Raw genomic sequence first — 72089 nt, 5'->3', positions numbered from 1 at the left:
CTTCAATAAAATTGAAGAGGAGGTGAGAAGAGGCCCTTAAGTGGCCATTAATTGGCCATTAAAGGGCCTCAATTGGCCTGGGCAGAAAGATCGCCAGGCAACATCAGGAACAGCGTCCCCTGCTGCTTTATTTGCCCCACCACCTCTGTACCCATCTCCAAGGTCAGAATAAACCCTGCCCTTAGATGTAACATTTTACTCTGCATACCTGTTATCTTTTCCAACACAACAATTAGCTGTAACTTTATTCTCCTGTGTATTGACTTCATGTCCAATTAAACAATTAACTGTAACTTCATCCTCGGTGTATTGATAATCAAACCCAGTTAAAGAATTATTTGAAAATATATACACGGTGTATTAGTGATCAAGGCGAATTTAACAATTTTAACAAATTAATTAATGAAATATTGTGCACTTGTTGTCATGTCAATTTTAATAATTAACTGGAAATGGACTGCCCTCCATATTGGGTATTAAGCCCACTTTAACAATGAACTGTAATAATGCTTGTCATGGCAATGTAATTATTAACTGTAACTTTATTTCCCAGTGCATTGGTAATCAGGCCCAATTAGCCAATTAAATATCAATATTTTATCCTCCATATAGTTTTCAAATTCAATATAACAATTTAATGTAACAATATAAACTGTGTTTTAGTTATCAAGACTAATATAGCAACTAAATTCAACACTGTATTAATTATCAAGGGAAATTAAACAATTAAGTGCAGATTTTTACCCTTATGTATTGATTATTAGGTCAATGGCACAACTAACTGTGACATTGCTATGCCTTTGTAATGGCTATCAAGCCCAATTTAACAATTAACTGTAACTTTATTGCATAAAAATATAAGAAATAGGAGCAGGAATAGCCACTTAAGCCTGCTGGGCCATTCAATAAGATCATGGCTGATCAGATCAAGGCCTTAACTCCAATTTTCTGACTGTTCCCCATAATCCTTGACTCCAGTATAGTTCAAATATTTGTCGATCTCAGCCTTGAATATATTCAATGACTCAGCCTCCACTGTTCTCTGGAGTACAGAATTCCAAAGATTCATCACCCTCTGAGAGGAGAGGTTCCTCTTCATTTTTGTCTTAAAAAGGAGACCTGTTATTCTGAAACTGTGCCCCCCAGTTCTCGATACCCCCATGAGGGGAAACAACCTGTCAGCATCTATCATGTCAAGCCCCCTCAGAATCTTATGTTTCAACAAAATCACCTCTCATTCATTTAAACTCCAATGAGTATAGGCCCAACCTGCTCAACCTTTCCTCATAAGAAAGCCCATTTATCCCAGGAATTAACCTAGTAAACCTTCCCTAAACTGCCTCCAGTGCAAGTATATCCCTCCTTAAATAAGGAGACCAACACTGTATGCCATACTTTAAATGAGGTCTCAGCCATGCCCTGTGCAGTTGTTGCAAGACTTCCCAGCTTTTATACTCCATCCCCCTTGTCATCAAGGCCAACATTCCATTCCTTCCTAATTACTTGCCTTACCTGCAAGCTAACACTTTGGGCTGGAATTTAAAGGCTCTCTGACACGGAGAATGGTGATAGAGGGGGGAATGAAGATTGCAACAGATGAGGACTGCCACCGACCCCGGCAGGGTCTGTACCAATCTCAGCGGTGGCGGTGAGGCCTCGTGGCAACTCCCCTGCTGCTCGGCGATGGACCCGCATTAAAATATGCAAATAGTACTTACCTTTCATTAACATTCCAGTTGCAGTGATTCTGAGGGCAGGTTCCGATCTTCATTCCGGCCTGCAATGCCGTGCCTTCGAATCCCTGTTCGGGGAAACGAGGCGTGACTCCTGTGGGGAGGGGGGAGGAGGAACATTTCTCAATGTGGGAGAGGGTCAAACTCCTCGGATTGGTTGGGGGAGTGATGGGAAGGGGTAAAGGACAAAGGTTCTGAACTTTGGAGTGGGGGTGGGGGGAAGGTCATATTTTCACAGCAGGTATTCTGGGGGGGAAGGGCAGGAATGATGTGTAATGCCATTGGGGGTGTGGCAGACGGCATGAAAAGATGTTTTTATTCATTTCTATGATCTGTAATATAACTGGCCCTTTAAAAATTTAAATTGTGATTTAGGGCCCTTTAAAAATGGTGCCGGTGCCTGAGCATTGGCGCCGGACGCCGTTGCCAGGGACGGCTTGCCCGCACCCTCCACGTCATGGGGGATGGGGGTGGCTGTCCCTGCCATGCAAATCAGCCACCGCGTTTGGAATTGTGGCATTCTGCAAGATGTGTCCCGTGTTTGCAGGCTGCAAATTTTTCCGTCCGCTACCTATCTCGGTGGCGGGCTTTTAAAATGCAGCCCTTTGTGTTTCATGTTCATGGACACCCAGATCCCTTTGTACAGGAGCATTCTGTAATCACTTTACACTTAAATCATGTTTTTCTTTTCTATTCTTCCGACCAAAATGGAGAACTTCACATTTTATTCCATCTGCCACATTTTTGCCCTCTCACTCAACCTCTCTCTATCCCTTTGCAGACTCTTTGTATCCTCCTCACAACTTGCTTTCCCACCTATCTTTGTATTGTCAGCAAATTTAGCTGCAGTACACTTAGTCCCTTCATCCAAGTCATTAATATAGATTGTAAATAGTTGAGGCCCCAGCACTGATCCCTGTGGCACACTACTAGTTACAGTTTGACAACCCAAAAAAGGCCCATTTATCCCGACTCTCTGTTTCCTATTAATTATCCCATCCTCTGAGCGTGCTAATATATTAGCCGAACTCACTGTGGCACCTTATCAAATGCCTTTTGGAAATCCCAATACATTACATCTACTGGTTCCCCTTTCTTCATCCTGTTTGTTACATCCTGAAAGAACTCTAATAAATTTGTCAAACATGATTTTCCTGTCACAGAACCATGTTGACATTGACTAATTGCATAATGATTTTCTAAATGTCCTGCTACCACATCCTTAATAATAGATTCCTGCATTTTCCCAATGACAGATGTTAAGCTACAGACTGATGGTCACAGACCTGAAACATTAATTCTGCTTTTCTCTCCACAGATACTGCCAGACCTGCTGCGTATTTCCAGCACTTTCTGCTTTTATTACAGATGTTTGTCTAACTGGTTTATAGGCCAGAATTTAACATTGAGGCAGTGGCCCTGCCCACCAGCTGAAATATTGGGGGAGAACCTGCCGCCCCAGGCCTGGAGGCCATGCTGCTATTTTACATGGGCCCAGGCCCTGAATTGACTTCAGTCAGGACTTCTGCCCCTCTGAGATACCAAGTCCCGCCTCCAAAAGCTGCCAACCAAATAAAGAGCCAGCAGCTGTTCAGGCCAAGCAGCGCCACAGGGACTGGTGGTCACTGCTGGGACTGCACTCAGCGAGAGGCGACACAATGGATGACGGGCTGGGATTAGGTAATTGGGGTTGGGGCTCGCTTGGGACAATCGCTAGGCCCCAGCAAGTTGGGGGGAAGTGAGTCAGAGAGCAGGGCAAAGGGGTTAGTTTTAGCAGGAGCAGCCCATGCTGCTGGCAGGGCTAATGTGGGGCCTAATCAGGAGGGTCCCCCAGCCTGCAAGGAGTCCGGCAGGTATTACTGGACGGCCTCCTCACATGCTAAAATGCCCATCTGCTACTGGTAAAATACCAGTGATGGCGGGAGGAGGCCCTTAAGTGGCCACTTAAGGGACTCAATTGGCCTTGTGCGGGCGGGCCATTTGCCACCTTTTCTGCCATTGGTAAATAGCAGCAGGTGATGGTAGGTAATGCACCCCCTCCTTCTCGCTCACACCTGTGTGGATGCATCAGATTCCAGCCATAGTTTCCCGCTTTCTGTCTTTCCTTTCTTGAACATGGGTGTGACATTTGTGGTTTTCCGATCCACAGGGATCTTTGCAGAATTCAGGGATTTTTGAGACATGGCTGCATTATGGTCAGGACTGGGAGCTAAATATACACAACATCTGCAGGAAAGATAGGGAAAATGGTCGAGGGGGAAGAATAGCCTTATTGATGAAGGATGATATCACTTCAATGATAAGAGGGGATATAATGAAGGGTAAGCAGGCAGTGCAGAATTTGTGCATGGAATTAAGAAATAGAAAATGATTAAAGATTAGTGGGAGTTGTGTACAGATCCCTGGAAGTATCTGTGGAATGGTAGCTTGTAAATGCAGAGATTAGACAAGCATGTAGCAAAGGCAGAGTGGGTTTAATGGAAGATTTGAACTTTCATTTGATTGGAATAAACAGACTAGCACGTGTCAGAAAGAGACAAATTCGTTCAGTGTGTCTGGGATTGTTTTCTGCAACAACCCATCCGAGAACCAACAAGGGGCAGAGCATATTAGATTTAGTAATGAGAAATGAACCTGAATTAGTTAAGAGCCGATTGATGTGTGAACATTTATCTTATAATGATCATAATATGATTAAGTTCAACGTAGTGTTTGAAAGGAAGAAATGTAAAACTAAGATTTTAGATTTCGGTAAGGCTGACTTTAATGGGATGAGACAGAGACTGTCCACAGGAAACTGGGCAAATCTGTTAATGGGTAAAATGACAGAATATCACTGGGAGGTGTTCAAAAAGAATTTAATATGATATAGAACCAGTTTGTACCCCTAAAAAGTGAGATCTCTCCTTGTCAGAAAACAATGACCAGCCATGGACAACTAAAGATGTAAGGGACAACATTAAAGTTAATGAAAAGACACACAAATATGCAAAAGAAAAGCACAGATGCTGGCGATTGGTAAAGATGCAAAAACAGCAAAGGGTGACAATACAGATAGCAAGAGCTACAAAAAGAGAGTATGAAAAAGAAACTTGCATGGGATATCAAAATCAACAGAATTTTGTTTACAGTTAAATTCGGGAAAAGAGGGTGTTCAGGAGCAATGTGGATTCTTTGAAAACTGAGAATGGTAATATTGTCAATGAAACTAAGGAAATGGCAGACACGTTGAAAAATAACTTTGCGTCAGTATTTACAATAGAGGCAGAGGTCAGCATGCGTGACATAGCAAGGAAATTGGTATTGAATCAGGGACAGTGTTTCACCAAAATTTACTGCAGCAAAATAACAGAAATTAAGAAAATAATGACACTAAAGAGTGACAAATCCCCAGAATCAGATGGTTTGCATCCCAGGATTTTCCAGGAAGTAGGTGAGAATATTTCAGATGACCAAATTATAATCTTTCAAAGTTCTCTCAACTTGGGAACCATTCCTTTAGGAAAGTTGATGGTGTGTGAGCTTTTGTTGCAAAGGGATTGGAGTATAAGAGTGAAGAAGTCTTACTACTTTGCTGAGACTACACCTGGAGTACAGTTTTGGGCTCCTTACCTAAGGAAGGTTACGCTTGGACTAGTGGGAGAACAACAAAGACTGGTTCCTGGGATAAGGGCATTATTCTATGAGGAGAGATTGAGTAGACTATGCCTATATTCTCAAGAGTTTCGAAGAATGAGATGTGATCTAATTGAAACACATCAAACTTTGAAGGAGATTGACAGGTTAGATGCTGAGAAAATGTTTCCTGTAGCTGGGGATTTTAGAACATGGGTCACAGTCTCAGATTAAGGAGTTGTTCATTTGGGACTAAGATGAGGAGAAATTTCGACTCTCACACTTATGAATCTTAGGAATTTTCTACCGCAGAATGCTGTGAATGCCCTGTGCTTGAGTATATTCAAGAGGGAAATCATTAGATTTTTGGGTACTAAGGGAATTAAGGATGTCAGGATCAGACAGGAAGGTGTAATTTAGTTTGAAGATCAGCCATGGTTGTATTGAATGACAGAATAGGCTCGAGGGGCTGAATGGTCTACTCATTGTATTTCTTATGCTGTTATGTTGATTTGAAAATTGTGCATGTCACTCTACTGGTTAAGAAAGGTGAGAGAGGAAAAAGAGGGAATTATAGACTGGTTAATCTAACATTTGTTGTCAGGAAATTACTAGAGTACTTAAGTGTCTAATTGGCAGGTAATGTGGCGGGCCTTCACACAAAGAGGTGACGCAGGGCTCTCGCTGGTGCTTCAGCTGGTGGCCAAGACCCCGTCACCAACATAAAATTCACCCCCCCATCTATTTGTGTTTATGTCATTAACCATTATTTTTATATGTGTCTGCGTTCTGGATAAATGTAATTTTTATGTAATTTAAAAGTAGCATTTTGAGGAATGCAGAACATCCAAAATTCATTTGAAATAAAGACAGCTGCACCCCAATTGATGATTAAATATTAGGGATTCATATAAATAAATCAGTAATCTGCAGGGCCATGAAATGCAGTTACAGTTCAAACAAGTCCGAAGTAAAAGTGCATCCAATATGAATAGACACATCAAATAATCACAAGAGCTGTTACAGCTTTTCCTGGTGATCTCGAGTTTACTATCTGATGCTATCACTGCTGTGGCCCAGGTTTGATTATCAGTCAGTAAAATGATTTTTATAACACAGTTTCAGTAGAGCCATTGGGTTGAATTACTTACATGCATCCAATGTGAAAAAAGCAATTGTTTTAATCACCATTAATCAAGCCATAAGCTTCTTTTGCAGAATGGAGCAAATTCTTACTGAAGGAGAGTCGATCCTTTCATGATTTGATTTGTACTTTGCAGGTGATAAGCTGTTTCCTGTAGCTCATTTTACACTGGTTTAAGAAGTTGTTTGCCGAAGACACCAGGAATCTGGTGGAACTTTTGTTAAATGTAATGGGGTTGTTTATTTCAGAGGAAAAAAAAGATTCTAACTTAATTCTTTTGCCTGAGTTTGATCTGGGGGATTTTAGCATTAGCAGTGATCGTGATAACTGCTACACTACTGAATCCATGCAGTTGGGTTCCTCATGGACAAATTACTTCAGAGAAAATGCTGAATTCCTCTACCTTGTAAACAGGGGAGCGGAGTCAACTCCCCCTTGGCTCCTTTACTCCCCCCGCCCACTTGGTCCTGGCCGTCACGTGGGACTAAGTCCTCTTAATTCAGGCTCAGGCTGGGTGATTGGGATATCGGGGTTACAGGAGAGCCGCCCTCCACCTAATCCACCGGCTACGGTTATTGGCTTAGTACAAAGAGGAGGAAACTCAGTCCTTTCTTGAACTAACAATTTACTTTATTCACATTGTTATACAATGTAAGAATAAAGCTTATACACTTGGTTAGACAAAAGCTTGCAACTCAAACTGGTTTATACAGTTTATGACAAAACTAGAATCGATACACACACCCACTAGGTTCCTCTGACATTTCCTGACCTAGTCACAGAAAATAAAGGCTAATACCCGAAAAGGGGAGAGCTGACGCTGGCCAGGCATTCCGTTCTCTCTCTCTTTCACGTCGTCTCTGCATTGCTGATGCAGGGTCTTCCACTTCCGCGATGGTTGGTCTCCGGAGTTTCTCGCTGGCTCTATGCCCGTGATTCTCCGTACTTATTCTCTTTCTTATCTCTTTGAGCTGTGCTGTCTCTTTCCCGTTGGTTTTGGCCTGCTCACCTTGTTCGTATCTTCTCCTTATTGGACCAGGCCCAAGGACCCCAGTATCACTCCTTGTCCAAATAAGGCTCCATTCTTGTGATATCTCCCTTGTTTTTCACATAACTTAATTAATTCAAACTGGTTTTTACCAGCACAGGTTAGTGTCTGAACTCAGGTTACTTTAGTTCACAAGCTGTTTTTCATACATGTCAGCAGTTCGTAACAGACTCAGTAGTTCTTGCAATCCCTGGCCAACAACCTCAACAACATCTGTCGTGAACAGAAAATTCCAGGGTGCACATTTTCAGTTTCATAGCTGTCAGCTTTTAATGAAATCCAAATAATTTTACAGTGAAATGAGTAGGAAAGTAGGTGTTAATTGAGTTAGAATCATAGAATCATAGATTGGCTACAGCACAGAAGAAGGCCATTTGGTCCATCGTGTTCTTGATAGCTCTCTGCAAGAGCAACTCAGCTAGTCCCACTCCCCCCCGCTTTCTCCATCGACCTGCAATTTTTTCCCTTCAGGTTTTTATCTAATTCCCTTGAAAGCCCTGATTGAATCTACGTGTACCACACTCTCAGGCAGTGCATTCCAGATCAAAACCATTCACTGCAGAGAAAAAGTCTTTTTTCTCATGTCGACGTTAGTTCTTTTGCCAATCACTTTAAATTCCTGTCCTCTTGATCTCGACCCTTCCACTAATCTTGAACAGTTTCTCCCTATCGACTCATGCAAACAGACAAACATACAAATTAGGAGCAGAAGTAGGTCATTCGGCCCTTCTAGCCTGCTCTGCCATTCAATAAAATCATGACTGATCTGTTTGTGTCTTTAATTCCACACTCCCAGCTACTCCCGATAACCTTTGATTCCCTTGCCTAACAAGAATCTATCTATCTTGTAGGACTTTCTACGTGCTGGCTCAAAAAGTTGTCCTGTCTGCATTTTAAGAATTCCGCCCCCTTTAAGCCTTTTGCACTAAGACTATTCCAGTTAATACTGGGGAAGTTGAAATCCCCTACTATTATTCCCCTATTATTTCTGCACCTCTCTGAGATTTGCCGACATATCTGCTCCTCTATCTCTCCCTGACTGGAGGCCTGTTGTACATTTCCAGTCAAGTGATTTGCCCCCTTTTTGTTATTAAGTTCTATCCATATGACATCGTTTTAGGAAGCTTCCAGGATATCATCCCTCCTTACTGCAGTAATTGACTCCTTGATCAACAGTGCAATGCCACGTCCTCTTTTACAACCCCCTCTGTCACGCCTGCAGATTCTATACTCTGGAATATTGAGCTGCCAGTCCTGCCCCTCCCTCAACCATGTCTCTGTGATAGCAATAATATCATATTCCCATGTGTTAATCAATGCCTCAATCCATCTGCCTTACTACTAAGACTCATTGCGTTAAAATAGATGCAATCCAGCCTTGCATTATTCGCTTGTGCCTTAACAGGTCTATATTTGCTCTGCCTTCCAGATTGACTCAGTTTCTCTTCTATATTTGACTGTGTACCACCCCCTACTGTACCTCCACTCTGTATCCCATCCCCCTGCCAAATTAGTTTAAACCGCCCCCCCCAACAGAACGAGCAAACCTGCCAGCAAGCATGTTGGTCCCATTCGGTTCAGGCGCAACCCGTCCAACTTGTACAGGTCCCACCTTTGCCTGAAACAGACCCAGTGATCCAGGAAACTAAAGCCCTCCCTCCTGCACCATCTCTTTAGTCACGCATTCATCTGCTCTATCTTTGGATGCTGTTGGGGGAGATAGCTTCTCTGGGGAATGCAGTGGGCGTCTCAGTGGTGCAGTGGTTAGCAGTGCAGCCTCACAGCTCCAGGAACCCGGGTTTGATGCTGGGTACTGCCTGTGCGGAGTTTGCAAGTTCTCCCTATGATCCCTTGGGTTTTTGCCGGGTGCTCCGGTTTCCTCCCACAGCCAAAGACTTGCAGGTGATAGGTAAATTGGCCATTGTAAATTGCCCCTAGTGTAGGTAGGTGGTAGGGAATATGGGATTACTGTAGGGTTAGTATAAATGGGTGGCTATTGGTTACCACAGACTCGGTGGTTCGAAGGGCCTGTTTCAGTGCTGTATCTCTAAAAACTCTTCAAATTCCTATACTCACTAGCACTGGGAGTAATCCAAAGATTATAACCTTTGAGGTGCTGCTTTTTAATCTGCTACCTAGCTCCCTGAATTCTTGTTGCAGGACCTCATCCCTCTTTCTACCTATGTTGTTAGTACCAATGTGTACCATGATCTCTGACTGTTCAGCCATCCCCTTCAGAATATCCTGCATTGGCCCCATGACATCCTTGACCCTAGCACCAAGGAGGCAACATATCATCCTGGAGTCACCTTTGCGGCCACGGAAATGCCTATCTGTACCCCTTACGATAGAACCCCCATCACTAAAACTCTCCCACTACTTTTCCTCCCCTGCTGTACAGCTGAGCCACCCATGGTGCCACAGACTTGAGTCTTGCTGCATTCCCCTGAGAAGCTATCTCCCCCAACAGTATCCAAAGCGGTATGTCTGTTTGAGAGGGGAATGGCCACAGGGGACTCCTGTACTACCTGCCTGCGCCTACTACTCAGCCTGGTGGTCATCCATTCACTTTCTGCCTGAGCAGTCTTTACCGACGGTGTGACCACCTCCCTGTACGTGCTATCCACGATGATCTCCACCTCGCGGATGCTCCACAGTGTCTCCAGCCACCGCTGCAGATCTGAAACGTGGATTTCAAGTAGCTGCAGCTGAAGACACTTCCAGGTGTTTGCCCTGGAGACTGGCAGTGCCCCTTACTTCCCACATTGCACAAGAGGAGCATTCCACGCTGACGAGCTGCCGTGCCATGAAACAAGGCTACGGGCCAAGTGCTGGAAAATAGGATTAGAATAGATAGGTGTTTGATGGCTGGCACAGAGACGATGGGCTGAAGGTCCTGTTTCTGTGCTGTAGAACTGTATGACTCTATGAGTCTATGACTTACCCTAAATTTACTCCTTTAAATTACCCAAAAATTAGATTATTTATACTAGGAACCTTGAATCCCCCCAAAAAACTACCTACTATATATAAAAAACTGTAGACCTTTCTCTTTTCTTTGGTTACTTACCCAGCTATTTAGAGTTATTCCCTAACAGTAGTTACTCACCAACCAATCACCTTGCAACTTTCATATGATGTCACTGTTGACTTTTTGCCTTCTTTATTTCAAAACTCCGGTGCGTCTGGACTGCTCTCCGCTGCCGGAAGGGAAGTGTCCAGGTCATGGTTCTCGGGTTCTATTTATCCTCTTCTCTCGCTCGGCGTTCTCCCCACAGGTCCACTCCTCTCCACTCTGCTCCCGGACAGTAAGTGTCTAGGCCATGATCCTTAGGTTCTATTTATCCTCTTCTCATGCTCAGAGTTCTCCCCGCAGGTCTGCTCCGCGCCCGTAAGGTTATCAATGTACCAGAAAAAGAGGTGAGGGAGGGGGCCCAAGTCAGACTAAAACAAGGAATGTTCCACATATTCCACCAAAATGCAGGCATAGCTAGGACCTGTGGCTATTTCCACTTTATTTATTTAGAGATACAGCACTGAAACAGGCCCTTCGGCCCACCGAGTCTGTGCCGACCATCAACCACCCATTTATACAATCCTACATCAATCCCATTACCCTCTCATATCCCCACCTTCCCTTAATTCTCCTACCACCTACCTACACTAGGGGCAATTTACAACGGCCAATTTACCTATCACCTGCAAGTCTTTGGCTGTGGGAAGAAACGAGAGAACCCGACGAAAGCCCACGCAGTCACAGCAGGAACTTGCAAACTCCACAGAGGCAGTACCCAGAATCAAACCCGGGTCGCTGGAGCTGTGAGGCTGCAGTGCTGACCACTGCGCCACTGTGTCGCCCACTTCTGTGACATCACCTGATTTCACCCCTGTCTCAGCTCATCTGCCACTGAAACCCTCATTCATTCCTTTGTTACCTCAAGACCTGACCATTCCAATGCATTCTTGGCAGGTCTTCTACATTTTACTCCCCTTAAACTTGAGTTCATCCAAAACCCTGCTGCCTGTATCCTAACTCGCACCAAGTCCTGTTCCCCTGTCAACTCTGTGCTTGCTGATCTACATTGTCTCCCAGTCAAGTCAAGTTCGATTCCTGGTACTGCCTGTGTGGAGTTTGCAAGTTCTCCCTGTGTCTGCGTGGGTTTTCTCCGGGTGCTCCGGTTTCCTCCCACAAGCCAAAAGACTTGCAGGTTGATAGGTAAATTGGCCATTATAAATTGTCACTAGTATAGGTAGGTGGTAGGGAAATATAGGAACAGGTGGGGATGTTTGGTAGGAATATGGGATTAGTGTAGGATTAGTATAAATGGGTGGTTGATGTTCGGCACAGACTCGGTGGGCCGAAGGGCCTGTTTCAGTGCTGTATCTCTAATCTAATCTCATCAAGCAATGCCCTGATTTTAAAATTCTCATTCTTGTTTTCAAATCCTTCCACTGCTTCACCCCTCCCTATCTCTATAATCTCATCCATCCCCAAAAACCTCCAATCTGGCCTCTTGAGAATCCCCAATTTTAATCACTCCACCATTGGTGACCATGCATTCAGTTGCCAGGGCCTAAGCTCTGGAATTGCCTCCCTAAATCAATCTGCCTCACCACCTCACATTCCTCTTTTCAGCCACTTGTTAAAACCTACCTCTTTGTCCAAGATTATTGTCATCTGACTTAATATCTCCTGATGTGACTCGGTGTCAAATGTTGTTTTAAATGCTCCTGTACAGTGTCTTGGGATGTTTGATTGTGATTAAGGTGCTATACAAATGTAAATTGTTTATAGACAGTCATTTTATTATTCCGTACAGAAGGAGTCTGTGCCGTGTTTTTGAAAGAGAGATTCAATTATTACCTCTCTGCTGCTATTCCCCCATAGCCATGCAAATATCTCCTTTTCAATATATATCCACTTCCTTTGGAAAGTTACTATTGGATCTGCTTCCTACTTTCTCAGATACTGTAATCCAGCTCACAACAAATCACTGCATCAAATTTCTCATCATATCCTCCCTGGATTTTTTGCCAATTGTTCTAAATCTGTGTCATCTGGTTATTGACCCTCCTGCCAGTGGAAACAGTTTCTCCCTCTCTATTCTGTCAAAATCCTTCATGATTGTGAGCATCTCTGTTAAATCTACATGAGCCATTCTCTGTTCCATTGAAAACCATCCCAGTTTCTCTAACTGGTTAAAATTCAGGAATTAGGACTTTGTCTGGTGGAGATCTCTGGAAATGTGAATTATTTGCACTCTGCCTCTGGAAATGAGAGAATAAGTATAAGAAACACTTGACAGTGAGATCTTTACAAGCGTTTACAGGAACAGTTAGTAATTGTGGATTGTTTCCCAGGAATTGTGCCAGCATTTTGAGTAAGTCCGATGTAATTGTAAGGATTTATTCCGTTACCAGTGATTGCATCACCATTTATAGAGATTGGGCGCTTGGAATCTAATCACATGGGTCTCTGGATGGGAGTCAATACTTGTGGGGAAACCTCGGGAATGTTTCAATGTTGAGAGCAGCTACATGGCCACATATGACTATGTGTCGGGTCAATGGTTGTGTATTTTTTGGACTGATTCCAGATCACGTGTGCCCGATCTTTAGGGTCTGGGAGTGTGACAGCATCTTAAGGACGATGGAAATAAAATGATGTTTGATCCAGAAATGAGTAAAGAATATTCTCGGGGCTATATCACGTGTTTTGGTCTCACTGGCTGAGTTTAAAGTCCACCCTGTGAATTGGATAGAAATTCTCTAAAATTACAGAACACATTATATCACAGAAATATTGAGCAACCTGTAAATAAATCTGTTCTCACTGCACTCAATGCTGTCAGACTGCAAATTTCACCCAGTCTGTTCTTCCCTGGACTCTGGGGAGATTCACTTTCCATTGTGCAATATCTGGCTAAATATAATTTATGATATTGCAATGTGTTGTGTAAAAGAGATTAATGGAATCTTTTTGTTCAGTCACTGTAACTAATGTCAGACTCCTTGCCTCATAATTATGTCAATGGAGATTTCTCCTGCCTTACATAAGGGTCTTTGCTCAGTTACAGAGTCAGTAAGAGTTTGGTCTCCAGCACAAACTGGGATCAACGTTCTGCAGAAATGGAAAGAATTAATTGGATTAGTTCACTGGAATATTATGTCAGTATGGTGCTTCGTGATATAGAGCGTATTTATTTTCCCACCCTTGCTTTTATTGCTGTTCCTGGTAAGTTTTATGCCCCCTTATTAATATTGTAACCCTCCTTAACTCACTTCTTGACTCTCACTGCCTGAAGAGGGTGTTGGAATAAAAAGTGATGGAGAAGGATTGCATGTCCATTACAGAACCAGCCTGATATTCATTGCATTATGTTTAAGGAAAGGATAATCAGGTGGGTTTTATTCCTGGTGAAGGGTCTGTCCCCACCCTTATTATCATTGTGCACACGGGACAAGAGCCGCTTAATTGATATGTGTAGACATGGTTTTAAGGATAATTGAAGGTCTGCTGGATAAGATTAACGATACAGAGTTACAATTGACAATAAATCATTCCAACTGAATTTAATTCTAATTGATTGGAAATGGAGTAATGTGTGAAGTAGTTTCCATTCTCATTTTATTGATTTATATTCCCTTGATTAAGTGGAAATCTATTCAGTTCTCACTCACAGGTAGAAAGCGCCAGATTAATATTGTCCCACTTCCATCCTGATAGGTTCTCAAACCCGAAGGAGCAGATCTCAGCATCAGTTACAGCATCAGCCCCTTGATCGTGACTGTTCATCAGAATAGCTTTGTAATATAAGTGTAAATTCTCCCATTGCATGAATTATTAGATGGGTAGATAGATAGATGGATGGATGAATGGATGGATGGATGGAGAGTGAGTGCGTTATGGTCAAGTGAGGAGGGGTCGAAGGACCTCCCTCTTGTCCCTCCTCTTGTTTGACGACAACAGGTTTTATTCTTTCTGTAAGTGGATGTACTGGCCAATTCAGTAGGTCTGTGATTACTTACTTGCGATGATCATAGCAAAACCAACCAGACAGGTTTTCCTACGTTTAACTAAGTGTTATGACAGTGCTTCCATTTTTGAATGTTTTTTGAGGATTTATGCTTAAAACTGAAATGATTTGATGTATGTGTTTTTTACAAGGATCACTGAGAGGTCTTGCTTGAAAACAACCTTTACTAGAAATCACATGCCTTAAGCTCAATAAACAACAGAAACCTTGGTGACATGGGGAAGGTGTTTACCGAGCAGTGACATGTCAAGATGTATCATTGTCAGAACGTTCTGACTTGCTGTTTGTGGTTTCACTTCTGAGATATTGTTTAGGTTCAGTTGGTGTGTGGACTGTGTTTGAAGGCAGTTACAGGTCAGCCTGCTGAGACATAAGACACCAGCTCATCTTTCTTTAACTCTTTGACAAACCTGCTAATCCAGAGTGGGATAACTGAAACCCCTGATGTTACATTTCTCCTGGAAAGTCTACCAGACTATTGCTTGACAGCTCCAGAATGAACTGCTCCAGAAAAGATCCCAGTCATCAATCTCCATATACTTGGACACCAGACCAAAAAGGACAACTGATATCCTTCCATATCTTCTCTTTTTTCTTCAAGAATTAGCAAGTATTTCGCAAAAGTATTCTTTTGTTGTTTTTTGTAAAATAGCTCTGCAGAGAAAATTTCTACTTTTTAGTTAACCGATGTATGTGTGTGTGTGTGTGGAGAGAGTGGCTAAGGTAAAAAGGAATGTTTATATTTCAATCAGTGTGTTGATATTTTGCTTCATTTCTGGATAAGTCTTGTTTGTAATAAATTGATAGTTTTGTTGGTTATTAAAGAAATCTGGTTGATGCAATTGATTCGGGGGGAAAGAGTAGATTCTATCATTGACTGTATCAGAACCTGGATAAACATATAAATATATGTTGTGACCTGTGGAGAAGTGGAACTAGAAAATACAATGCATTCCTCACGCCCCGGATGTAACATATAATTGGGGGCTCTGTGCTGGATCAGCCAAAGCTGACGAGATGAAATTCTAAGTGGCGTAATAATAACTGAAAAGAGGAAAAGGGGAAAAAAAAGGTTTCTTGTGCATTCGAGTAAAGTTTACATTACCAGAATGGATTTGTCAGTTTCTATGACCTTTCTGGAGAAGGATGACTTTTATCCCTGAGTGTCATCGAGTCATAGAGTTTTCCAACCAAGGATAAACTAATAGCATTGGCAGCAAAATTGGGATCAGTGTTGAAACCAGGAGCTAAGAAAGCAGACATAATTGAAGTAATAGCATTTGAAATTGAAAGAAGAAAAAGGCAAACCAGATGATAATTCAATTGAATTAGCTAAAATTCAGTTGCAGATGAAGTAGCTTGAACTTGAAAGTGGAAAGAGAGGAAAGGGTGAAAGAGAGAACATTTCCGAAAGAAAGAGAATTGGAAATGAAAAACATTGAGCTTGAAAAGAAAAAGAAATGAAGAAACTTGAATGAGAATTTCAAAAAGAAAGTGAAAGAGAAGGAATGGAAATTGAATGAAAAAAGCTGAAACTAAAACAAAAGCCTGTCTTTGATTCCAGTGAAAGTTCTGAGGAAGAAGCTGATTCCAGCCGAGGACCCAGTGGAGAACGTTTTAAGTTTGTACAAGGCCTCCCAAAGTCTGAGGAAAGGGATGTAGACACATTTTTCATTTCTTTTGAAAGAGAGCGAGACAGATGAAGTGGCCGAAGGAAAGCTGGGCACTGCTCATGCAAAGCAGGTTGATGCGCAGAGCTCATGATGTTTCTGTTATGCTTTCTGAGAAGGCTTCTGCAGATTATAAGATGGCAAAAAAGGCTCATCTCGCTGCACATGAGATAGTCTCTGAAGCTCTGAAACCTCCGGAGACAGACTGGGCAGACTTATATAGAATGAGAGGGTAAAGCAAATCAATTTTGATCGTTTGATGTGGGCACTAAAGGTAGATACCATGTATGAGAAATAGTTCTCCTGGAAGAATTTTTAAAAATCACTTTCTCCATTAATAAGAAGCCATTTAAAGAACCTGAAGGTTTCAAAAGCCAGACAGGCAGCTGAGATTGCTGATGATTACGAGCTTGTTTACAAGCCCAAACCCTTTGTCTGTCACCCCCACAAACCTGAGAAGGACAGAAGATGGGAGGGTGAAAAGAAGGCAAGTAGCCAAGGAAAAGAGGGATAGCTGGGAATGCCCCAAGATCTCCTCATTAGGCCAGAAAGGAAGATATTGAGGATGGAAGTGCGGTCTGAAAGCCTAAGTGTTATCATTGACACAAGGTGGGACATCTTTGTGCAGAATGCTGGAAATTGTGGGGTAAACCCATAGAATCATAGAAAGTTGAAGGCACAGAAAGAGGCCACTTGGCCCATTATGTCTGTGCTGGCCAAAAAACAATGCGCCTATTCCAATCCCACCTTCCAGCATTTGGTCCATAGTCCTGCAGCTGACGGCACTTGAGGTGCATATCCAGACTCCTTCTGAATGAGATGAGGGTCTCTGCCTCAACTACCCTTTCAGACAGTGACTTCCAGACCATCACCACCCTCTGGGTGAAAAAGCTTTTCACATCTCCCCTCTAATTTTTCTACCAATCACTTTAAATCTATGCCCTCTCATCACTGAGTTATTGGGGCACACTAGGCCAACTCAGAGAAAGGGTCCTGACTGAGAGTATGACAGAGCAAGCTGTAGCTGTGACTGCAGCTGTAAGGCCAAGTATAAAAACTGCTGTGAGTGGGGGGGATGTGAGCAAGATACTTGAGAGTTATTGGGAATTCTTGTCAAGAAGAAAAATAACTCCTTATCCCTCAATTAACGCAGGTAAACCTTTAGTTATATGTTGGGATACAGGAGCCACACAAACTCTTTGCTGGGAAAGGCATAACTTTTCACCAGAGAGCACACTGAATGCCAAGGTTTACATTGGCGGAGAGTATCTACCTGTACCTTTGTATCGAGTGCACCTGGAGTGTGACCTCATGTCTTGAACGGTAACTGTAGGAGTTGTCCATAGTTTGATGGTAGATGGAGTTGATCTCCACCTGGGGAGTGATTCTGTCGGAGCGAAGGTAGTAACTTCTCCTGTAGTCATTGAAACACCAAGTGAAGTCAAAGAGACAGAACAGTTGCAGGACAAGGTTCCAGGAGTTTTTCCTCCGTGTGTAGTGACAGGAGCAATGACTAAACAAGTTCAATTGTCGGAGGTAAAATTGGCACCACAGACAGACAGCCAAATATCTGAAACTTTCTTTGGGGATTTGAATAATCTGAAGGAAATGTTTAACAAATCTTCTCTGATCAAGGGTCAGCAAGCCGATCCAGAGTTAAATAAAATGACACAATTGTCTCAAATGGAAACTGAGGCAAAGGGAGTTCTGGAAGAGGATTAAATTAAAATTGGGATCCTGATGAGGAAGTGGAGACCTGCTGACAGACCTGCGGATGAAGCATGGCCCATGAAATTACTATGGTGGGACATGAGGGGATCCGGAAGATCCAATCACATCTATGGTAGCATTTTTACTGGCCAGGTCTTTCCAAGGATGTGGTGCAGTTTTAAAAAATGTGCCAGATGTGCCAGATTGTGGGAAAACCACAACCTGCCATCAAACAGGCACCTCTAATTCTCATATCAGTTTTGGGGGAACCATTATGTAGGGTGTTTGTAGACTGAGTAGGATGTTTACCAAAAACAAAAGTGGGACACCAAAATATACTCACAATCATGGATATGGATACTCGGTTCCCTGAGGCCATTCGCTTGAGAACAATTTCTGCAAAGGTAGTGGTAGAGAAGTTAACCAGTTCTTCATCAGATGTGGATTACTGATTAAGACAAGCATGCCAAGACTCGAACATTTCATCCCGGGGATGAGGTGTTAGTTAGTAACATATAAATGTGGTGTGAGGTTTTCAAGCATTGTAATTAATAGCAAAACTATCTTTCTTGTTAATTTGGGGTATTAGCTGCTTACAATGTGCTGTCTGGTTAATTGGGGATTTCTTTCTGTTTAGTTATTATAACAAGGGTCTCAAAACGTGAAATCTTGTTGTGTAATTCTTGAAATTGCTCTTGGGGTTCATATCTCATACGTTTTATGTTAACGATCTCACTGAGGTCAGAACAACTCGTTTTGGAATGAATTGACGACCAATCTGCCGAGATGATCTGTGGTGGAGCCTCAAGTATTAACAATATTTATTGATGACTTAGATAAGATAATAATGAACTTGAGAGCCATATATCCAAGTTTGCAGAAGACACAAAGGACTGCATTTTAATTCACAAAAACAAGTAGGTTGGAGTCATGCCAAAGATTAAATGCAAAGAATCTGAAACAGGAAACCAATTTATCATATCCCATGGTCATAGAACAGCAGCAGAAGCCGGGGGATTAAAAGCTCAGCATATCCAAGGGTCACTGATCAGGAGCGAGACTTTGGTAATTGTCCCATCATATCCCAGTGTAACTGATTCCGATTGTAACTGAGAATTGATCTCTTCGGTTTTCATGGCACCATTCAGTATGTATACTTTCAGTGTACCAGTGGAGACCATTATTCTACCCATGGATCCACCATATTGATATTCCTGCTCCCATCCTGATGTATAATGTCCCTGTTTTTCCTCTTCCTTACAGTTAACATAGTGACAATTGTGATCTTGTCTCGGGGAAAGTGTGGTCTCTCCAAATGTGTCACTCGTTACTTGGTGGCCATGGCAGCGGCAGATCTGCTGGTCATTATCTTCGATCTGATACTGAGGCAAATTCCCATTAGTTATCATAGAATGTTTCGATTTGTGCTTGATATTCCAGTGTGTAATATCCACGCTGTCCTACTTTATGCATCAACGGACTGTTCTGTCTGGTTCACCGTCGCTTTCACCTTTGATCGATTTGTGGCCATTTGCTGCCAGAAACTGAAAACTAAATATTGTACTGAGAAATTGGCGGCTGTGATTATTGGAACAATGTCTGTGTTGTTCTGTGTAAAGAATATTTTCTGGTATTTTATGCTTTCAAGCAGCTATATGGGTATGCGAGCCCCCTGGTTCTGCGTTCTTCCCTGGAGTGTTATCTTTTCACCAGTATGGGCAGCAATTGAATTTCTACATTATATTTTCACCCCTTGTGTACCGTTTATTCTGATTCTGATACTCAATGTTTTAACTGTCAGACACATTCTAGTGACCATCAGAAATCGCAAGAGACTTCGGGACCGGGTCAGTGGGGAGAGTCACAGTGATCCAGAGACAATGAACAGAAGAAAATCAATCACTTCACTTTTTATGATATCGGGGAATTTTATCCTTTTATGGATTCTGTTCCTGGTGACTACGATTCATTCTAGATTTGCTCTGCTGGGCCTGACTGATTCTGAAGGTCTGTCACTCATTGTAGAAATTCTTGGTTTTATGCTTCAGCTCCTGAGTTGCTGCACAAACACTTTCATTTACGCTGTGACTCAGAGTAAGTTTAGAGAGGAACTGAAGAATGGGGTGAAATATCCCTTCACTGTACTTTCTAAGATTATAAAATAATGAAGAAAATAAAAGATTCTCACATATAAACCACACGTGAACCCAAACTCTCTCCACTCAGTCTCTGTATTCATGTTGTTTTGAAGACAAACAGATTGATTTGATTGAGTTTACATTTAACGTAAGGCACCTTTTGTGTACATAGAGCAGAAAATCCTTTACATTAATCATACTGAATTATACTGAATTAAACAGGCTGATTGCATGTAATAGCAGAGCATTTGTGTCGTATCTCTTTGCTGCCCTTTCTGTTGAAAGGTGTAATTAAAGAATGTTCAAAATGTTTGCTCCCAGTTAAGACCTCATGTTAGTTTTATTCTGTGTCTACAACACAGAAAGATGACGATGAAGGGATGGGACTGATTTTTCTTTACATCTCATTTGAGAGAATACAGTCTGAGAACATTCTGAAACATGTTTTGGAAATCCCAAAGTCGATTCTGAGGAAGTTTGAGCGATTTGAAAGGTTGCTTCATCGGCCTGTAATTCATATTCGGCTATAACTCATTGAGTGCCTAATTTTAAAAATATGGCACTGAAGACGTATTTTGGGACAATGGGGGAATTCAACCCTAACAATGAGGACTGGTGGAATTATGAACCCAAGTTACACATTTGGAACAAAATCGGAGATTAGGATAAAGTGAATGTTTTCCTCACCATGATAGTGCCAGATGTTTTCAAGGTGGTGTTTAACCAATGCTGCTCACGAGACCCCAGTACTTTGGACTAATCTGAAATAAGTGAGATTCTGGACTCATATTACATATTAAGAATGAAATTGCACCCTGAGTTGCATTTTGTGAAAGGAAGTAATTGCTAAATGATTCTGTTGCTGATTATATTATTAAATTAAAGAAATGGTTGCATCACTGTGGTTATGGTGCCAATTTAAAAGTCAACCGTAGAGACACGTTCATTGGAGGTCTGAAGAAAAACAAAATTCACTCTAAAGTTTTGAGTAAAGGCAATAAGCTGGCAGGGAAGGAGGACTGCGATGAGGCCACAGCCATGGAAATGGCAGGCGGAGATAGTTGCAGATTGCAACAAAGTTATTTTCTTGAGTTGGCAGAGGAAGTCCACCGGATTTCAGCAGGAACCAGGCAGCCAAGTTTGCAGACTCAGAATCAGAAATTTATTTGCTATCAAAGAACAAAGAACAGTACAGCACAGGAAGAGTCCATTCAGCCCTCCAAGCCTGCGCTGATCTTGATTCCTGCCTAAACTAACACCTTCTGCACTTCCGGGGCCCATATTCCTCTATTCCCTTCCTATTCATGTATTTGTCAAAATGTCTCTTAAACGTCGCTATCGTATCTGCTTCCACCACCTCCCCTGGCAGCAAGTTCCAGGCACTCACCACCCTCTGTGTAAAAAACTTGCCTCGCACATCCCCTCTAAACTTTGCCCCTCACAACTTAAACCTATGTCCCCTAGTAACTGACTCTTCCACTCTGTCCATGCCGGTCATAACTTTGTAAACCTCTATCATGTCGACCCTCCACCTCCGTCGTTCCAGTGAAAACAATCCGAGTTTTTCCAACCTCTCCTCATAGCAAATGCCCTCCAGACCAGGCAACATCCTGGTAAACCTCCTCTGTACCCTCTCCAAAGCCTCCACATTCTTCTGGTAGTGTGGCGTCCAGAATTGCACGCAATATTATAAGTGTGGCCTAACTAAGGTTCTGTACAGCTGCAGCATGACTTGCCAATTTTTATACGCTATCCCCCAACTGATGAAGACAAGCATGCCGTATGCCTTCTTGACTACCTTATCCACCTGCGTTGCCACTTTCAGTGACCTGTGGACCTGTACGCCCAGATCTCTCTGCTTGTCAATACTCCGAAGGGTTCTGCCATTTACTGTATACCTCCCACCTGCATTGGACCTTCCAAAATGCATTACTTCACATTTGTCCAGGTAGGTAAATTGGCCATTATAAATTGCCACTAGTATAGGTAGGTGGTAGGGAAATAATAGGGACAGGTGGGGATGTGGTAGGAATATGGGATTAGTGTAGGATTAGTATAAATGGGTGGTTGATGGTCGGCACAGACTCGGTGGGCCGAAGGGCCTGTTTCAGTGCTGTATCTCTAAACTAAACTACCATTTCTCGGCCCAAGTCTCCAACCGATCTATATCCTGCTGTATCCTCTGACAATCCTCATCATTATCCGCAACTCCACCAACCTTTGTGTCGTCCGCAAACTTACTGATCAGACCAGCTATATTTTCCTCCAAATCATTTATATATACTACAAACAGCAAAGGTCCCAGCACTGATCCCTGCGAAACACCACTAGTCACATTCCTCCATTCAGAAAAACACCCATCCACTGATACTCTCTGTCTTCTATGACCGAGTCTGTATCCATCTTGCCAGCTCACCTCTGATCCCGTGTGACTTCACCTTTTGCACCAGTTTGCCATGCGGGACCTTATCAAAGCCTTTACTAAAGTCCATATAGATAACATCCACTGCCCTTCCTTCATCAATCATCTTCGTCACTTCCTCAAAAAACTCAATCAAATTAGTGACACACGACCTCCCCTTCACAAAACCATGCTGTCTCTCACTAATAAGTTTGTTTGTTTCCAAATGGGAGTAAATCCTGTCCCGAATAATCCTCTCTAATATTTTCCCCACCACTGACGTAAGGCTCACCGGCCTATAATTTCCTGGATTATCCTTGCCACTCTTCTTAAACAAAGGACCAACATTGGCTATTCTCCAGTCCTCTGGGACCTCACCTGTAGTCAATGAGGATACAAAGATTTCTGTCAAGGCACCAGCAATTTCCTCCCTTGCCTCCCTCAGTATTCGAGGGTAGATCCCATCAGGCCCTGGGGACTTATCTACCTTAATGCTTTGCAAGACACCCAACACCTCCTCATTTTTGATAATGAGATGACTGAGACTATCTGCACTCCCTTCCCTAGGCTCATCATCCACCAAGTCCTTCTCCTTGGTGAATACTGATGCAAAGTACTCATTTCGTACCTCGCCCATTTCCTCTGGCTCCACACATAGATTTCCATCTCTGTCCTTGAGTGGGCCAACCCTTTCCCTGGTTACCCTCTTGCTGTTTATACACGTTTAAAAAGTCTTGGGATTTTCCTTAATCCTGTTTGCCAATGACTTTTCATGACCCCTTTTAGCCCTCCTAACTCCTTGCTTAAGTTCCTTCCTGCTGTCTTTATATTCCTCAAGTGCTTCGTCTGTTCCTAGCCTTCCAGCCCGAACAAATGCTTCCTTTTTCTTTTTGACTAGGCTCACAATATCCTGCGTTATCCAAGCTTCCCGAAACTTGCCAAACTTGTCTTTCATCCTCACAGGAACATGCTGGTCCTGGATTCCAATCAACTGACATTTGAAAGACTCCCACATGTCAGAAGTTGATTTACCCTCAAACAGCCGTCCCCAATCTAAATTCTTCAGTTCCTGCCTAATATTGTTATAATTAGCCTTCATTGCCATGGTAACCGCCAACGATCCAAACGTTCCCATTTCCACTCAAGATGCAATGCCTGTGGAAACGTCAGTCATATCCAGACTGCATGTATGAGTAGAGGTCGCAGCAAAGTATCAGATCGAGGTCATGATAGACTTAAAGTCCAAATTCCTCCAGTCCCAAGTGAAAATCAGGAGGAAAGTGAAAGTCACAGCAAAACTGAAAGTTTTCCGGTATCACAGAGCCCACCACGAGAACAAAGTGAGTCAATGTCTTTGATTAAAACTAATAATCAATTTCACAGTTCAAACCATTAAGTGGAGTTGGTCGTCAAAGTCAAAGTTCAGAGTCGACACAGTCTGAGATGTTGGCAGAGCAGAGTCAAGCTAATGAAAATGGAAGAAGATTCCCAAACAGAAAGAGAAAGAAGCCAGATAGGTTAATTGAAAGTATGGAGGAAGGAAGAAGAAATAAGTTGTTCTTTTCATTACTTCTTGTCAGTGATGATATTTGTGTTAAAGACATACTGGTGTTAATGTAAAACAAATGATTACGTGGGGAGAGAGTGTAAACTGAATTAAACTGGCTGATTGTATGGAACAGGAGAACATTTGTATACTGCCTCTCTACTGCCCCCTCTGTTGAAAGGTGTAAATAAAGTGTGTTCAACATGGCTGCTCTCAGTGAAGACCTCATGTTCGTTTTACTCCCTAAAACACATACATTTAGAATAAAATTAAACTAATCTGGAACATCTCCTGTCTCTGTTTTATTGGATAAGTCTACAGCTTCCCACTTTATCTCTCTCAGCATCCTCCACAGTGGTCATTGAGGCACTCGGCGATCACTCATTACGAGCATCAATCCCAATTGCCCCATCCTAATCTTTCCCCGAATCTCCCACCCAGTGCACCCGCTGAGGGCTAATCTTCCAATATCTTTCTCATCAAACTCACCCCTCCCACTGCTGACACTATGGACTCAGCCAGTGGATCGGCTCTCACCATCCCTCTACACATCTCCCACCAGAATGTCCATTCAAGGCCCTTTCCATCCATGAAGATATTGTGGATCATTGCAGTGACGTCATGGCCTCAATGGAAACCTGGCTGAGGGGTGATAACACGTTCCCCCTAAATGAAGCCTCCCCACCTGGCTATACCTTCCACCACAATACCCATGGAGATTGACGCGGTGGCAGTGTGGCACTTATCACCAGATCACACCTTGGCCCGATCCCCCCACTCCTCTGGCACTTTCTCCCCCTTTCAGCATCTCCCGCTGCTCCACCCCTCTCACCTCTCAATCAAAATCCTCATTCTCTACCGACCTCCCAAAAACAATGAAAATATTCTCACTGAGATATCTTCATTGCTTTGCTCCCTCAGCCTCTGCACTGAATGACATCTCATCCTCGGTGATTTCAATCTCCATCTCAACTCATGATTCTCTCCCTCCTCTGAGTTCATCACCCTCCAATCTTCCCTAACTCTCACCCTCCATGTAAACTTCTCAATTCATCTTCACGGTTACAACCTTGACCATGCCATCTCACATAGTTGCGCTTCAATCACAGAGAAGGCAATCTCTGATCACTTCCTTGTCTCACTCTCCACCCACATCCCCCTCTCACGCCCCAACCCTACCTCCTTCTGTATCCGCCCCGGAACAAATACCATCCCCCAATTCACTGACAACTGCACTTTCAAAATCCCAACTGTCTAGCCTTTGACCCTCCATTTTCCACAACATTTCCGTAGTTAATGATTTGCTCAACTGGACCCTCACATCAATCTTTGATGACCTCACTCCAAATAAATCCATTTCTCTCTCTCACTCTGGTCATTTCCCCTGGTACAGGCCTCATCTCAGCTCCCATAATTCCAAGGGATGCAGAATTGAAAGGATATGAAAGACAACTTGTTCAGCAACATGGCCAGGTCACATAAAGCTCTATTGGGTCCTGTTCTCATCTGCTGAAACTGTTCACTATTCCTGGATCATCCTGCAATGAGAAGATAACCCTGTCTTCTTTTCTTTACCGAACACCGTCTTCTTAAACTTCACTCCACTGTCTCCTCCACCCTCCCCTCTAACAATAAGGGCTGAATTTTACCTGCTCTCCGCCATTCTCGACGGCGACATTGAAAAAAAGTGCACATCACACGTGACATCTCTACGCTGAGCCCCCGCGATATTATACCCGGGGCTGATTTAAATGGAGGAGGTGGAACGGCTGCCCCTGATGATGTAGAAGGGGGTGGCCACTGTATCCCAGCAACGGTGACCGGTGCCACCGCACAATCACCGGCGCCATTTTTAAAGGGCTTCGAGCCCTTCACTAGCAGTTTTAAATGGAACAAAAGTTCAAAATTAAACTTACACATTTAATCACATTTTCACTCCTCTCACCCACATTCCCCTTGGAAGAATCGATTTATTAAATAACCATTCCCCCCGGAAAAACTTTGATGCAGACTCCAGCCTTTCCCACCGACCTTTTGTTAACTTTAAACCTTAACCCCTTCCCACCATCACCCCACCAATCAAAAGACTGTTCCCAACAGCTTCCCCGTCTCCCCCCCTGAGAATTACACTCCTCCCCCCTCTCTGCCAGTGTCTCGCCTCAGTTTCCCAAATGGGGATCCGTAGGCATGGGAAATTCGGCCACTGTCCGGAATGCTGGCGTGCGACGGCCGCCCGGTCTAGGTCGGATTATTTACATTTATTGAATACATTTTGCAATGCAAATGATAGACCCGCCCCTTGGCAGCGGGGGGAGGGGTGGGTGCACCGAGGCCTCGCTGCCACTGGTAAAATGCAGCAGGGCCTTCTCAGCATTGTGGGTTGCAGCGGGCCTCGCCCACAAATATTTTACAGGCCCACCTCCACCCACAACCCATGATGTCGAGGGGCTGGTAAAATTGAGCCCTAAGTGTGAGGAGTTGAGAGAATTTTTTGTCACTAAGATGAGACGCTCTGATCTGCTGCCTCTCCACTGTTGTCCAGCTGGTTGGGACTGCACTCGCCTGGTTCCATTCTTATCTATCTAATCGTTGCCAGAGAATCACTTGTAATGGTTTCTTTTCCCACTCCAACATCGTTACCTATTGTATCCTCTGAGGATCTATCCTTGTCCCCTCATATTTCTCATCTGCATGCTGCCCCTCAATGACATCATCTGAAAGCACGTCATTAATTTTCACAGGTAGCAGGGATAAACCAGGTAATTACAGGCCGGTGAGTCCAACATCATCGTAGGAAAAGTATTGGAAAAAACTCTGAGGGGCAGGATTAAACTCCACTTGGAGAGGCAGGGATTAATCAGGGATAGTCAGCATGGCTTTGTCAGGGGGTGATCGTTTCTAACAAACTTGACTGAATTTCTCGAGGAGGTGACGAGATGTGTAGATGAGGGTAAAGACGTTGAGTAAGTCTGCATGGACTTCAGTCAAGCTTTTGATCATGGGAGATTGGTTAAGAAGGGAAGAGCCCATGGGATCCAGAGCAATTTGGCAAATTGGATCCAAAATTGGCTTTGTGGCAGGTGGCAGAGAGTGATGGTTGAGGGTTGTTTTCGTGAGTGGAAGCCTGTGACCAGTGGTGTACCGCAGGGATCAGTGCTGGGACACTTGCTATTTGGAGCGTACATTAATGAATTCGACGTGAATATAAGAGGTATGACCAGTAAGTTCGCAGAAGACAGGTAAATAGTAAGGAGGAAAGCCTTAGACTACAGGATGATATAGATGGGCTGGTAAGATGGGCGGAGCAGTGGCAAATGGAATTTAATCCTGAGAAGTGTGAGATGATGTACTTTGGGAGGACTAACAAGGCCAGGGAATATAAAATGGATGGTAGGACCCTAGGATGTACAGAAGGTCAGAGGGACCTTTGTGTACTTGTCCATAGTTCACTGAAGGCAGCAGCACAGGTGGATAAGGTGGTTAGGAAGGCATATGGGATACTTGCCTTTAGTAGCTCAGGCATTTATTAGCTGAAGCATAGAATATAAGAGAAAGGAGGTTATGATGGATCTGTATAAAACACTAGTTTGGCCACAGCTGTGTACAGTACAGGGGCGGCACAGTGGCGCAGTGGTTAGCACCGCAGCCTCACAGCTCCAGCGACCAGGGTTTAATTCAGGGTACTGCATGTGTGGAGTTTGCAAGTTCTCCCTGTGGCTGCGTGGGTTTCCTCCGGGTGCTCCGGTTTCCTCCCACATGCCAAAGACTTGCAGGTTGATAGGTTAATTGGCCATTATAAATTGCCCCTAGTATCGGTAGGTGGAAGGTAAATATAGGGACATGTGGGGATGTGGTAGGAATATGGGATTAGTGTAGGATTAGTATAAATGGGTGGTTGATGGTCGGCACAGACTCGGTGGGCCGAAAGGGCTTGTTTCAGTGCTGTATCTCTAAAATAAACTAAACTAAACTAAGTTCTGAGCTCCACACGAAAGGAAGGATGTGATTGCACTAGAGAGGGTGCAGAGGAGATTCACCAGGATGTTGCTTGGGCTGGAGAATTTCAGCTATGAAGAGAGGCTGGATCGGCGAGGGTTGTTTTCCTTTGAGCAGAGAAGGCTGAGGGGGGACATGATTGAAGTAAACAAAATTATGAGGGGCATTGATAGGATAGATAATAAGAAACGTTTTTCCTTAGCGGAGGAGTCAATAACTAGGGGGCATAGATTTAAGGTAAGGGGCAGAAGGTTCAGAGGGGATTTGAGGAAAAAGAATTTCATCCAGATGGTGATTGGAATCTGAAACACATTGCCTGAAGGGGTGGTAGAGGCAGGAACCCTCACAACATTTAAGAAATATTTAGATGAGCAGTGAAATGCTATAGCGTACAAGGCTATGGGCCAAGGGCTGAAAATGGGATTAGAGTAGATAGGCTTGATGGCCGACACAGACACGATGGACCGAAGAGCCTGTTTCTGTGCTGTATAACTCTATGACTCAATGACATGTACACTGATAACACCCAGCTCTACCTTACTACCACCTCTCTCGACTCCTCCTGTCTCTATATGATCAGACTGCTTGATCGACATCCACTCCTGAATGAGCAGAAATTTCCTCCAATTAAGTACTGGGAAGATTGTCTTCACTTCCCTGATACAGAATCCATTCCCTAGTTACTCTCCCTGGAAACCTTCTGAGACTGATCCAGACTGTTCACAACCTCGGCACCATATTTGATCCCAAGTGAGTTTCTGAGCTCATATCTTCAACATCACTAACACCACCTATTTCCACCTCCATCACATCACCCGACTTTGCCCCTGACCCAGCTCAGCTGCTGCTGAAATCCTCATTCATGTCTTTCGTAACTCTAGGCTTGACTATTCCAATGCACTCCCATTGGTCTCCCACATTCTTCCCTCTATAAAATTGAAGTCATCCAAAACGATGCTGCCTATTTCATTGCTCACATAACAATAGCATAAAGTTACATTACTGGTGGCACTGGCTCTGGAAAAGTTTATGGGCATTTTTGAACCAGAGACAGACTGTCAGCTATTTTTCACCAGTAGGTGACAGGTGGAGTTAATAGTCACAGTAACCAAGGTATGAATTATATCCCCCGGTCTGGAAAGGGCAAAGTTCCAGTCCCTGGCATCAGGAACCAAATCACACTTAATGACTATCTTCAATATGGCAGTTATGTAACACAGCAACATAGTCACACAGTAACTGGTTATGGAAGGAGACAACCTTCAATATATCTCGTCCACACATCCACAGTATTCTGTTGCTACATTTCCAATCGCCTCAAATCCCATTTGCTCACAAGCAACTGTTTAACTCCTTATTGAAACATATTGATTTTTCTTATTATTCCAGTCATGTCTGCAATCAGTTTCACATACTTAATAAACTTTTGTGACAACAATTCCTCCTGCATTTCCTATTTTATTGGTAAGAATTGTCCCTTATGCTTAAATTCTGGACATGACAGTGAAAGCTGAAGATTCTGATAGGCTGCTGCTCTCAAAACTATTTATTGCTGATTCATTATGGCATGACAAGTCTTATTGTGAAAAAGACACCCAGAAATGAGGTATTTCCTACTAAACAACAGATGGAAACGTGTTTCTCATCCTCTCCTGTTGTTTCACATCCTGTCTCAAAGACAGCCCTGGTGATCTTGTTTCACAATGTGGCTACATAAAGAAGTTAAGAAACACGAATCACACATTCTGCAATAAAAGCACGACCCTGCACAGTCCTCCTTACTAACATCTGGGGGCTTGTGCCAAAGTTGGGAAAGCTGTCCCACAGACTAGACATGCAACAGCCTGACATAGTCATACTCACTGAATCATACCTTACGGACAATGTCCAAGACACTGCCATCACCATCCCCGGGTATGTCCTGTCCCACCGGCAGGACAGACCCAGCAGAGGTGGTGGCACAGTGGTGTACAGTAGGGAGGGAGTTGCCCTGGGAGTCCTCAGCATTAGCTCTGGGCCCCATGAAGCCTCATGGCATTAGATCAAACATGGACAAGGAAACCTCCTGCCGATTACCACCTACCGCCCTCCCTCAGCTGATGAGTCAGTACTCCTCCATGTTGAACAGTACTTGGAGGAAGCACTGAGGGTGGCAAGGGCACAAAATGTACTCTGGGTGGGGGACTTCAATGTCCATCACCAAGAGTGGCTTGGTAGCACCACTACTGACCAAGCTGGCCGAGTCCTAAAAGACATATTTGCTAGACTGGGTATGCAGCAGGTGGTGAGGGAACCAACAAGACGGGAAAATATGCTTGACCTTGTCCTCACCAATCTGCCTGCCGCAGATGCATCTGTTCATGACAGTATTGGTAGGAGTGACCACCGCACAATCCTTGTGGAGACGAAGTCCCGCCTTCAGATTGAGGATACCGTCCATCGTGTTGTGTGGCGCCACCACCATGCTGAATGGGATAGATTTCGAACAGAACTAGCAATGCAAATCTGGGCATCCATGAGGCACTGTGGGGCAGCAGCTGAATTTTATTGATTTTTTTATTTTAGAGATACGGCACTCAAACAGGCCCTTCGGTCCACCGAGTCTGTACTGACCAACAACCACCCATTTATACTAACCCTACAGTAATCCCATATTCCCTACCACCTACCTACACTAGGGGCAATTTACAACGGCCAATTTACCTATCACCTGCAAGTCTTTGGCTGTGGGAGGAAACCAGAGCACCCGGCGAAAACCCACACGGTCACAGGGAGAACTTGCAAACTCCGCACAGACAGTACCCAGATTCAAACCCGTGTCCCTGGAGCTGTGAGGCTGCGGTGCTAACCACTGCACCACTGTGCCACCCACTTGTACTCAACCATAATCTGTAACATCATGGCCCGGAATGTTCCCCACCCTACCATTACCATCAAGCCAGGAGACCAATCCTGGTTCAATGAAGAGTGCAGGAGGGCATGTTAGGAGCAGCACCAGGCATACCTCAAAATGAGGTGTCAACCTGGTGAAGCTACAACACAGGACTATCTGCGTGCTAAACTGTATAAGCAGCATGCGATAGACAGAGGTAAGCGATCTCATAACCAACGGATCAAATCTAAGCTCTGCAGTCCTGCCACATCCAGCCGTGAATGGTGGTGGACAATTAAACAACTAACTGGAGGAGGTGGCTCCACAAATATTCCCATCCTCAATAATGGGGGAGCCCAGTTCATCAGTGCGAAAGATAAGGCTGAAGCATTTGCAACAATCTTCAGCCAGAAGTGCCGAGTTGATGATCCATCTCGGCCTCCTTCTGAAGTCCCCAGCATCACAGATGCCAGACTTCAGCCAATTCGATTCACTCCGTGTGATATCAAGAAACGACTGACAGCACCGGATCCTGCAAAGGCTCTGGGCCCTGACAATATTCCGGCAATAGTACTGAAGACCTGTGCTTCAGAACTTGTCGCGCCCCTAGCCTAGCTGTTCCAGTACAGCTACAAGACTGGCATCTACCCTGCAATGTGGAAAATTGCCCAGGTATGTGCTGTACACAAAAAGCAGAACAAGTCCAATCCGGCCAATTACCGCCCCATCAGCCTACTCTCAATCATCAGTAAAGTGATGGAAGATGTCATCAAGCGGCACTTGCTTAGCAATAATCTGCTCAGTGACGCTCAGTTTGGGTTCTGCCAGGGCCACTCAGCACCTGACCTCATTACAGCCTTGACTCAAACATGGACGAAAGAGCAGAACTCAAGAGGTGAGGTGGGAGTGACTGCCCTTGACATCAAGGCAGCATTTGACCGAGTATGGCATCAAGGAGCCCGAGCAAAACTGAGGTCAATGGGAATCAGGGGGAAAACCGTCCGCTGGCTGGAGTCATACCTAGCGCAAAGGACGATGGTTGTGTTTTTTTTTATTTAGAGATACAGCACCAAACAGGTCCATTTTGCCCACCGAGTCTGTGCTGACCAACAACCACCCACATACATGAATCCTACATTCATCCCATATCCCCTACCACATCCCCACCATTCTAATACCACCTACCTACACTAGGGGCAGTTTACAATGGCCAATTTATCTAACAACCTGCAAGTCTTTGGCTGTGGGAGGAAAGCAGAACAGCTGGCAGAAACCCACACAGTCACAGGGAGAACTTGCAAACTGAGCACAAGCAATACCCAGAACTGAACCCGAGTCGCTGGAACTATGAAGCTGTAGTGCTAACCACTGTGCTACTCAGTTGTTGGAGGTCACGCATCATGAGCTCCAGGACATTACTGCAGGAGTTCCTCCGGGTAGTGTCATAGGCCCAATCATCTTCAGCTGCTTCATCAATGACCTTCCTTCAAACATAAGGTCAGAAGTGGGGATGTTCGCTGATGATTGCACAATGTTCAGCACCATTCGTGACTCCTCAGATACTGAAGCAGTCCGTGTAGAAATGCAGCAAGACCTGGACAATATCCAGGCTTGGGCTGATAAGTGGCAAGTAACATTCGCGCCACACAAGTGCCAGGCAATGACCATCTCCAACAAGAGAGAATCTAACCATCTCCCCTTGACATTCAATGGCATTATCATTGCTGAATCCCCCACTATCAACATCCTGGGAGCTACCATTGACCAGAAACTGAACTGGAGTAGGCATATAAATACTTTGGCTACAAGAGCAGGTCAGAGGCTAGGAATCCTGCGGCGAGTAACTCACCTCCTGACTCCCCAAAGCCTGTCCACCATCTACAAGGTACAAGTCAGGAGTGTGGTGGAATACTCTCCACTTGCCTGGATGGGTGCAGCTCCAACAACACCTAAGAAGCTCGACACCATCCAGGACAAAGCAGCCCGCTTGATTGGCACCCCATCTACAAACATTCACTCCCTCCACCACCGATGCACAGTGGCAGCAGTGTGTACCATCTACAAGATGCACTCAGCAATGCACCAAGGCTCCTTAGACAGCACCTTCCAAACCTGCGAGTTCTACCAACTAGAAGGACAAGGGCAGCAAATGCATGGGAACACCACCACCAAATGCAAGTTCCCCTCCAAGTCACACACCATCCTGACTTGGAACTCCATTCCTTCACTGTCACTGGGTCAAAATCCTGGAACTCCCTTCCTAACAGCACTGTGGGTCTACCTACCCCAAATGGACTGCAGCGGTTCAAGAAGGCAGCTCACCACCACCTTCTCAAGGGCAGTTAGGGATGGGCAATAAATGCTGGCCTGGCCAGCGATGCCCACATCCCATGAATGAATAAAAAAACACTTACCTTTTACAAATGACCTTCGCCCTAAAACTGCAAAAAGTTTAAGATTTAACCCTTCCCACCATCCCCTACACCTATTCCGTGAATTTGACCCTGCCCCCTGCCCCACAACACTGATAAACTTATCTCCTCCCCCATCCCCACCAGTGTGGTGTCTTGTTTCCGTGGACTGGGATCTGAAGGCGTGGGAGTGCCGGACACCGCATCAAAGATTGCGGAGGGCCCTCAAGATCTCAGGTAAGTGTATTTAAATTAATTAATTTTATTGATTTGAATATTTAAATTGTGGTCCCTTTGCCCAGTGGTGGGGGTGGGGGGGTCGTCACAGAGCCTCCTCGTCACCGGGAGGATCGGGCCGGGCCCTGCCGCTGTCAAGGTCCGTGACGGCCTCATCCAGAGCCATCTTCAGGCCCCTCCACATCACGGATCATGACATCGAGGGCTTCTTAAAATCCAGCCCTTTATATCTTTAAGTCAAGCATTGTATCTCCATTAATGATCAAAACAATTTCTGGCCACACTCCAGTCTTCAACTGGATAATGTGACACCACCCAGTACTTTGATGTTTCTCTTTCCCAGTGTATTATAACAGAAGCAGAATGATACCTGGACTCCAGTGTTTAAATTAGGAGGAGAAATTACACAAACTACAGTTGTATTCCCTCAAATTTAGAACATCTTAACGGTGATTTTATCAAATTTTTCAAGACATTAAGGGGAAGATAGGGTAGATAGAGAGAAACTATTTCTGCTGGTTGGTGAGTCTAGGACAAGGAGGCTTGTCAAATAATTGGAGCCAGACTTTCAGTCGTGAAATTAGGAAACACTTCTTCCCACAAAGGAATTCCAGAATGCTGGAACAGGTTCTCCTGTTTCTACATTCCTCTTTCCACAGCTGGGTTCAAATCCAAGTCCATATCCAAGTTTTTTTTAAAATGCAATGAGGATTTCTGCCTCTACCACTCTTTTCATCAGAGAGGGCGCAACCCGCACGGACCCTTTGGGTGACAACAAATCTCGTAAAGTGCTCTCCAGTCTTTCTGCTAGTTATTTTAAATCTGCACCCCGGTTACTGACCTCTCTGCTCAGTGAAATGGGACATTTTTACCCAGTCTGTCTGAGCACTTCATCATTCTGAACATCTCAATTGAATATCCCCTCAATTTCCTCTGTTCGAAACACAAGAGCTCCAGCCTGTTCAATCTTTCCTCAGACCTAATATTCTCCATTCCTTACAACATTCCATAGATCTCCTCCGTGCCCTCTGTAGTGCATCCTTCCTGTAATGCAGTAACCAGAACAGTATGCAGTGCTATAGCTGCAGTATTACTAGTATTTTATACACTTCAACATAATATCCCTGCTTTATATTGTATGACCCAGTCAACAAAGTGAAGTGTCCCATATGCCTTCGTAATCAACTTATCTACCAGGCCTGCTACCTTCCGGGATCTGCAGGCATACACTCCGAGGTTCCTCTGTTCCTCTATAATTCTCAGTTTGCTACATTTGTTGTGTATTTGTTTGCCTTGTTTGTCCTCCCCAAATAAATCACCTCACACCTCCCTGGATTGAATTCCATTTTCCACTTTTCTGCCCACCTGACCAGTCCACTGATGTCTTCCTGCAGTCTACAGTTTTCTTCCTCATCATCATACAGTCATAGAGTCATTTACAGCACAGACGGAGCCATTCGTCCTCTCGACTCCATGCCAACTCTCCATGGAGCTATCCAGTCAGTTCCTTTCCCTCACTCAATCCCCGTAGCCCTGCATGTCTATTTCTTTCAAGTGGCCATCCAATTTTCTTTTGAAGTCATTGATTGTCTCAGCTTCCACAACCCTTGTGTTCCAGGTCATCACCAACTGCTGTGTGAAAAAGTTCTTCCTCATATTCCCCCTGCATCTCTTGTCCAATCTGTGTCCCTTAGTCCTTGTATCATTTGTTAATGAAAACAGTTTTATTTTCCTTGTCTAACCTATCTTAGCCTGTCATCATTTTGTACACTTCTATTAAATCTCCCCTCAATCTCCTTTGTTCGAAGAAGAACAATCATAGCTTTTCCAACCTAAACTTGTAACTAAAATTCTCCATCCCTGGAACCATTCTGGTAAATCCCCTCTGCACCCTCTCAAAGACACTCACATCCTTCCTGAAGTGTGATGACCAGAACTGGACACAATACTCCAGTTGGGGCCTAACCAGAGCCTTCGAAAGGTTCAGCTTAACTTTTCTGCTTTTGTACTAAATGCCTCTATTTATGAAGGTCAAGATCCCATCTGCTTTACAAACCACTCTCTTAATATATCCTGCCACCTTCAAAGATCAAGGCACATGCACCCCCAGGTCCCTCTGTTCCTGCACACTCTTTGGAACTGTGCTATTAAGTAGATATTGCCTCTCCCTATTCCTTCTGCCAAAATGCATCACCTCACACTTGTCAGTATTAAATTCCATCTGCCTTAATTTTGTTCATCATCCTTTTATGTGGTACCTTATAAAACGCTTTCTTAAAATCCAAATAAACAACATCCACTGCATTCCCTTCATCAACCTTCTCTGTTACTTCATCAAAGAATTCAATTAGATTAATTAAGCATGATCTCCCTTTTACAAATCCATGCTGGCTGTCCTTAATTAACTCGAACCTCTACAAGTCTGTGTTGATTTTTTCCTTGATTATTGTTGCTAAAACCTCACCCACCATTGATGTTAAACTAACTGGCCTGTACTTGCTCGGACTGTCCTTATGCCCTTTCTTAAATAAGAGCGTCACATTTGACACTGTCCAATCCTCGGGCACGTCCCCCCTATCTCGGGAAGATTGGAAGATTATGGCAAGTCCTTCCATTATCTCCATCCCCACTTCCTTGAGCAACCTGGGATGCAAACCATTCGGACCAGATGACTTATCTACCCGAAGCATAGTCAGCCTTTTTACCACCTCCCCACTCTCAATTTCTACCCCATCTACTCTCTCCTCTTCTACTGATATTTTGTCAGATTCCAATTCTTTAGTGAACACTGTTAAAACGTATTTATTAAGTATATCAGCCTTGCCCTGCACCTCTAAGCATATGTTACTCTTGTTATCCCTGATAGGCCTCACTCCACATCTTACCACCCGCTTACTGTTTATATGCCAGTAGAAGATTTTTGGGTTCCCTTTTATGTTGACTGCCATTTTATTCTCATATTCTCTCTTTGCTATGTCTAATTTTCCTCTTCACCTCCCTATCAATTTATTGTATATGGCCTGGTTCTCACTTGAAGAATTCACCTGACATACATCATACACCCTCTTTTTTTAGTTTCATCATAAACTCTATTTCCCTTTTCATCCAAGGAGCCCTGTTATTGGTTCCTTTACCTTTCGCCCTTGGTGGAATGTTCCGAGCCTGTACCTGAAGCACCTCTTCATTAAAGATATCCCATTGTTCTGATGCAGCTCTTCTTGTCAGATTTTGGTTCCATTCTACCCTTCTCATCACATTAAAATTAGCCGTCTTCTACCTGATATCTTATTTTGTTCCTTGCTTTTCTGCAATACGAGACAAAATATTATGATACGATGCAGTTCACCTGAACACATTTCAGAAATTCCTCCCCCTCCTTATCCTTTAGAAGTATTCCAACCGATATTTGGGTAATTAAATTCCCCCAATATCACTACTCTATAGTTCTTGAACAGCTCTCTGATTCCACTGCAGATTTGCTCCTCTATCTCTTTCTCGCTATTTAGAGGATTATGGAATACCCCGGGTTACGTGATCATATCCATTTTCCTTTTCAAGTCTAACCAAATGGATTCTGTCCTTGCCCCTCAAGGGCTTCATCCCTTTCCAACAATGCAATGTCTTCCCTTATCAATATTGCCACACCACCTCACTTTTTTCCTTCTCTATCTTTTCTGAACGCTTTATATTCTTGTATGTTAAATGCCCAGTCCTCGCCACATTTCTGTTATTGCCCCAACATCATATTCCTACACTGCAATTAGTGCTTGTAGTTCACCAACCTTATTCACCACACTTTATGCATTTACACACATGCTTTGTAATTCTGTCTTTACATTCCTTGTAGTCCTTCTCAGTTTGCTCCTATCTAATATGGACCGACTCCCTTCTCCAGTGTTGTCTAACACGCTCACATTATGCACCTTATTCCTCTTTTCTACTACTATATGCTGCTGCCCATCCCTCGCCAATTTAGTTTAAGCCCTCCCCAACCACACTAGTGAATGTCCCCGCGAGGGTATTGGACCCAGTCCTGGTGAGTTGCAATCTGTCCCTTTTGATTAGATGCCTCTTGCCCCAGAATTGGTCCCAAAGCCCCAAGAATCTGACCCCCCCTCCCATCCCCCGCACCATGTTCAAGCCACACATTGATCCTCCCTATCTTCCTAATTCTACTCTCGCTCACATGTGTAATCCAGTGGTTACTACCCTCAATGTCCTACTCATTAACGCCCTCCCTATCTACTGAAAATCTGACCCCAGGACCTCAATACCTGCCCTTGATGTGTCATTGGTACCAACGTGCACCACAACCTCTGGCTCTGTCCCTTCCCCCTGCAGAATATTCTGCACCCTCTCCGTGATGTCCTTTACCCTGGCACAGGGGGAAAAATCCTGCTCCCTCCGGAACAGTCCCATGTCCATGGTTGCCATTATCTGAGCTGCACTCCTTCAAAGTGTCGTCACTCCCAGCAGTCATTTTCATTTTCCAGTTGTCTCTGGTAACTGACATGGTGCCAGAGTACCGGATGACTGCAGCATTGTTTAAAAATAGAGGAAGGGATAGTGCAGATAATTACAGGCCAGTCAGCCTGACCTAAGTGGTGGGCAAATTATTGGATAAATCTCTGAGAGGCAGTATAAATCGTCATTTAGAAAGGTAGGGATTAATAAAGGATTTGGTAAGTGAAGGTTGTGTTTCACTAACTTGTTTGAATATTTTGCGAAGGTGACAAGAAGGTTGATGAGAGTAGCATGTTTGATGTAGTGTACATGGATTTTAGCAAGGCTTTGGACAAGGTTCCACATGACAGACTAGTCAGAAAATTGAAAGCTCGTGGGGTCCAAGGGAAACTGGCAAGTTGGAGGCAAAACCTTTTAGCGGCTGAAAGCAAAGAGTTATGGTCGATGGGTATTTTTTTTATTGGAATGTATCTTTTCACTAGGGTTCACCCAGGCTCAATACTGGGTCCCTTGTTGCTCGTGGTCCATGTCAATGATTTTGACTTAAATGACGGGGCGTGATTAAGAAGTTTACAGATGATGTGAAAATTGTCCGTGCGGTTGACAGCTGGAGAGAAGCAGCGGGAGCAGAGCGGAGATTTAAAAAGTGCGCCAAAAGATCAGAGGCTGGAGATAAAGCTGTGGGAGCAGAGCAGAAATTCAGATTCCAGATCAAAAATTGAAAATTGGCATCACATTCAACAGAGAGTGCGGGGAGACAGAAAGCCAGCCGGGGTGAGTATACCGATAATCTTTTAATTTAATCTAAATTTAATCTAAGTTTCTGGGGAAGATGGGACCTGTACAAGCGGGACGGTCTACATCTGAACCAGAGGGGGACTAACATCCTTGCTGGCGGGTTTGCCAGTGCTGTTGGGAGGAGTTTAAACTAATTTGGCAGGGAGAGGGGATGCAGACACCTCGCAGAATAGGGATACAGCTAAACACAGGAAAGCAAACAAGTCAGAGGGAACACAGTAGAAGTAAGTTTCAAGGGAGTAAGACCAGGATGGATGGCCTCTACTTTAATGCCAGGAGTATTACAGGTAAAATGGATGAGTTAAGGTCAAGGATTGACATGCGGAATTGTAATATAGTAGCCATCATGGAGACATGGTTGAGGGAGGGGCAGGATTGGCAGCTCAATATCCCGGGACATAAAATCTTCAGGCGAGACAGAGGAGGGGGTAAAAGAGGAGGGAGCATTGCAATATTAGTTAAGGAATCAGTTACTACAGTAAGGAGAGATGATATCTTGGAGGGGGCATCAAATGAAGCTTTATGGGTAGAGTTTAGGAATAAAAAAGGGACAGACACATTGCTAGGTGTTTATTATAGACCCCCAGATAGTCAGCGGGAAATTGAGGAGCAAATATGTGCGCAGTTCACAAAGGTGTGTAAAAATAATAGGGTAATTATATTAGGTGATTTCAACTTTCCCAACATTAATTGGGATAGTCATCGTATTAAGGGCTTAGATGGAGTGGAGTTCTTAAAATGTATACAGGAGAACTTTTTAGCTCAATATGTAGAGGATCCAACAAGGGAGGGTGCAGTGCTGGACCTAATTCTGGGGAATGAAGCCGGACAGGTGGTTGATGTGTTGGTGGGGGAACATTTTGGTGATAGCGACCACAACATGGTACAATTTAAGCTTGTTATGGAGAAAGAATTCGACAAGTTGCAAAAAAAGCTTTGGATTGGGGAAGAGCACATTTTAGTAAAATAAAGCAGGATCTGGCTCAGGTAGACTGGAAAGAGTTACTTGTCAGGAAATCTACAGAAGAGCAGTGGGGGGCATTCAAAAAGGAAATGGGGAGGGGACAGGCCCAACATGTTCCCTCTCGGGTAATAGGTAGGAGCAACAAGCCCAGAGAACCATGGATGACCAGAAACATTCAGGGTACAATGAGTCGGAAAAGAGAGGCTTTTAGCAAATATAAGGAGAGCAAATCAACAGAAGCATTAGTGGAGTACAGAAAGTGTAGGATGGAGCTTAAGAAAGCAATTAGGAGAGCAAAGAGGGGATATGAGAAAGCTCTGGCTGGTAAAAGTAGGGAAAATCCCAATATTTTCTATAAGTATATCAATGGGAAGAAGATAACCAGGGAAAGAGTAGGACCCATTAGGGACCAAGGGGGAAATCTGTGGGTGGATCCAGAGGACATTGGTAGGGTGTTGAATGAATACTTCACATCTGTCTTCACCCAAGAGAATGAGGAAGTAGAAATGGAACTCAGAGAGACTGTGAGGTTCTTGAGAAAATTGTCATAGGGAGTGACAAGGTATTGGAGGTTTTGGCAGGCTTAAAGATGGACAAATCTCCAGGTCCGGACGATCTGTGTCCCAGGATGCTGTGGGAGGCGAAGGTGGCGATTGCAGGAGCTCTGACCCTAATTTTTACTTCCTCTCTGGCCACCGGGGAGGTGCCAGAGGCCTGGAGAACAGCTAATGTGGTCCCACTATTTAAGAAAGGTTGTAGAGATAAGCCAGGGAACTACAGACCAGTGAGTCTCACGTCAGTGGTAGGGAAACTTTTGGAAAAAATTCTGAAGGAGAAAATCTATCTCCACTTGGAGAGGCAAAATTTGATTAGGAATAGTCAGCATGGCTTTGTTCGAGGGAGGTCATGCCTCACAAATTTGATTGAATTTTTGAGCATGTGACCAGGTGTGTAGATGAGGATAGTGCAGTTGATGTAGTTTACATGGATTTCAGCAAAACATTTGACAAGGTCCCACATGGGAGACTTATCAAGAAAGTAAACGCACATGGGATACAGGGTAACTTGTTAAGGTGGATTCAATATTGGCTTAGCTGTAGGAGACAGAGAGTGATGACAGATGGCTGTTTTAGTGACTGGAAGCCAGTGCCCAGTGGCGTACCACAGGGATCTGTGTTGGGTCCCCTATTGTTTATCATTTATATAAACGACATATATGACTATGTGGGGGGTAAGATCAGTAAGTTGGCGGATGACACAAAGATTGGCCGAGTGGTTGACAGTGAGGTTGAGTGTCTTCGGTTACAGGAAGATATACAATGGATGGTCAAATGGGCAGAAAAGTGGCAGATGGAATTTAACCCTGAAAAGTGTGAGGTGATATACTTTGGAAGGAGTAATGTGACACGGAAGCATTCAATGAAGGGCCTGACACTGGGAAGTTCCGAGGAACAAAGGGACCTTGGCCTGTTTGTCCATAGATACCTGAAGGCAGAAGGGCAGGTTCATAGGGTGGTGAAAAAGGCATATGTGACACTTGCCTTTTTCAATCGAGCCATAGATTACAAAAGCAGGGAGGTCATGTTGGAGTTGTACAGAACTTTGGTAAGGCCACAGCTGGAGTACTGTGTGCAATTCTGGTCGCCACATTATAGGATGGATGTGATTGCATTGGAGGGGGTGCATAGCCGATTCACCAGGATGGTGCCTGGGATGGAACATTTAAGCTATGAAGAGAGGTTGGATATGCTTGGCTTGTTTTCGCTGGAGCAGAGAAGAATGAGGGGTGACCTGATCGATGTGTACAGGATTATGAGGGGCATAGACAGGGTGGATAGGGAGCAGCTGTTCCCCTTAGTTGAAGGGTCAGTTACGAGGGGACACAAGTTTAAAGTGAGGGGCGGGAGGTTTAAGGGGTATTTGAGGAAGAACTTTTTTACCCAGAGGGTGGTGACGGTCTGGAATGCCCTGCCTGGGAAGGTGGTAGAGGCGGGTTGCCTCACATCCTTTTAAAAGTACCTGGATGAGCACTTGGCACATCTCAACATTCAAGGCTATGGGCCAAGTGCTGGCAAATGGGATTAGGTAGACAGGTCAGGTGTCTTTAATGCATCGGTGCAGACTCGATGGGCCGAAGGACCTCTTCTGGGCTGTATTAGTCTGTGATTCTGTGATTCTGAAATTAATCTAATAAAAATGAGACTTTATCGATTCATTAGCATTCATTGGCTGAAGACTGGCATCTGTGATGCTGGGAACCTCAGGAGGAGGCCGAGATGCATCATCCACTTGGCACTTCTGGCTGAAGATGTTTGCAAATGCTTCATCCTTGTCTTTTGCACTGATGTGCTGGGCTCCTCCATCATTGAGGATGGGGATATTTGTAAAGCCTCCTCCTTTGGTTAGTTATTTAATTGTCCACCATCATTCGCGACTGCATGTGGCAGGACTGCAAAGCTTTGATCTGAACAGTTGGTTGTGGGATCGCTTCGGTCTGTCTATAGCACATTTCACAGTACATCCAAGTTTTGTCAGCTGCACATTTTGAAATTGTGCCCTGTACACCCAAGTGCAATTCATGAATAGAAACCACAAAACGCAATGGTCTGAGTACCTGTCCCTGGGGAACACCACTGTTTTCTTTCCTCCAATCAAAAAAAACAACCGTTCACCACCATCTCAGTTTTCTCTCACTTATCCAATTTTATATACATCCCACTGCAGACAGGCAGGCAGACAGATAGACAGACAGATAGGGAGGCAGGCGATCCAGCAGACAGGCAGACAGACAGACAGGTGCCCCTGTAGACAGACAGACAGACAGGGAGGCAAGTGGTCCCGCAGACAGGCAGACGGATAAACAGATATTGGATCATTGTATTTTGTAACCTGTGGAGTTGGTGTATTTGGATTTTCAGAAGGCTTTCAACAAGGTCCAGCACAGGAGGTTAGTAAACAGAATTAGAGCAAATGGGAATTGGGGGTAATATACTTGCATGGATTAAGAATTGGTTAATGGGCAGAAAACAGAGAGTAGGAATAATTGGATCATTCTCAGGATGGCAGGCTGTTACTAGTGGGGTATCGCAAAGATCAGTGCTTGGGCCACAGCTGTTCACAATCCATATTCATGATTTGGATATGTGGGCCAAATATAATATTTCCAAATTTGTTGCTGGCACAAAACTAGGTGTGAATGTAAGTTGTGAGGAGGATGCAAAAAGGCTGCAATGGAATTTGGACAGGATAAGTGAATGGGAAAGAACATGGCAGACAGAATATAATGTGAATCAGTGTGAAGTGATCCACTTTGGTAGAAAAAACAGAAAGGCAGAGTAATTGGCAAGGCGGTGGTGTATTCACCAAGGTACTGGAAACGACGACGTCAAACCCAGCCCTGTCGGCCCTGCAAAGTCCTCTTTACTAACATCAGGGGGCTTGTGCCAAAATTGGGAGAGCTGTCCCACAGATGCTAGTCAAGCAGCAGTCTATCATAGTCATACTCATGGAATCATAGGTCCCAGACACCACCATCACCATCCCCGAGTATGTCCTGTCCCACCGGCAGGACAGACCCAGCAGAGGTGGTGGCACAGTGGTATACAGTTGGAAGGGAGTTTCCCTGGGAGTCCTCAACATCGACTCTGGACCACATGATGTCCAGTCAAAAACGGACAAGGAAACCTCCTGCTGATTGCCACCTGTCCATCAGCAGCAGCAGAATTGTATTCAACCACAATCTGTAACCTCATGGCCCGGCATATCCCAATCTCTACCATTACCATCAAGCCGGGGGATCAACCCTGGTTTAAAGAAGAGTGCAGCAGGACATGCCAGGAGCAGCACCAGGCATACCTTAAAATGTGGTGTCAACCTAGTGAAGCTACAGTCCAGGATTAGTTGCGGCCAAACAGTGTACGAAGCATGCGATAGAGCTAAGCGATCCCACAACCAATGGATCAGATCTAAGCTCTGCAATCCTGCCACATCCAGTCGTGAATGGTGGTGGACAATTAAACAACTAATTGGTGGCTCCACAAATATCCCGACCTCAGTGATAGGGGAGCCCAGCACATTAGTGCAAAAGATAAGGCATTGGCAACAATCTTCAGCCAGAAGTGCCGGTGGATGATCCACCTCGGACTTCTTCCTGCATCTACCCTCTCAAGTCCTGTTAGAATTTTATAGGTTTCCATGAGATCCCCCCTCACTCTTCTCAACTCCAGCGAATATAATCCTAACCGACTCAATCTCTCCCCCATGCATCAGTCCCGCCATCCCAGGAATCAGTCTGGTAAACCTTCGCTGCACTCCTTCTATAGCAAGAACATCCTTCCTCAGATAAGGAGACCAAAACTGCACACAATATTCCAGGAGTGGCCTCACCAAGGCCCTGTATAATTGCAGCAAGACATCCCTGCTCCTGTACTCGAATCCTCTCGCTGTGAAGGCCAACATACCATTTGCCTTTTTTACCGCCTGTTGCACCTGCATGCTTACGTTCAACGACTGATTTACAAGACCACCCAGGTCTCGTTGCATATTCCCCTCTCTCAGTTTCTAGCCATTCAGATAATAATCTGCCTTCCTGCTTTTGCTACCAAAGTGGAAAACCTCACATTTATCCACATTATACTGCATCTGCCATGCATATGCCCACTCACTCAACTTGTCCAAATCACCCTGAAGCTTCTCTGCATCCTCCTCACAACTCACCCCCCCCACCCCCCCCCACCCAGTTTTGTGTCATCTGCAAATGTGGAGATATTACATTTAGTTCCCTCATCTAAATCATTAATGTATATCGTGACTAGCTGGGGTCTTGGCATCGATCTCTGCGGTACTCCACTATTCACTGCCTCCCATTCGGAAAAAGACCCATTTATCCCTACTCTTTGTTTCCTGTCTGCCAACCAATGTTTTATCCATCACAATACACTACCCCCAATCCCATGTGCTTTAATTTTACACAATAATCTCTTATGTGGGACTTTGTTGAAAGCTTTCTGAAAGTCCAAATAAACCACATCCACTGGCTACCCCTCATCAACTCTACTCGTTACATCCTCGAAGAATTCTAGTCGATTTGTCTGACATGATTTCCCTTTCGTAAATCCATGTTGACTCTGTCCGATTCTACCACTGTTCTCCAAGTGCTCTGCTATAAAATCTTTGACAATGAACTCTAGAATTTTCCCCACTACCGACGTCAGGCTGACTGGTCTCTAACTCCCTGCTTTCTCTCTACCTCCCTTTTTAAATAGTGGGGTTACATTAGCTACACTCCAATCTGTAGGAACTGTTCCAGAGTCTATAGAATCTTGGAAGATGACCACCAATGCATCCACTATTTCTCGGGCCACTTCCTTCAGTACTCTGGAATGCAGACCATCAGTCCCTGGGGATTTATCAGCCTTCAATCCCATCGATTACCCCAACACCATTTCTCTACTAATACTGATTTCCTTCAGTTCCTCTGTCTCACTAAATCCTCTGTTTCCCAACATTTCTGGGATGATATTTGTGTCCTCCTTTGTGAAGACGGAACCAAAGTATGTATTTAGTTAGTCAGCCATTTCTTTATTCCCCATAATAAATTCCCCTGTTTCTGACTGTAAGGGACCTACATTTGTCTTCACTAATCTTTTTCTCTTCACATACCTATAGAAACTTTTACAATCAGTTTTTATGTTCCTGCAAGCTTGCTCTCATACTCTATTTTCCCCTTCTTAATCAATTCCTTGGTCCTCCTTTGCTGAATTCTAAACTGCTCCCAATCCTCAGGTCTGTTGTTTTATCTGGCGAATGTATATGCCTCTTCCTTGGATCTAATGCTATCTCTAATTTCCTTTGTAAGCCATGGTTTGGCTACCTTTCCCATTTAACTTTTGCGCCAGACAGGAATAAACAATTCTTACAGTTCATCCATACGCTCTTTGAATGTTTGCCATTGCCTTTCCACTGTCGTCCCTTTAAGTAACGTTTCCCAATCCATCGTAGCCAACTTGCACCTCATAACTTCGTAGTTTCCTTTACTAAGATTCAGGACCTTAGTCTCAGAATCAACGATGTCACTCTCTATCTTGATGAAGAATTTTGTCATATTATGGTCTCTCATCCCCAAGGGGACTCGCACAACCAGCTTGTCAATTATACCTCTTTCATTATATAATACCCAGTCGAGGATGGCCTGTTCTCTAGTTGGTTCCTCAACATATTGGTCCAGAAAACCATCCCGTATACACTCCTCCTCTACGGTATTGTGACTAATTTGATTTGCCCAATCTTTCGGCAAATTAAAGTAACCCATAATTACAGATGTTCCTTTATCGCATGCATCTCTAATTTCCTGTTTAATACTATTCCCAACATCACCACTACAGTTTGGGGATCTATATACAACCCCCACGAACATTTTTTGCCCCTTAGTTTTTCTCAGGTCCAGCCATACAGATTCCACATCATCAGAACTAATATGTTTCCTCACTATTCTGTTAATTTGCTCTTTAACCAGCAATGCAACTCCACCGCCGTTTGATTTTTGTCTGTCCTTCTTAAATACTGAACATCCCTGGATGTTCATTTCCCATCACTGGTCACCTTGCAGCCATGTCTCCGTAATCCTGACTCTATCATACCCATTTACATCTTCTGTACTCTTTCCAATGTCCTCCCATCTTTCCTCAAGTTTGGCGCCCAGAATTGGACGCAACGCTCCAGCTGAGGCTGAACAAAGAACAAAGAACAGTACAGCACAGGAACAGGCCATTCGGCCCTCCAAGCCTGCGCCGATCTTGATGCCTGCCTAAAATAAAACCTTCTGCACTTCTGGGGTCCGTATCCCTCCATTCCCATCCTATTCATATATTTGTCAAGATGCCTCTTAAACATCTTTATGGTGCCTGCTTCCACCATCTCTCCCGGCAACAAGTTCCATGCACTCACCACCCTCTGTGTAAAGAACTTGCCTCGCACATCCCCTCTGAATTTTTCCCCTCTCACCTTAAACCTATGTCCCCTAGTAACTGACTCTTCCACCCTGGGAAAAAGTTTCTGACTATCCACTCTGTCCATGTCGCTTATAACTTTGTAAACGTCTATCATGTCGCTCCTCCACCTCCGTCGTTCCAGTGAAAACAATCCGAGTTTATCCAACTTCTCCTCATAGCAAATGCCCTCCAGACCAGGCAACAGCCTGGTAAACCTCTTCTGTACCCTTTCCAAAGCCTCCACATTCTTCTGGTAGTGTGGCGACCAGAATTGCACGCAATATTCTAAGTGTGGCCTAAGTAAAGTTCTGTACAGCTGCAGCATGACTTGCCAATTTTTATACTCTATGCCCTGACCGATGAAGGCAAGCATACCGTATGCCTTCTTGACTACCTTATCCACCTGCGTTGCCACTTTCAGTGACCTGTGGACCTGTACGCCCAGATCACTCTGCCTGTCAATACTCCTAAGGGTTCTACCATTTACTCTATACTTCCCACCTGCATTAGACCTTCCAAAATGCATTACCTCACATTTGTCCAGATTAAACTCCATCTGCCATTTCTCTGCCCAAGTCTCCAACTGATCTATATCCTGCTGTATCCTCTGACAATCCTCATCACTGTCCGCAACTCCACCAACCTTTGTGTCATCCGCAAACTTACTAATCAGACCAGCTACATTTTCCTCCAAATCATTTATATATACTACAAACAGCAAAGGTCCCAGCACTGATCCCTGCGGAACACCACGAGTCACATCCCTCCATTCAGTAAAGCACCCTTCCACTGATACCCTCTGTCTTCTATGACCGAGGCAGTTCTGTATCCATCTTGCCAGCTCCCTTCTGATCCCGTGTGACTTCACCTTTTGTATCATTCTGCCATGAGGGACCTTGTCAAACGCTTTACTGAAGTCCATATGGATAACATCCACTGCCCTTCCTTCATCAACCATCTTCGTCACTTCCTCAAAAAACTCAATCAAATTAGTGACACACGACCTCCCCTTCACAAAACCATGCTGCCTCTCGCTAATCAGTCCATTTGTTTCCAAATGGGAGTAAATCCTGTCCCGAAGAATCCTCTCTAATAATTTCCCTATCACTGACGTAAGGCTCACCGGCCTATAATTTCCTGTATTATACTTGCTACCCTTCTTAAACAAAGGAACAACATTGGCTATTCTCCAGTCCTCTGGGACCTCACCTGCAGCCAATGAGGATGCAAAGATTTCTGTCAAGACCCCAGCAATTTCTTCCCTTGCCTCCCTCAGTATTCTGGGGTAGATCCCATCAGGCCCTGGGGACTTATCTACCTTAATGCTTTGCAAGACACCCAACACCTCCTCCTTTTTGATAATGAGATGACTGAGACTATCTACACTCCCTTCCCTAGGCTCATCATCCACCAAGTCCTTCTACTTGGTGAATACTGATGCACAGTACTCATTTAGTACCTCGCCCATTTCCTCTGGCTCCACACATAAATTCCCTTCTCTGTCCTTGAGTGGTGTCTTATACTAGTTCAGCATAACTTCCTTGCTCTTGTACTCTCTGCCTCTATTTATAAAGCCCAGGATACTGTATCCTTTATTAACTGCTCTCTCAACCTGTCCTAGCACCGTTAATGACTGATGCACATATACACCTGGGAAACTTCACGACAAAGCTTCCTCCAGCCCAAAAAACATCCATTAACCACTACACTTTGTTTTCTGTCACTCAGCCATGTTTGTACCCAGATTGCGACTGTCCCTTTTATTCCATGAGCTGCAAGTTTGCTCACAGGTCTGTTGTGTGGTATTGTATCAAATGCCTTTTGAAAGTCCATGTACACCACATCAACAGCATTGCCCTCATCAACCCTTTCTTTTACCACCTCAGAAAACTCCAGCAAGTTAGTTAAACATGATTTTCCCTGAAGAATTCCATGCTGGCGTTCCTTTATTAACTCACATTTGTCCATGTGACTATTGATTTTGACCCGATTTACTGTTTCTAGAAGTTTTCCCAGCACCAAAGTTAAACTGACTGGCCTGCAGTTGCTGGGCTTATCCTGACACCCTTTTTTGAACAAGGGTGTAACGTTTGCAGTTCTCCAGTCTCTGGCACCACACATGAGTCTAAGGAAGACTGAAAAATTATGGCCAGTGCCTCTGTGATTTCCAACCTCAATTCCCTCAGTATCCTTGGATGCATCTCATCCGGCCCTGGTGTTTTATCCACTTTAAGTTCACAAAGCCTATCTGGTACTTCCTTTTTATCCATTTTAAACCCCTCTAATGTCTGACTTACCTCCTCTTTCAACATTACCTGGGTTGCATCTTTATCCTTGGTAAAGACAGTTGCAAAGTATTGATTTAATACTTCAGCTATGCACTCTGCCTCCATGTGTAACTGCCCTTTCTGGTCTTTAATCGGCCCCACTCCCCCTTTTACCAACCTTTTACTGTTTATATGCCGAGAGAAAACTTAGGAATTCCCTTTAATGCAAGCTGCCAGTCTCTTCTCATGCTCTCTGCTTCTCTTATTTTCTTTTTCACTTCCTCTTTGGACCTTCTAAATTCAGCCTGGTTCTCAATAGTATTTTCTACCTCTTTGGCCTCCTTGTCTCGAGAGACAATGGGTAAGCGCCTGGAGGTGGTCAGTGGTTTGTGGAGCAGCGCCTGGAGTGGCTATAAAGGCCAATTCTAGAGTGACAGACTCTTCCACAGGCGCTGCAGATACAATTGGTTGTTGGGGCTGTTACATAATTGCGCCTTCTCCTTGCGCTTCTGTCTTTTTTCCTGCCAACTGCTAAGTCTCTTCGACTCGCTGCTCTTTAGCCCCGCCTTTATGGCTGTCTGCCAGCTCTGGTGATCACTGGCAGCTGACTCCCACGACTTGTGGTTAATGTCACAGGACTTCATGTCACGTTTGCAGACGTCTTTAAAGCGGAGACATGGACAGCCGGTGGGTGTGATACCAGTGACGAGCTTGCTGTACAATGCATCCTTGGGGATCCTGCCAGGATTTTCTACCTGGCATCTGTCAGAAGCATACTTTTTCTTCTTTATCTTAATCTCTACCTCTTTTGTCATCCAGGGAACTCTGGATTTGTTTTCCCTACTTTTCCACTTCTCGGGAACATACCTTGACTGCCCCTGAACTATCTCTTCTTTGAAGGTAGCCAATTGTTCATCTATCAGTTTTCCTGCCAGCTTTCACCCTAGCTCCATTCTTACCCAATGGAATTTGGCCTTCCTCCAGTTAATTATTCTTACCCTGGATTGGTCTATGTCCTTTTCCATAGTCAGCCTAAACCTTATGATACAATGATCACTACCCCCTAAATACTCTTCTACTGTGGGTGGCACAGTGGCGCATTGGTTAGCACTGCAGCTTCACAGCTCCAGTGATCTGGGTTTGGTTCTGGGTACTGCCTGTGTGGAGTTTGCAAATTTTCCCTGTGACTGTGTGGGTTTCTTCCGGGTGCTCCGGTTTCCTTCCACATGCCAAATCGGCAAATAGGCCATTATAAAAAAAAATGCCCCTAGTGTAGGTAGGTGGTAGGAGAATTGAGGGAAGGTGGGGATGTGAGAGGGAAAATAGGATTAGTATAAATGGGTGGTTGATGGTTGAGCAGACTTGTTGGGCCGAAGGGCCTGTTTCAGTGCTGTATGACTCTATGATACTTGGCCACCTCATTCTCAATAACCAGGTCTAGCAGTGACTCCTTTCTTGTTGGACTAGCGACATACTGTTGCAGAAAAGTTTTCCTGAACACACGCTAGGAACTCTTGCCCTTCACTGCTCTTTACACCACTATTATCCCAGTCTATGTTTGGATAATTAAAGTCCCTCATTAAAACTACCCTATCATTTTTGCACATCTCTGTAATTTCCTTGCAAATTTGTTCCTCCACGTCCTTCCCACTAGTTGGTGGCCTTTAGACAACACTGAGCAATGTAACTGCACCTTTTTTTTATCCTTAGCTCGAGCCAAAATGATTCTGTCCTCGACATCTCTGCACATCCTTTTTCTCCAGCACTGCAATGCTCTCCTCAATCAATACCGCGACCCCTCCCCCCTGTTTCCCTTTCCTATCTTTCCTGAACACCTTGTATCCAGGAATATTTAACACCCAGTCCTGCCCTCCTTTGAGCTAGGTCTCTGTTATAACCACAACATCAAATTTCCACAAGGCAATCAACACCTGTACCTCACCAGTCTTATTAACAACACTTTTTGCATTCACATACATGCACATTAACCCTGATTCAGAGTTTATTACTTTCTCCCTTACTCTGACTGCACCTAATAATGTACTTATCCCTACTCTCGTGCTATCTATCTCCCCCAGTATTCTGTGCACCTTGCCATTCCTCTCTAATACTTGCTCCTGGTTCCCACACCCCTGACATGTTACCAGTTTTGCTTCCCTCTCAGGTTCCCAACCCCCTGACCTGTCAGTTTAAAGCCTCCCCAACAGCACTTGCAAATCTCCCTGCAAGGATATTCGTCCCAGTCCTGCTAAGATGCAACCCGTCCATATTGTACAGGTCCCACCTGCCCCAGAACTGGTTTCAATGTCTGAGAAATATGATGACCTCCCTCCTACACCAGTTCTCCAGCCAAGTGTTCAATTGCTGAATTCTCCTATTCCTATGCTCACTTGCACATGCTTCAGTTTCTGAGAAGTCGTGAACGGTGCTGAACATTGTGCAATCGACAGCGAACATCCCCACTTTTGACCTTATGATGTTGGGAAGGTCACTGATGAAGCAGCTGAAGATGGTTGAGCCTAGGACACTACCCTGAGGAACTCCTGCAGTGATGTCCTGGAGCTGAGATGATTGACCTCCAACAATCACAACCATCTTCCTTTGCGCTAGGTAAGGCTCCACCCAACAGAGAGTTTTTCCCTTGATTCCTATTGACTCCAATTTTGCTAGGGCTCCTTGATGCCAGTCTCGGTCAAATGCTGCCTTGATGTCAAGGGCAGTCACTCTCACAGCAGCTCTTGAGTTCATCTCGTTTATCCATGTTTGAACCAAGGCTGTAATGAGATCAGAAGCTGAGTGGCCCTGGCAGAACCCAAACTGAGCGTCACTGAGCAGGATATTGCGAAGCAAGTGCCACTTGATAGCACTGTCGACGACACCTTCCATCACTTTATTGATGATCAAGAGTAGACGAATGGGGCGGCGATTGGCCAGATTGGATTTGCCCTTTTTTGCGTCCAGGACATATCTGGGCAATTTTCCACTTTGTTGGGTAGATGCCAGTGCTGCAGCTGTACTGGAACAGCTTGGATACGGGCGCGGCAAGTTCTGGAGCACAAGTCTTCAGTACTTTGCCAGAATGTTGTCAGGGCCCATAGCCTTTGCAGTATCCAGTGACCTTCAGTTGGACCCACATTTGTCCTTGCTCATTTTCCTTTTCACATACCGAAAGAAGCTTTTCCAATCCTCCTTTATATTTCGAGCTAACTTGCACTCATAATCTCTTTTCTCTTTATCAGTTTCTTGGTCCTCCTGTGTTCGATTCTAAATTGCTCCCAGTCCTCGGGCTTACCACTTTTTCTGGTGGCCTCATAAGCCAAATCCTTTGACCGAATGCAATCTTTAACTTCTTTTGTTCACAACAGTTGATGCACCTTTCCTGTTGGGTTTTTGTGTCTTATGTTATGAACAGGTAGTTAATCTTTATTTTCGAAACAAATTTCTCTGTTTTTCCAACCACCTGTCCGTAAACAGATCAGTGATTGAATTAAAGTGATTGGTAGAAGGTTTAGAGGGGAGATGAGGAAAAGTGTTTTCACCCAGAGAGTGGTGGGAGTCTGGAACTAACTGCCTGAAAGAATCGTTGAGGCAGAAACCCTCAACTCACTTAAAAGAAGTCTGGATTTGCACCTCAAGTGCCGTAATCTGTAGGGCTGTGGACCAAATCCTGGAAGGTAGGATTAGAACGGGTGGAACATTTTCAGCTGGTACCGACAACATGGGCCACGTGGCCTCTTTCTGTGCCATAATATTTCTCTGATTCTATGTCGTGACCAGAACTGTACACAATACTACAGGTGTGGCCAAACCAGCGTTTTACACAGTTCCAGAATTACATCCCTGCTTTTGTATTCCATACCTCAGCCAATAAAGGAAAGCAATGCATATGTCTTCTTCACCACTTTATCTACCTGTCCTGCCACCTTCAGGGACCTGTGGACATGCACTCCATGGTCTCTCAATATCCTCCTGTTTACTGTGTGTTCCCTTGCTTTGTTTTTCCTCCCCAAATGCATTACCTCACACTTGTCCAGATTGAATTCTATTTGCCACTTTTCCGCCCACTCAAACAAATCATTGATATTATTCTGGAGTCTACAGCTACCGTCTTCACTATCAATGACACAGCCGATTTTTGAGTCATCAGCAAATTTCCCAATCATGCCTCCCACATTTAAGTCCAAATCATTAATATATACCACAAACAGCAAGGGATCCAACACTGAGCCCTTTGGAACACCACTGGAAACCACCTTCCATTCGTAAAAACATCCTTCAACCATTACCCTTTGTTTCCTGTCACTGAGCCAATTTTGGACCCAACTTGTCACATTCCCCTGCATCTTATAGGCTTTTATTTTTCTGACCAGTCTGCCATGTTGGACCTTGTCAAATGTCTTACTAAAATCCGTGTAGACCACATCCACTGCACTAACCTCATCAATCCTCCCTGTTACTGCCACAAAAAAATTAATTAAGTTAGTGAGACACGACCATCCTCAACAAATCCATGCAGACTATCCTGATTAATCTATGCCTTTCTAAGTGACAGTTTATCCTATCTCTCAGAATTGATTCTAATAATTTGCCCACCACTGAGGTCAGAATGACAGGCCTATAATTATTAGGTCTCTCCCTCACACCCTTTTCAAACAACGGTACAACTTCCGCAGACATCCAATTCTCTGGTACCACGCCTGTATCTAGTGAGGATTTACAGATGATCCTCAGAGCATCCACCAATTCCTCTCTGGCTTCCTTTAACAACCTGGGATACAATTCATCCGGCCTTGGTGATTTATCCACTTTCAAGGATGTCAGACCCTCTAGTACTTCCTCTCTCTTTATGCTTATCATATCTAATATTTCACACTCCTCCCCTTTTACTACAATGTCGGCATCATCCCTCTCCTTTGTGAAGACAGAGACAACAAACTCATTCAGAACCCTGCCCACATCTTCTGCATCCATGCTTAAGTTCCCTTTTACATCTCTGATAGGTCCTACCCTTTCCTTACTTATTCTCTTGCTCTTAATGTACTGATAAAACATCTTTGGGTTTTCCTTGATTTTACCTGCCAATAATTTTACATGTCTTCTCTTTGCTTTCCTAATTTCCTTTCTTACTTCATCCCTGTACTTTCTATACTCCTCTATGCTTTCTAAAGTATTCAGTTTTTTGTGACTGTCGGAAGCTTTTCTTTTTTGCTTTATCTTACCCTGTAAGTTTCTAGATAACTAGGGGATAACATTTGGCAGTACCACCCTTTTCCTTTGTGGGCATATGTCTACAATGTGCCTGTTGTATCTCGCTTTTGAATGCTTCCCACTGGTTTGCCACTGATTTTCCTTCAAGTATCTGTATCCAGTCCACTTTCACCAGATCACCTCAGCTCCATAAAATTTGCCTTCCCCACTTTAAAACTTTTACTCCTGTTCTATCTTTGTCCTTTTCCATGATTATGCTAAAACTAACTGTATAATGGTCACTACCTCCAAAATGGTCACCCACTGTAACTTCATCCACTTGCCCAGCTTCATTTCTGAAGACTAAATCTGCAATTGCACTCCCTCTCGTTGGGCTTGTTACGTGCTGGCTGAAAAAACTCTCTTGAATGCAGTTCAAGAATTTCGGCCCCTCTGTGCCCTTCACACTCTTTGGACCTCAGTTGATATTAGGGTAGTTGAAATCCCCAACTATTATTGCCCTACTTGTTTTTGCAGTCAGAAATTTGCTTACATATTTGTTCTTCTATCTCCCTCTCACTATTTTGGGGGCCGATAGTATACTCCTAGTAGTGTGGCTGCCGCTTTTTTTATTTCTGAGCTTAACCCATATCGACCTCATTTGATGATTCATTTAGTATATCATCCCTCCTCACACCCTAAACATGGAAAGGGTTAAGGAAAATCCCAAAGCCTTTTATTCATATATAAGGAGAAAGAGGGTAACTAGAGAATGGATTGGCCCACTAAAGGACAAAGGAGGAATGTTATGCTTGGACTCAGAGAAAATGGGTGAGATTCTAAACGAGTACTTTGCATCGGTATTCACAGAGGAGAGGGACATGACGGATTTTAGATTAGAGATACAGCACTGAAACAGGCCCTTCGGCCCACCGAGTCTGTGCCGAACATCAACCACCCATTTATACTAATCCTACACTAATCCCATATTCCTACCAAACATCCCCATCTGTCCTTATATTTCCCTACCACCTACCTCTACTAGTGACAATTTATAATGGCCAATTTACCTATCAACCTGCAAGTCTTTTGGCTTGTGGGAGGAAACCGGAGCATCCGGAGAAAACCCACGCAGACACAGGGAGAACTTGCAAACTCCACACAGGCAGTACCCAGAATTGAACCTGGGTCGCTGGAGCTGTGAGGCTGCGGTGCTAACCACTGTGCTGCCCTTCTTTTGCAAATTATCGTAGATCTGTGCCCTCTGGTTGCCCACCTTCCCACCAGTGGAAACAGTGGCCGGAATTTTATGTTGGGCTAGAGGCCCCACCCATTGGCCAAAAAGTCGGGGGCGAGCCCGCCTCCGGCAAGTCTGGACTTTACATGGCCTAGACCCTTAATTAGCCTCGGGTGGGACTTCCACCCCTCTGAGGCAGGAAGTCCAACCTCCAAGAGTTGCCAGCCCATCAGCGGACCGGTAGCTCTCAGTCCCAGCAGCACCACCGCCAGAAGAGGCGATGTTGAGGTTAGGAACAGATGTTTGATTACTCTAGGTCAAGTCGGCATAAGGAGGGAGGAAGTGTTGGGTATTCTAAAGGGCATTAAGGTGGACAAGTCCCCAGGTCCGGATAGGATCTATCCCAGGTTACTGAGGGAAGCGAGAGAGGAAATAGCTGGGGCCTTAACAGATATCTTTGCAGCATCGTTAAACACGGGTGAGGTCCCGGAGGACTGGAGAATTGCTAATGTTGTCCCCTTGTTGAAGAAGGGTAGCAGGGATAATCCAGGTAATTATAGACCGGTGAGCCTGACGCCAGTGGTAGGGAAGCTGCTGGAGAAGATACTGAGGGATAGGATCTATTCCCATTTGGAAGAAAATGGGCTCATCAGTGATAGGCAACATGGTTTTGTGCAGGGAAGGTCATGTCTTACCACCTTAATAGAATTCTTTGAGGAAGTGACAAAGTTGATTGATGAGGGAAGGGCTGTAGATGTCATATACATGGACTTCAGTAATGCGTTTGATAAGGTTCCCCATGGCAGGCTGATGGAGAAAGTGAAGGCGCTTGGAGTCCAAGGTGTACTAACTAGATGGATAAAGAACTGGCTGGGCAACAGGAGACAGAGAGTAGCAGTAGAAGGGAGTTTCTCAAAATGGAGACGTGTGACCAGTGGTGTTCCACAGGGATCCATGCTGGGACCACTGTTGTTTGTGATATACATTAATGATTTGGAGGAAAGTATAGGTGGACTGATTAGCAAGTTTGCAGACGACACTAAGATTGGTGGAGTAGCAGATAGTGAAGGGGACTGTCAGAGAATACAGCAGAATATAGATAGATTGGAGAGTTGGGCAGAGAAATGGCAGATGGAGTTCAATCAGGGCAAATGCGAGGTGATGCATTTTGGAAGATCCAATTCAAGAGTGAACTATACAGTAAATGGAAAAGTCCTGGGGAAAATTGATGTCCAGAGAGATTTGGGTGTTCAGGTCCACTGTTCCCTGAAGGTGGCAACGCAGGTAAATAGAGTGGTCAAGAAGGCATACGGCATGCTTTCCTTCATCGGACGGGGCATTGAGTACAAGAGTTGGCAGGTCATGTTACAGTTGTATAGGACTTTGGTTCGGCCACATTTGGAATACTGCGTACAGTTCTGGTCGCCACATTATCAAAAGGATGTGGATGCTTTGGAGAGGGTGCAGAGGAGGTTCACCAGGATGTTGCCTGGTATGGAGGGCGCTAGCTATGAAGAGAGGTTGAGCAGATTAGGATTATTTTCATTAGAAAGACGGAGGTTGAGGGGGGACCTGATTGAGGTGTACAAAATCATGAGAGGTATAGACAGGGTGGATAGCAAGAGGCTTTTTCCCAGAGTGGGGGTTTCAATTACTAGAGGACACGGGTTCAAAGTGAAAGGGGAAAAGTTTAGGGGGGATATGCGTGGAAAGTTCTTTACGCAGAGGGTGGTGGGCACCTGGAACGCATTGCCAGCGGAGGTGGTAGATGCGGGCATGATGGAGTCTTTTAAGATGTATCTAGACAGATACATGAATGGGCAGGAAGTAAAGAGATACAGAACCTTAGAAAATAGGCGACATGTTTAGAGAGAGGATCTGGATCGGCGCAGGCTTGGAGGGCCGAAGGGCCTGTTCCTGTGCTGTAATTATCTTTGTTCTTTGTTCTTTGTTCTTTGAAAAGGACCAATCACCTTACGACTTTCCTGTGATGTCACTGTTCACTTTCTTTTCAAACTCAGGTGTACCTGAGTTCCTGTCTGCTGCTCTCCCAAAAGGTAGGTGCTGTAGGCCGCGATCCTCGGGCTTTATTTAACTGCTCCCCGGTCCGTGTTCCACCCGCAGGTCTGCTCCTGTCCGCTGCTCTCCTGGGAGGTAAATGCTGTAGGCCGCAATCTTCGGGCTTTATTTAACTTTTCCCTGCTCCATGTTCCTTCTGCAGGTGTGGCATCAAGGCACCCTAGTAAAATTGAAGTCAATGGAATTCAGGGGAAAAGCTCTCCATGGGCTGGAGTTATACCGAGCACAAAGGCAGATGGTTGTGGCTGTGGGGGGCAAATCTTCTCAGCCCCAGGATGTTGCTGCAGGAGTTCCTCAGGGCAGTGTCCTAAGCCCAACCATCTTCAGCTGCTTTGACAATGACCTTCCCTCCATCAGAAGGTGAAAAGTGGGAATGTTTGCTAATGATTGCACAGTGTTCAGTCTCCTTGGCAACTTCTCAGATACTGAAGCAGTCCATGCCTGCAGGTAGCAAGTCTTGGACAACATCCAGGTTGATAAGTGACAAATAACATTCAGAACACACAAATGCCAGGAAATTTCCAACAAGAGAGGATCTAATTATCTCCCTTAACATTCAACCACATTACAATCTCTGAATCCTCAACCATCAGCATCCTGGGGGTTACCATTGATCAGAAATTTAACTGGACCAGCCTGATAAATACTTCAAGAGCAGTTCAGAGGCTGGGAATCCTGCAGTGAGTAGCTCACCTCCTGACTCTCAAAGCCTGTCCACTGTCTACTAGGCACAAGTCAGGAATGTGATGGAATACTCTCTACTCGCCTGGATGAGTGCAGCTCCAACAACACTCAAGAGGCTTGACACCCCCCCGGATAAAGCAGCCTGTTTGAGCACACCAGCGCCAGCAAGTTCCCCTCTGGGTCACACACCTTCCTGACATGGAACTGTATCACAGTCCCTTCACTGGCAATGGTTCAAAATCTTGGAACTCCATTCCTAACAGCAGTGTGAATGTACTGACACCACACAGACTGCAGTGGTTCAAGAAGGCTGCTCACCACCAGCTTTTCAAGGGTAATTAGGGATGGACAATAAATGCTGGCCTTGCCAGTGATGCCCAGGGCCCACTGATGAATATTTTACTGTCGAATTAATTAAAGTTTTTCTCACTTAGAGTTCTCTGGTTCTCCCTCCTTCTCTTTTACTATTGTCCCTTGGTTCAAATTACACAGCAGCTCCGGCCCCTTCTGCACCTAATTCCCACTCTCAACAAATCCACAAATTCACTCTTTCTAGAATTCTCTCTGTTTAGCAGTTCACTGTCTCTCTGACCTTGAGCCCTCTCGGTTCACTCTAGTTCTTGTTCAGAATTTAATTGTTTCACTTTATTGTTCCAAATGTGTAAGTTTATCTTTAATAATCATTTCTTTTTCACTGGAATTCTATTTGCATTAAATTCAATCACTGAACAAACTGAACTTTAATAAAAATTACCAAGCTGACTTACTTGTTCTGTTCGACTCAGTTCAATAAAATCTGTTTGAACAGTTTACTTTATCCTGACAATATCTCGAACTTGTCCTTTCCTCATAGGATTTCTATTTAGATGATTTTTGAATATTTTGTTGAAGGATTACGTTTTGTAAATTTTTCCCGAGTTCTCCTCACAGTCAGACAGAAAGTTTAACTGTTGTGTTTTCAAGCAACAACATCTTTGTTTGAAAAGCCATTGTGACAGGATTTTGGGTTTTAATCCAGTCACAAATCTGTTTGTGATGCCTTGTGGCTCTGGCTGTCATGTGACCTGCCAGGGGATGACCTCACTGCTGATGATGACCTCATAATTGGCCCAGTCCTGTCGCTGTGGGTTGATGTTCAAATTCCTTCAAAAATTTTTTTTTTTTAAAGTCAAAATTAGTCGATACATATAAGTTAGATTTTACAAATCTGTACTCTGGAAATTTAATAAACTGGCACAAAATTTTCTTACCAGCAAAGTTGAAGCCCATGGAATAAAAGGGATTGTGGGAGCATGGATATAAAGTTGGCTGTGTGACAAGAAACAGAGAGTAATGATGAACGGTTGTTTTTTTTGGACTGGAGGATGGGATACAGTGGAGTTCCCTGTGGAAATGTGAGTTCACACTGCCTCTGAATTTCAAATGTCTTGGTTTGTTTGTGGGATCAGCAGACTATGGGCTGAGTTTTACCAGCTCGCCGTCAATCTCAGCAACGAGCTTTAAAAATGGGCAGACCGCCCGTCATGGAGCCGCTGTGATATTGAGTGTGGCGGCTCATTATCATATACACGATGTGCATGCCCCCCTCCCACCTGCAAATGATGTGGAGGGGGTGGGATTCCCAGCACCGGGATCGGCGTCAGGTCGGATGAGGAGCAGGTGCTGGGGCCCGATTTAAAGGGCAGGCAGCCCTGCTTACTTTCATCTGCTGATAAAATAACCTTGTAGCTGCAACTTAAATTATTTAGACTGTGCATTGTCCAGTGGAGTTGAAGGACATGGCAGAGGGGCAATCCAGGGTGTCCTTTTCTGATTGGCAGGATATGATGAGTGGAGCGATGGCATGGTTGCTAAATTTTCCAATCACATAAAGATAGGAATGAATGTTGTGAAGAGGACATAAGGTGGTTGCAAACCAATATAGATAGGTCAAGTGAGTGGGCAAAAATCTGGCAGATGGAGTATAATGTGGGAAAATGTGAAGTTGTTCACTTTGCAGGAAGAATAAAAAAGCAGAGTATTACTTAAGCGCAGAACGACTGCAGAATTCCAAGGTGCAGAGGGATCTAGGTGCTCTAGTGCATGAGTCACAAAAAGCTAGCATGTATGTACAGCGGGGAATAAAGAAAGCTAATGGATTGCTATTCTTTATTGCGAGAGGAATTGAAAACAAAAGTAAGGATCTTAGGCTTCAGTTATATAGGGCATTGGTGAGACCACATCTCGAATACTGTGTGCAGTTTTGGTCTCCTTATTTAAGGACTGATGTAATTACATTGGAGACAGTTCAGAGGAGGTTTACAAGAGGATACCTGGAATGAGTGGGTTGTCTTCCAAGGAAAAGTTGGAGAGACTGGGCTTGTTTTCATTGGAGTTTAGAAGAGTGAGAGGAGACTCGATTGAAGTTTATAAGATCCTGAACGGTCTTGACAAGGTGGATGTGAGGATGATGTTTCCTCTTGTAGGTGAGTCCAGAACTAGAGGGCACTGTTTTAAAATTAGGGGTGGTCCTTTTAGAACAGAGACGAGGAGAAATTCTTTCTCTCAGAGGGTTGTGCGACTTTGGAAGTCTCTGCCTCAGAAGGTGGTGGAGGCGGGGTCACTGAATATTTTTAAGGCGGAGGTAGATAGATTCTTGTTAGGCATGGGAATCAAGGGTTATCAGGGAATTTGAAACACAAATGGATCAGCTATGATCTTATTGAATGACAGAGCAGGCCCGAGGGGCCAAATGGCCTACTTCTGCTCCTAATTTGTATGTTCATATGTTCTCGCTGCTGCACCAGGCTTGATTCCCTCTTAGATAAACCTACAACTTCCCTCTGTGCCTCTCGTAGCATCCACAAAAGGCTCATCGAGGCACTTGGTGATGGCTCATTATGAGCAGAAACCCCAACTGTCACATCCTACACTTTCATCTAACTTCCCACTCAGTGCAGCCCCCACTGGAGGTTAGTGTTGCCAAAGTCCTTCCTGTCCAACTCACCCCTCCCACTGCTGACCCTGCAGACTCTGCTCTCACCACCTCTTTGTGCATTTCCCTCTAGAATTACTGTGCATTTGTGAACAAGGCCCTTGCTATCCATGAACGTATTGTGTCTGCTTGCATTGACATCATGGCCTTACTGGAAACCTGGCTGAGGGGTGATGACACCTTCCCCTAACTGCTGCCTCCCTGTCTGGCTATGCCTTCCACTGGCTGTCCCACTGAGACTATGGTGGTGACAATGTGACACTTATCACCAGATCACACTATGGCCTGACCCCCTACTCGCCTGGCACTTTCTCCTCCTTTCAGCATCTCACCTTGTTCCACCCTTCTCATCTCTCATTCAAAATCCTCATTCTCTCCCTCCCTCCCAAGTATGATAAAAATTTTATCACTGAGATATCTTAATTGCTTTTCTCCCACAGCTTCTGAACTGAACGATTTCTCATCCTCGGTGATTTCAACCTTCATCTCAACTCATCATTCTCTCTCTGCTCTGAGTTCACTGCCTTCTTATCCTCCCAAAATCTCTCCCTCCATATAAACTCCCCAACCCATATTCACAGCCACCACATTGATCTTGTCATCTCACGTTACCTTGTTGGTCCTATCCTCTTAATCACAGATAAGATCAGCTCCGATGATTTTCCTTATATCATCCTGCACCCACATCCCCCTTCCATTCCCAACCTTACCTCCTTCTGTAACTGTGCCTGGGAAAAAACTATCCCCAATTCACTCACAATTGCACTTTCAAAGTCTCAACTCTCTAGCCTTTCGCCATCCATTTGCCACAACATTTCAGCAGCTACTGATTTGCTCGACTACATCCTCACCTCCACCTTTGCTGCTTTGATCCCCAGTGAAAATATTGGGAGAGAGTGAGAAAAAAAGGGAATTACAGACCTGTTAGTCTTCCATCTTTTCATTGCAGCAGCTTTTTCAGAAGCAGAGAGTGCGAGCGAGTGAGCAGCTGGGAAGGTCAGTTTAAAGTAAACTTAATTTCTTTTTGTTTTCGGCAGAGACCAGGAGGCTGCTGGGTAAGTAAAACCCTATATATTCGGGCCGTTTAAAATAACTTGCCTTTCATTGCAGCAGCTTTTACAGGAGCAGAGAGTGCGAGCGAGTGAGCAGCTGGGAAGGTCAGTTTAAAGTAAACTTAATTTCTTTTTGTTTTCGGTGCAGACCAGGGGGCTGCTGGGTAAGTACAACCCTATATATTCGGGCCGTTTAAAATAACTTGCCTTTCATTGCAGCAGCTTTTACAGGAGCAGAGAGTGCGAGCGAGTGAGCAGCTGGGAAGGTCAGTTTAAAGTAAACTTAATTTCTTTTTGTTTTCGGCGGAGACCAGGGGGCTGCTGGGTAAGTACAACCCTATATATTTGGGCCGTTTCTGCTCCATAGGAACTGACATGAGCTCTGCAAGCCACACATCATCCTCGCTCACCTGCTGTGCACCAGTCCACATCTGCAGTATCTCTGTGTAAACCATTAGAGGCAGCTGCTGACTGAGCCAATGACCATGTCACTGCATCCGTGGAGACAATCATGAGTAATGGTGGCACAGCAATGATGTTATTGCATACATTGGCTCTCCTGTCGGTCCAAAGGTGCGAAGGGATGTGACATTGGCGCTACATGCTGGCACATATCATTCACACAGAGAAAAGGTCACACATGTTGGTGAGGAACATTTCGTAAAAAACGTATTTACATTGCTGTGACACCCGTGCATTCTCATTTGTGTCAGTGTGTTCTCGATAAATGCTGGCAAGTGCCCAACTCTGTACAACCTCTGCGCTTGCAGCCTGACTGGAGGAAGGCTGCTGATCTAATTGCCCTTTGGCTGTGGATGAGCTTTGCACTCGTAGACTGTGTGCAAGAGGCCTAGCTGGCCCCGGTTGGCTGTAGAAGTTCTCGTTAATCCCCTTAGAACATAGAACATAGAACATTACAGCGCAGTACAGGCCCTTCGGCCCTCGATGTTGCGCCGACCTGTGAAACCATCTGACCTACACTATTCCATTTTCATCCATATGTCTATCCAATGACCACTTAAATGCCCTTAAAGTTGGCGAGTCGACTACTGTTGCAGGCAGGGCGTTCCACGCCCCTACTACTGTCTGAGTAAAGAAACTACCTCTGACATCTGTCCTATATCTATCACCCCTCAACTTAAAGCTATGTCCCCTCGTGTTTGCCATCACCATCCGAGGAAAAAGACTCTCACTATCCACCCTATCTAACCCTCTGATTATCTTATATGTCTCTATTAAGTCACCTCTCCTCCTCCTTCTCTCTAACGAAAACAACCTCAAGTCCCTCAGCCTTTCCTCGTAAGACCTTCCCTCAATACCAGGCAACATCCTAGTAAATCTCCTCTGCACCCTTTCCAAAGCTTCCACATCCTTCCGATAATGCGGTGACCAGAACTGCACGCAATACTCCAGGTGCGGCCGCACCAGAGTTTTGTACAGCTGCAGCATGACCTCGTGGCTCCGAAACTCGATCCCCCTACTAAAAAAAGCTAACACACCATATGCCTTCTTAACAGCCCGATTAACCTGGGTGGCAACTTTCAGGGATTTATGTACCTGGACACCAAGATCACTCTGCTCATCTACACTACCAAGAATCTTCCCATTAGCCCAGTACTCTGCATTCCTGTTACTCCTTCCAAAGTGAATCACCTCACACTTTTTTTTAGAATTAGAATTAGAACATTAGAACATTACAGCGCAGTACAGGCCCTTCGGCCCTCGATTTTGCGCCGACCTGTGAAACCATCTGACCTACACTATTCCATTTTCATCCATATGTCTATCCAATGACCATGTAAATGCCCTTAAAGTTGGCGAGTCTACTACTGCTGCAGGCAGGGCGTTCCACGCCCCTACTACTCTCTGAGTAAAGAAACTACCTCTAACATCTGTCCGATATCTATCACCCCTCAACTTAAAGCTATGTCCCCTCATGTTTGCCATCACCATCCGAGGAAAAAGACTCTCACTATCCACCCTATCTAACCCTCTGATTATCTTATATGTCTCTATTAAGTCACCTCTCCTCCTCCTTCTCTCTAACGAAAACAACCTCAAGTCCCTCAGCCTTTCCTCGTAAGACCTTCCCTCAATACCAGGCAACATCCTAGTAAATCTCCTCTGCACCCTTTCCAAAGCTTCCACATCCTTCCGATAATGCGGTGACCAGAACTGCACGCAATACTCCAAGTGCGGTCTCACCAGAGTTTTGTACAGCTGCAGCATGACCTCGTGGCTCCGAAACTCGATCCCCCTACTAATAAAAGCTAACACACCATATGCCTTCTTAACAGCCCTATTAACCTGGGTGGCAACTTTCAGGGATTTATGTACCTGGACACCAAGATCTCTCTGTTCATCTACACTACCAAGAATCTTCCCATTAGCCCAGTACTCTGCATTCCTGTTACTCCTTCCAAAGTGAATCACCTCACACTTTTCCGCATTAAACTCCATTTGCCATCTCTCAGCCCAGCTCTGCAGCCTATCTATGTCCCTCTGTACCCTACAACATCCTTTGGCACTATCCACAACTCCACCGACCTTAGTGTCATCCGCAAATTTACTAACCCACCCTTCTACACCCTCTTCCAGGTCATTTATAGAAATGACAAACAGCAGTGGCCCCAAAACAGATCCTTGCGGTACACCACTGGTAACTAAACTCCAGGATGAACATTTGCCATCAACCACCACCCTCTGTCTTCTTTCAGCTAGCCAATTTCTGATCCAAAGCTCTAAATCACCTTCAACCTCATACTTCCGTATTTTCTGCAATAGCCTACCGTGGGGAACCTTATCAAACGCCTTACTGAAATCCATATCCAATCCCGTTCTGGCATTGAACTCTTTGGCACTGGATGGTTCCATGACTACTCACCTCCTCTGCCATCTCCAGCCAGATTTCCTTGTTCAGGTGGGAGGGGCTCTTTTTACTATCACTGGTGAAAAGGACCTCTGGCCTTGCCTGCACAACCTGGAGGAGAGCGAGCAGGGAGACTTTGCTGCACTGTGGGGCCACCCTAGAGCACCCCCCTGCCATCTTTGGCTTTTGGTGCAGTCCTTCAAATGCAAAGGTGACTCCACCGTGTAACTGCTCTAACCTCTGGCTGCAAGGTTTGTCTTGCATATGTTTGAAAACCAATGCAGGACGAGTGATGAAATCTGTGCTATTGTCATGGTATTGCAACTATTACACATCGACGCATGTTCACGAACATGCAGATAGGGGAGTAGATAGGCGGTTCTGTGGTCGAAAACGAGACTCCTGAATGGTATGTTGCCTCCCAGGTGCACAGGTCAGGGATGTCTCAGATCGACAGCAGAACATTCTGAAAGGGGAGGGTGAACAGCCAGTTGTTGTTGTGCACGTAGGCACCAATGATCTAGGTAAAAAACGGGATGAGGTCCTACAAGCAGAATTTAGGGAGTTAGGAGCCAAGTTAAAAAGTCGGACCTCAGAGGTAGTAATCTCATGACTGCTACCAGTGCCACGTGATAGTCAGAGTAGAAATGAAAGAATAGTCAGGATGAATGCGTGGCTTGAGAGATGGTGCAGGAGGGAGGGGTTCAGATTTTTGGGACATTGGGACCGGTTCTGGGGGAGGTGGGACTATTACAAATTGGACGGTCTACACCTGGGCCGGACTGGAACCAATGTCCTTGGGGGTGCTTTTGCTAACGCTGTTGGGGAGGGTTTAAACTAATGTGGCAGGGGGATGGGAACCAAATGAGGTCAGTGGAGAGTAAGGAGGTAGTAACTAAAGCCTGTAAGGAACTAGATAATGAAGTCAGCGTGACTAAGGGAAAGAGTAGGCAGGGAGCAGATGATGAAAGCAAAGGGACTGGTGGTCTGAGGTGTATTTGTTTTAATGCAAGAAGTGTAGTAGGTAAGGCAGATGAACTTAGGGCTTGGATTAGTACCTGGGATTATGATATTTCTATTACAGAGACTTGGTTAAGGGAAGGGCATGATTGGCAACTAAATATCCCAGGATACCGATGCTTCAGGCGGGATAGAGAGGGAGGTAAAAGGGGTGGAGGAGTTGCAGTACTGGTCAAAGAGGATATCACAGCTGTGCTGAAGGAGGGCACTATGGAGGACTCGAGCAGTGAGGCAATATGGGCAGAACTCAGAAATAGAAAGGGTGAGGTAACAATGTTGGGGCTGTACTACAGGCCTCCCAACAGCGAGCGTGAGATAGAGGTACAAATATGTAAACAGATTATGGAAAGATGTAGGAGCAACAGGGTGGTGGTGATAGGAGATTTTAATTTTCCCAACATTGACTGGTTAGTGTTAGAGGTCTAGATGGAGCAGAATTTGTAAGGAGCATCCAGGAGGGTTTTCTCGAGCAGTATGTAAATAGTCCAACTCGGGAAGGGGCCATACTGGACCTGGTGTTGGGGAATGAGCCGGGCCAGGTGGTTGACGTTTCAGTAGGGGACTACTTTGGGAATAGTGATCACAATTCCGTAAGCTTTAAAATACTCATGGACAAAGACGAGAGTGGTCCTAAAGGAAGAGTGCTAAATTGGGGGAAGGCCAACTATACCAAAATTCGGCAGGAGCTGGGGAATGTAGATTGGGAGCAGCTGTTTGAAGGTAAATCCACATTTGATATGTGGGAGGCTTTTAAAGAGAGGTTGATTAGCGTGCAGGAGAGACATGTTCCTGTGAAAATGAGGGATAGAAATGGCAAGATTAGGGAACCATGGATGACAGGTGAAATTGTGAGACTAGCTAAGAGGAAAAAGGAAGCATACATAAGGTCAAGGCAGCTGAAGGAAGACGAAGCTTTGAAACAATGTCGGGATTGTAGGTGCAATCTGAAACGAGGAATTAAGAGGGCTAAAAGGGGTCATGAAATATCTTTAGCAAACAGGGTTAAGGAAAATCCCAAAGCCTTTTATTCATATATAAGGAGCAAGAGGGTAACTAGAGAAAGGATTGACCCACTCGAGGACAAAGGAGGAAAGTTATGCGTGGAGTCAGAGAAAATGGGTGAGATTCTAAACGAGTACTTTGCATCGGTATTCACCGAGGAGAGGGACATGACGGATGTTGAGGTTAGGGACAGATGTTTGATTACTCTCGGTCAAGTCGGCATAAGGAGGGAGGAAGTGTTGGGTATGCTAAAAGGCATTAAGGTGGACAAGTCCCCAGGTCCGGATGGGATCTATCCCAGGTTACTGTGGGAAGTGAGAGAGGAAATAGCTGGGGCCTTAACAGATATCTTTGCAACATCCTTAAACACGGGTGAGGTCCCGGAGGACTGGAGAATGGCTAATGTTGTCCCCTTGTTTAAGAAGGGTAGCAGGGAAAATCCAGGTAATTATAGACCGGTGAGCCTGACGTCAGTGGTAGGGAAGCTGCTGGAGAAGATACTGAGGGATAGGATCTATTCCAATTTGGAAGAAAATGGGCTTATCAGTGATAGGCAACATGGTTTTGTGCAGGGAAGGTCATGTCTTACCAACTTAATAGAATTGTTTGAGTAAGTGACAAAGTTGATTGATGAGGGAAGGGCTGTAGATGTCATATACATGGACTTCAGTAAGGTGTTTGATAAGGTTCCCCATGGTAGGCTGATGGAGAAAGTGCAGGCGCATGGGGTCCAAGGTGTACTAGCTAGATGGATAAAGAACTGGCTGGGCAACAGGAGACAGAGAGTAGCAGTGGAAGGGAGTTTCTCAAAATGGAGACGTGTAACCAGTGGTGTTCCACAGGGATCTGTCCTGGGACCACTGTTGTTTGTGATATACATAAAAGATTTGGAGGAAAGTATAGGTGGTCTAATTAGCAAGTTTGCGGATGACACTAAGATTGGTGGAGTAGCAGATAGTGAAGGGGACTGTCAGAGAATACAGCAGAATATAGATAGACTGGAGAGTTGGGCAGAGAAATGGCAGATGGAGTTCAATCAGGGCAAATGCGAGGTGATGCATTTTGGAAGATCCAATTCAAGAGTGAACTATACAGTAAATGGAAAAGTCCTGGGGAAAATTGATGTACAGAGAGATTTGGGTGTTCAGGTCCATTGTTCCCTGAAGGTGGCAACGCAGGTTAATAGAGTGGTCAAGAAGGCATACGGCATGCTTTCCGTCATCGGACGGAGTATTGAGTACAAGAGTTGGCAGGTCATGTTACAGTTGTATAGGACTTTGGTTTGGCCACATTTGGAATACTGTGTGCAGTTCTGGTCGCCACATTACCAAAAGGATGTGGATGCTTTGGAGAGGGTGAAGAGGAGGTTCACCAGGATGTTGCCTGGTATGGAGGGCACTAGCTATGAAGAGAGGTTGAGTAGATTAGGATTATTTTCATTAGAAAGACGGAGGTTGAGGGGGGACCTGATTGAGGTGTACAAAATCATGAGAGGTATAGACAGGGTGGATAGCAAGAAGCTTTTTCCCAGAGTGGGGGATTCAATTACAAGGGGGCACGAGTTCAAAGTGAAAGGGGAAAAGTTTAGGGGGGATATGCGTGGAAAGTTCTTTACGCAGAGGGTGGTGGGTGCCTGGAACGCGTTGCCAGTGGAGGTGGTAGACATGGGCATGATAGCGTCTTTTAAGATGTATCTAGACAGATACATGAATGGGCAGGAAGTAAAGAGATACAGACCCTTAGAAAATAGGCGACAGGTTTAGATAGAGGATTTGGATCGGCGTCGGCTTGGAGGGCCGAAGGGCCTGTTCCTGTGCTGTAATTTTCTTTGTTCTTTGTTCGTGGTTCTTTATCAGTTGTTGGGAAAATGCTTGAATCTATTCTGAAGGATGTGATAAATGGACATTTGGGCAATGATGATCTGATTGGGCATAGTCAACATGGATTTATGAATGGGAAATCAGGTTTGATGAACCTGTTGGAGTTTTTTGAGGATGTTACTGATAGAATTGATAAAGGGGAGTTAGTAGATGGATAGTACTTGGATTTTTGGAAGGCTTTTGATGAAGTCCCCGACAGGAGGTTGATTAGCAAAATTAAAGAGGCAATATACTGGCATGGATTAAGGACTGGTGAACAGGCAGAAAGCAGAGAATAGGAATAAATGCGTCATTCTCGCATTGGCAGGCTGCGACTAGTGGGGTACTGAAAGGATCAGTGCTCGGGCCCCAGCTGTTCATAACATATATCAATGATTTGGATGTGAGTACCAAATGTAGTATTTCCAAGTTCGCGGATGACACAAACCTAGGTGGGAATGTGTGTTGTGAAGAAGATGAAAAGCGGCTTCAATGGGATTTGGACAGACTTAGTGAGTGGGCAAGAACGTGGCAGATGGAATATCATGTGGAAAAGTGTAAGGTTATCCTCTTTGGTAGGAGGAATAGATGTGAAGAGTATTTCTTAAATGGTAAGAGATGAGAAAGTGTTGATGTACAAAGGGACCTGGTTGTCCTTGTCAATAAGTCACTGAAATCTAAAATGTAGGTGCAGCAAGAAATTAGGAAGGCTAATGGTATGTTAGCCTTTATCACAAGAGGATTTGAGTACAGGAGTAGTAAAGTCTTGCTTCAATTGTATGGAACGTTGGTTAGTCTGCACCTGGAGTACTGTGTGCAGTTTTGGTCCCCTTACCGTAGGAAGGATATTATTGCCATAGAGGGAGTGCAACGAAGATTCACCAGACTTTTTCCCGGGATGGTGGGTCTGTCCTATGAAGAGAGATTGGGGAAACTGGACCTGTATTGTCTGGAGTTTCGAAAAATGAGAGCTGAACTCATTGAAACCTCCAAAATACTTAAAGAGATAGACAGGGAGATGCAGCTAAGATGTTTCCCCTGGTTGGGGAGTCTAGAACCAGGGGACACAATTTCAAAATAAGGGGAAGCCACTTAGGACAGAGATGTGGAGAAGTTTCTTTAAACAGAGGGTTGTGAATCTTTGGAATTCCCTACTGCAGAGGGCTGTGGAAGCTCAGTCATTGAATATGTTTAAAGCAGAGATTGACAGATTTCTAAATACAAATGACATAAGGGGATGTTGGGATAGTGTGGGAAAAAGGCACTGAAGTGGATGATCAGCCATGATCATATTGAATGACGAGGCTGACTCGATGGGCTGAATGGCCTCCTCCTGATCATATGTTCCTATGTTCTCTCTCAGCCTAGCCATTTCCCTGGCATGATCCTCATCTTTGCTCCTTTAAGTCCAAGAGATGCAGATTTGAAAGGATATGGTGGACAACTGGTTTAACCATCCACCACTCGATCTGGCTGGACCACACAAAACACTATCGGGTCCTAGTCTCATCTGCTAAAACTGCTCACTATTCCAGGATAATCCTGGGATGCAAATATAACATCCAACTTCTTTTCTTTACGGCACACAGTCTTCTTGAACCCTTCTCCATTGTCCCCTTCACCATCACCTCCAACAATAAGTGTGAGGAACTCATGGACTTCTCTGTCAGTCAGAATGAAACCATCTGATCAGCTCCCTCTGCCACATCCCTCCCTTCCACTCACCCATCAGGTCGCACTCCCTCTAAAGCTCCCCTTGTCCTAGCCCCAAATTTACATCTTCCTCTAGTTTCTCTCCTATCTCCTTTCCTGCCCTTTCCGAGCTCATCTTGTCATGAGATACACCTCCATCTTCTTCGACCACTAAACTGCTGACCATTCAACTTCCCCTCCTGGTCCCCATGTCAGCTGATATTGTTAATAATTCTCTCTCACCAGGTGCTTTCCCTCTCTCCTTTAAATCTGTCATCATCACTCTCTCCTCAAAAAACAACCCTTGACTCCAATATCCTTCCAAACCTCCCTTTCCTCTCCAAAGTCCTTAATGTGTTGTCACTTCCTCAATCTGTGCCCATCCTTCCCAGAAAGCTATGAATCCTCCAATTGGATTCTGCCTCTGCCAAATACCAAAACAACACTTGTGAAAGTCACAAATGACCTCCTATGTGACTGTGACAAAGGTAAACTATCCCTCCTCCTCCTTCTTGACCTGTCTGTGGCTTTTGGTACAGTTGATACACCATCCTGCTCTAACGTCTTTCCACTATCATCCAGCTGGGTGGGACTGCACTCACCTGGTTCCATTCTTATCGATATAATTGTAGCCAGAGATTCACTTGCAATGTCTTCTCTCTGCTCCAGCACTGTTACCTCTGGTGTCCCCCAAGGATCTCTCCTTGGGCCCCTCCTATTTCTCGTCTACATGCTGCCGCTCAGCGACATCACATGAAAGCACAGCTTACATTTTCACATTTACTCTGACAACACCCTGCTCGACCTCACTACCACCTCTCTCCACACCTCCACTGTTGTTAAATTATCAGACTATTTATCTGACATCCAGTACTGGGTGAGCAGAAATTGCCTTCAATTAAATATTGGGAAGATTGAAGACATTGTTTTTGGTCCCTGCTCCAAACTCTGTTGCCTAGCTATCAACTCCGTACATCTCCCTGGCAACAGTCTGAAACGGAACCAGTCAGATCGCAAACGTACTGTCATATTTGGGCGGCACAGTGGCGCAGTGGTGAGCACCGCAGCTTCACATCTCCAGCACCCCGGTTTTGATTCTGGGTACTGCTTGTGCAGAGTTTGCAAGTTCTCCCTGTGACTGTGTGGGATTTTGCCGGATGCTCCAGTTTCCTCCCATAGCCAAAGACTTGCAGGTTGATAGGTAAATTGGCCATTATAAATTGCCCCTAGTATAGGCCGGGGGAGGTGGGAATATAAGCGGATAATGGGATTAATGTCGAATTAGTCTAAATGGGTGGTTGATGGTCGGCACAGACTCGGTGGGCTGAAGGGCCTGTTTCACCTCTGTAACATCATTCGACTTTGCTTCTGTCTCAGGTCATCTGCTGCTGAAA

The sequence above is a fragment of the Heterodontus francisci genome, chromosome 40 (assembly GCF_036365525.1).
Source record: "Heterodontus francisci isolate sHetFra1 chromosome 40, sHetFra1.hap1, whole genome shotgun sequence".
Classification (NCBI taxonomy): Eukaryota; Metazoa; Chordata; class Chondrichthyes; order Heterodontiformes; family Heterodontidae; genus Heterodontus; species Heterodontus francisci.
This window is presented reverse-complemented; position numbering follows the sequence as displayed.